This window comes from Vigna umbellata, chromosome 1, assembly GCF_029865625.1.
Source record: "Vigna umbellata cultivar VRB3 chromosome 1, Vumbellata_1.0, whole genome shotgun sequence".
Lineage (NCBI taxonomy): Eukaryota > Viridiplantae > Streptophyta > Magnoliopsida > Fabales > Fabaceae > Vigna > Vigna umbellata.
Window position 1 is genome coordinate 95,324,565 of NC_142165.1, and position 72,089 is coordinate 95,396,653.

Sequence of the window (72,089 nt, forward strand, 5' to 3'; positions counted from 1 at the left end):
TTTAGAGTTAAAATTGACTTTTAATCACTTTAGAATGGTAGTAGGAATGTTTAGAATCATTTAGATAAGTTTAATTAAGTATAAAACAAGAATTAAGGGTGTTAGAAGTTAATAAAAATGGTTAGAAATGGTCATGTTGGGTTATATTCGCAATTATGCAGAATTCTGCAGAATTATGCAGAACGCTGCAGTTGACCGTTCGCTCTTGTGCTGCTCTCGATCATAACTGGGTTGGTCTCTTTTGAGTCTTACCAGTTCATGAGCATTCGGTCTCTTAAGTAGCGTTCGGTCTCTCAAGTAGCGTTCGGTCTCTCAGGTAGCGTTCGGTCTCTCAGGTAGCGTTTGGTCTTAGGTAGCGTTCGGTCTTGATAGTGCTCGGTCTTAGGTAGCGTTCGGTCTCTCTTAGTGAGCGGTCCTAAATAGTGTTCGGCCACTTCTTCAGTCTTACCTTTTATGGACCGTTCAGTCTTGTCCTTTGGGAGGTGAGATACCGTTCGGTCTCTACCATTCACGGGGTGTTCGGTCTTGCTCATTATGTGTTGATGTTTTCCGTTCGGCCTATATTCCTATTTATTCCAGTATGCTATTTTACTTAATTGTTCCAGTTGCTTTAAGGGCTTATGTGTGCATTATCATGTTGGTGTTAAAGTGGAAAGTATTAGTATTGGACGTAATTCCATGATCCTCAAGAGGGGATACATGGTGGTGCTCTTTCAGTGTGTTTAGAATGATTTGCATGGTAGCTCAGTCTTGGGGGTTTTCCTGACGCTCCAATGGTCTTTCATTCTCAAGTAGAGAGGATTGATCCATATGGTGAGGAGTAGCAAGAGGTCCTAGTCTTTAGTGCTTCCAGTATGGCCCAAGGTGAGTGATAACGTACTAACCTCGTGAGTGTGGTAGGGTGAAACCAATTGGCAATGGCTTTGCAAAGCAGTAGAGGCCACCATGAGTGCATAACCCGCCATAGCTCGGCAATCATTCTAAGTCCGAACGAGTCAAGTTTAAGTGCAACAAGTCATGTTTGTGTAGTGTAGTGTATCTGTCTTTACTTGCATGTTGCATGTGACTGCTATAACATGATTTTTATATCTAGCTCACCCTTGCTTGTGTGTTTGTGTTTGCTTGGGTATGTTTTTCTTCTGCAATGATCATCCACTTGGATGTGAGCAGAGATGAATAAGGTGCCTCTGAAGCAGGCTTTGGAGGAAGATGATGTTGCTGTCTAGTCTCCTTAGGATTCTATTAATTATTTCTTGTATTTTGAAATACTCTAGTATGTTAAGTAGGAAGTTTTTAAATTATGACTGATTTTGGAATGACTGTAAGGTTAACAACTTTATTTACAGTGTACTCTCAGTGTTCTCTTTTATTATAAATGTAGACTTAGTATATTATATGCTACTATATAATCTGGGATGTTACAATTATAAATCCATTAAAAAAATATTTCTTTAACAAATAACATGAAAATATGAGATAGTATGTAAATTAAGTTATGCTTTAGTAATTTGTTATGAGAATATTTAATTTATTTCTTTGAAAGTGTTTTGGAACAGAAATGTAAAAATGTAAACGAAATATGAAAAAGAAGAATTATGCAATAAGTAATTACATAATAAAAATTAATACCCCACCTTATCCGCACAAATGTTTTTCGTTGCTTTTTCTCCGTGGCGTCTTGGTGTGTGCAATAAACTCGTTGTTCACGTCTGAGGGAGAAATAGAGAGCGATGTAAGGGTTATAAAAAGACTAGGAGAAGGAGAGATCGGAATTTACAAGTCTCAGTGCTTCCATGCTAGCATTGCATCACCATTACCATTACCATACATAGAGTGGTCCTCAACTCAACCTCACTCTTTTCCCTTAAATAATCCCTCCCTCTCTAATTCCCTAATCCCTAATCTTAACCCCTTTCTCTTCCCTTAATCACTCACCTCCCCGTGCACTGCAGATGCAAGAAGCTGGGCTGGCAATGAATATGCTCAGCGCAGAAGTCTCAGCCGCCGCCGCCGACCACCACCACCGTCAACTGAAGGCGGACATAGCCACCCATCCACTTTACGAACAGCTTCTCTCTGCACACGTCTCATGCCTCCGCGTCGCTACACCCATCGACCAGTTGCCACTCATCGACGCTCAGTTATCACACTTCAACAATCTCCTCCGCTCTTACGCCTCACACCATTCCCATTCCCATTCCCATGATCGACAAGAGCTCGACAACTTCATGGTACATCTTTTCTTTTTCCTTTCTCAACAATGTTTTTAAATTTGAGAGAATTTTTATTTTAAGACGTTCTAAGATTAATAAGTATTTGAATAGATTTAACTCTTAATTAGTGCAGACACAGTATTTGATCGTGTTATGTGCGTTAAAAGAGCAGCTTCAGCAACATGTTCGGGTGCATGCCGTGGAGGCTGTGATGGCCTGCCGTGATATTGAAAGCACCTTGCAAGCTCTGACAGGTACTCATCACTCTCCTCTTCAATTTAATTTATTCCTATTCTGATTCTGTTGGCTTTAATTATGCCAACAAGGGAAAGGGGATCACTTCGTTTAGGTATAACAATATCAGTGGTGTATTAGTTAATTAATTAATTAAAGGAAATAAAAATGGTTTGGTATGTAGAGTATATTAGTGGTGTGAGATTTGAGAGAAAGGAAAAAGATGCATTGTGATAGCATCAACCCGTATGTGTTCTGTGGGTATTTTACGTTAAGGGGAATGGAAGTGGTTGTTATAGCTAAGTTTCTGTAGAGAACTATACACGCCAAATAAGAATAGGATTAGAAAGAGTGGGTTAGTTTGGTGGAGGGTGGTAATCTCGCCCACCCTGCCATTCCCAACAACCTAACACAACTATAAAGTAATGAGAGAAAATACTAATTCAAAACTTTATTTTTTAATTAATTCAAACCCTCAAAATAATCTATGATTTTAGGTTAACAAAAATATATATTAAAAGGTTCAAAATATTTATTTTATTTTATTAATAAATTCTTTCTCCACAATTTACGTACTCATTCTTTCCTTTCTATAAAGTTACAAAATAATTTTCTCTATATATACATATATTATTCTTCTTCTTTTATTACTTTCATAATTCTGAATACTTTCCAAGTCACTGTCTGATGAAAAATGTGAAACGTATATTACTTGTATTTATTGTTATTATTTATTTTTAAATAATAAACAGTTCTTCCTGATTATAAATTATTCATAACCTCGTAATTGATATACGTTTAAGAATAATTACATTGATATCTCTTGTGTTTTGTTCTAATGATGATTTGTTCATATTATTTTTTAAAGAATTTAAAAAGAAAATGAGAAATATGAGGTTGGTAAATAAGTCAAGGAAAATTTAAATTTCTTAAACTACGTAAATATTCTCACGGCTTGCGATAACGTTTCAAAGAATAAAAAAAAAATCTCTATATTTTCTCTTCTTTCTCTCTCCCCTTTCTTTCTCTTTGTTTCTCTCATCTTTCTTTTAATGTATCCTAATCGTCCTTCATTTTTTTCCCCTTTATTTTCTTTCCATTTTTTCTCTCTGCCTCCTCTCAATTTCTTTCTTTTTCTCATCCGTTTTTCTTCTCCATATTTGTCAAAATTGTGTTAATATTTATGTTTTTGATTATTAACTACTGTGTAATATAAAAGTGAGATCATATTTATTTTTCAATTTTTTTAATTATATATATATATATATATATATATATATATATATATATATATATATATTTAACATTAAATTTTACACATAATGAAAATCAAATTATATTATCTTAATTAAAAAAACTAATAAATATGAATTGATTTGCCTAAGATAACATTAAGAGATTGAAGAGGGATTAAACAAGGAAATACATCTGACAAGCATTTCAAATTTTCTAAAATTTTAAATTTAACTTTTAGGTTTTGTGTGATTGTATAGACTTTATATGTGTTTTTAGCATCTACAACCACCTCTTATAAGGAAATACAATAGCAGAGTGTCAATTATCTTTTACTCGATAAGTTGTTGTAGATAACAAAGATTAAATACAAGTTTCCATTATATACTAATCGTCCTTACGGGTTTCAGAGTGTTTATTACTACGTTAATCTATTCGATTCAACATAATAAGAGTTTGTGTAATTTCTTGAAATTTCAAGAAATATTAATGTGATTATTTTAAGTTTAATTTATACAAATTTTTAAAAAATGATTTTTTTTTCTAATAAAGATATAGGTCATAATAAACAAAAGCTCCACAAAGACAGAAGAAAGTGATAAATTAGAATAGAGTTAAGAATCAAATATGACTTTGATTCCTAAAGTTTTGTTTTTTTTTTTTACATCTAGAAAAGAGTCCAATAAAAGTATTACTCATAAACAAATATAGAACAAATCAAACGTATCATTGCGATTAAAGTTCTAAGAAGTTAAAAAGACAATTTTTAAAAATATATAAATTAGTTTAAATTTATTAAAGTAGCTTAATTTGTTTAAGAAGTTTGGTGGGAATATATCCAATTTAGATTAAGATTAGGATATTCCAAATTACACATTCATCCATGTTATACCATATGCCATATGACACTAAATAAAGTTATTACTTGTATGTGTACATAAGTAGAAGAAAAACAAATTAAGGTCTGAATTTAAGAATATTAATTTAAACTAATTTTGAAGAACGTCGTGCTGAAAGGATCTAAGTCTCCAAGACAACTGTAATTTGAAATTCAATAGTGGTGGTTACAAGAAGTGTGTGACCAAACATGCTGAAAACTTTGTATTTGATAAGGTGGTAGTTGTAGTGGAGCATCAGGAAATTAGTAATAAGGAAAAAAGAAGATATAAGAGAATATGAGAAGATGTTGGAGTAAGGAAAGATAGAAAAGGAATAGACTGAAAATTATTGTAACGCGTAAAAAAAAATAGTATACTAGTCAATAATGTACATAAAATAATACATAAATCCATCGTTTTCAATATTATATAATATATATATATATATATATATATATATATATATATATATATATATATATATATATATATATATATATATGATTTGCTAATTTATGTAAGGTATTTTAGTTGATATATTTTAGCAAAATATACTAAGTTTTAGATTTAAAAGAATTTTCATTAAAAAAACATACTTTAAATCCCTGATGTTAATAATTTTAAATTTTAATTTAAAATAAAAAGTATTTATTTATTATCTATGACTTTATAATTACTGTCATGTATATTAGTTGTTTTTAAAAATAAAAAATAAAATAAAAGATAATTATTTTAACTTTAGGAATATTTTTAATTATAATAATTTTAGGAATATATAATTTTTATATTCACAACGTGTATTAGTTGTTTTAAAAAAATGAATGGATCATTAATGTTATGCAATAATTTTTTTTTCAACTTTTATTTACATTTTTAATAACATATTTTCTTTCTGTTTAAAATAATTACTATTATTTTCTATATCTCTTCCAAAAAGTTAATTACTAATATCTCGATATCTCGTGTGTATATATATATAATTTCTAAACATTATTTTGTCGTAGTTAAATTAAATAATTTTACATAAATAAGTTGACATATATTTGTGATTATTTCAACTAATTTTTAAATTTTTATGGATAATAATCTATTTAAAAATATATAAATGTCAACTTTATTTTATTTAGAAAGAAAATAGTATACAAATCTATACTCCACTTGTTAAAACAATAATTAAATATTATTAAGTGCGTATATCTTATTAATATTGTACATTTTATTAAGTAGGTAAGAAAATTAATATAAAAGGGATTTATTTTCCTTCAACATACATTTGTGCGTGTATTTCTTTTATTTTTAATAACATCACTTATTAAATAAAAATCACAGTTTAAATTGAAACATAATATATACTACACTTCGCTTAAAACAATTATTCTATTATCTATACTGCACTTCGCTTAAAATAATAACTAAATAGTGTATACTATATTTGATGTTGTGATATTAATAGGACGTGCTTGTAAAAACTTGTAAGCCAAACTTCTTAAGTTTTCCCAAATGTACTTTATAGCATGTATTAATCACTTTTAAAATCCCACATTTTAACAAAGTTTTACATTAAATCACCTATTACACCAATGCTATAGATAAAAAATTATAATAAAAAATCTTATTTATTTTATCCAATCACATTCATTTATGAAAATTATATATTTTTAAAAATGTTATAATTAAAAATATTATTAAAGTCATGATGATAAATAACTACTTTTAACTTTTTTATTTTAAAATATTAAAATACCTTTGGATTTAAATTATGTTCTTTTTAACGAGAATCTTTTTAACCTAAAACTTGGTACACTTAACTAAAATATACTAACTAAAAAAAGACCTTACATAAATTAGCAAACTCATATATATATATATATATATATATATATATATATATATATATATATATATATATATATATATAATCACAATTAAAGAAACATAAATAGTTTAATTTTGTCATATCTTTTTCTTTCTATGAGGACTATTGTTTGCTCTACTCTTTTTACCAAAATAATTAGAAATAGTTTACATCATATATGTTGGAACAATTAGTTTAGATAAAGGGATTGAATAGTTTTTCACTTTCATTTCGTATAATTATAATTGATGGTCTATTATCGAATAAATAAAGCAATGTTAAATCTCTCAATTGAGTTAAATTTACTTCTTCCTTAATATGTTTCATTATTTAAAAATAAAAATTACAAATTAAGTACATCAACCACTCTTAGTTAACTTTCTTATCATTAGTATAAAAGGATCTCACAATCTTAGTATGTTTACACTCGAAGTAGACAAATTCTATGTTAAATGATGTCAAACTATCTTAGATTTGACGTCATTTAACGTCTGTTGGTCCTAAAATTTTTAACTCATTTCACTTTATCTTGCCATTGTGGTGATTGTTTGGCTGAAACTTTCATTCTCTCTTAATTATTACATTTCACATTAAAGTTAAAGGTAAAGTTTTTGTGTTTTTAGCTTAAGTGAGTTTGTAAACTTTAAATGGTAATAATTTGATATAGATATGGAATGAAAATGCTAGAAAAATGAAAGTTGTTGGAAGTGGGGATGATGAATGCTCTAGCCATCATTTAAGATTTTTTTTTTTGGAATGATATGAAATTTTTAAAAATCCATCGTTTAAGGTATATTTTTTATTTTCTTTGTATTTTCACTTATTTTTCTATACACTTTTATTTTAGATATCCATACTATTTCTAAAATTATAGAAATTTTTGTGTTATATTCTTGTACTATATATTGATTTTTCATGATTTTATTGAAGGAAAATATTAATAAAAGTTTTAAAAAAGAAACATACCAATAATTTGATATTTGTTGTTTATGCAAGAGATGTCAATTAATTTGGATGTGACATACATTAATTAATGTTTATCCAAAAATAATTTTCGTTAATTTGACTTCTCTTGCTATTGCATTGAATTTTCAATAAAATAATTATAAAAAAATAAATTTTCAATAAAATAATTATAAAAATAAAATTTTCATATTAAAAAAATTAAAAAAATTAATATCAAATGTGAAAAATTTATGTATATAGAATATTATTTCTATTATATATTAAGACTCTTCTAGATATTTGTCTATGTGATGTTTATTACTAGAGAACTTGCATTGCATCTAATGCTGACGATATACAAGTGTGTATGTATCTATGTGCTCAACTCTAGTTAAAAAAACAAAAAGTGAAAGACGTTTTGAAATTCTAATATATATTGAATATTTTAAATTGAGGAGTGAGCCTGGGAGAAGGATCGGGTGCAACAATGTCAGATGACGAAGAGGACTTTCAAATGGATGGGTCTTTAGATCAGTCTAGCGCTGAGGGGCAGGACATGATGGGATTTGGTCCATTGCTTCCTACAGAATCTGAAAGGTCCCTCATGGAAAGAGTTCGTCAGGAGCTCAAAATTGAGCTCAAGCAGGTCATTCTTACAACTCAATAATCAATGTGCATGATGTCGTGCAAGGGTGTGTCATTCACAATCTCCTTTTTCCTTCTTAAGTGGGTTTGAACCAAAAACCAGATTTGATATCTGCAGGGTTTCAAGTCAAGAATCGAAGATGTTAGGGAGGAAATATTAAGGAAAAGGAGGGCCGGGAAATTGCCTGGGGACACAACATCGGTTTTAAAGGCATGGTGGCAGCAACACGCTAAATGGCCCTACCCAACTGTAAGTAAACAATAAACCATCTTCTACTTGAGCAATTGGGTAGCAATCATTCTACTTGTTGCTAATTTTGTTCTTCTTTCAGGAAGATGACAAGGCAAAACTTGTGGAAGAGACAGGGTTGCAGCTGAAGCAAATCAATAATTGGTTCATCAACCAAAGGAAACGCAACTGGCACAGCAACTCTCAATCTGTCACCTCTCTCAAGTCCAAGCGCAAGAGGTAGAGAGATTTACTTTCTTCCTGATTCCAAAACACATAGCAACTTTTTTAATTACTTTATGCTTATTTCTGGCAGGGAGTATTCCCACTAAGGATTCCAGTCTGGTGCAGGAGATAAGGTGATGATGCTCTATAACATAAGATGGCTTGTAAATTCTTGGATTATATAACGGATACAGTTTTCTTCTTGCTGTGTGTTGCCTCCGTTTCAAGTGTTTCTTATTTGTAAATTGTGACATTCAACATAATTTGTGGTGGGATTACTTTGCTGAACGACAAAGGGAAATTTAAGGACGAATCCGCTAATGAAATCAAAGTGTTTTTTTGTTCCCCCGATCAGTTGTTAGATGAGATACTAATGCTGCCTGAACAACCAATTAATTAACCATTGTTAAAGTTTTAGAGAGAAATACATGATACGATGGGTGAAAAAACGAAAAAGATACTTGAGGATTTAATGACGGAATATTCTGCTCCTATCCTTTACTTTTCTTAAAATTAGGGAAATTGTCAATCTAGTGATTGTAAAAATAGATAGAAATGAAGATTACTAGTAAAAACTTTACCCAGCAAGTTTGATCCTCTTTAGCTAGTAGTCACAGATGTTAAAGAATAAACTCCCAATATGCAAAACTATTAAGAGATAAAAAAAATTTATCGAAATCTATTATAATATAAGAAAAAAGATATTATTAAATTTATTTTATTACTTATCTTATTTTATTAACAGGTGTTTAAAAAATAGTTTTTTTATCATTTGATATTTTTCATATTTTTTATTTGTATTTATTTTGCTGCATGAAAGTTATTTTATTTTTTTATCTATTTATTATATTTTTTAATTTACATTTATTTTATATTTATTATTTTCTTAAATTTAAAATTTTAATATCAATCTCAGAAATATTCCTTATGTATAAAGTTCAAATTATATTGTTAATTAATATAATTTAGTATATATTATTTTTAAAAATTATTTTAAAAACTTGTCGCTTTTTAAAATAAATAAATAACTATTTCTTTTAATGTGTGTTTTAAATATATTTTAATCATTATTAAAAAATTAATATATTTTTAATATATTTTATTAAAGACTAACTTATATTTAAAATATAATTTCTTTGTTTTATATTTTTTTTCATTTTTAATTTTATTTTTTTATAATTTCTAATTACTTTAATAAATTGTTAAAGAATAACTTATATTAAAGTATTATTATTTTCTATACTATTTTTCTCATTTCTCATTTTCTCTTTTATGATTTCTAATTATTTGGTTGGTCATTTAATTTACTTCTTAAAATAGTATTATTTAAAAATTAATATATTTATTAAAAATACAAATTTTTTATACTTTCATATAAAAGATTATCTCCCATATGATTTTTTTTCTTTTCTTAATCAACGTAAACCACGATAGACATTCCTAAAAATTATTTTGAAAATTAGTTAATTTTTGAAATACATAAATATTATTTTAGTATATGTTCTTTGATACATTTTAACTATAATTAAAATTTTTTGTTTAATGTACTTTTAATATACTAATTGAATAACTTATATTTAAAGTATTAATTATTTTTTCTATGCTATTTTTTTCATTCTTAATTTTATCCTTTTATAATTTTTAATTATTTGGTAATTTAATAATTTATTAATAATTAACTTATATTTAAAGTATTAATTCTTTTTTATATTATATTTTCTCTTTTAATTTTGTACTATGATCTTTAATTACTTTGTCATATAATAAAGTTAAATTTTAAAAAATATATTTTAGTTTAATGTATTAAAATAATCTTATTTTAAAATTTATATAGATTTATTAATAATACAAAGTATAAAAACATTGTCACGTAATAATTTTATTTTAAAAAAACTGTGAATAAAAATTATATTTATCATTATTATATTAAATTATTATATATGTGACACCTGGGCACTAACAAGAGGGCGGGGAGTGACGCCGGTGCAAGAGGCATAGTGCAAAGGACACTGACAAGAAGCGGCTCCTGGCAAGGCTTCCAGTGGAAGGGACACATGGATGAATCGAACATACACCGGAATGAGAGGGATCCAGAGACTGTGTAGGTATAGGACTATACAGTTGAAGGATAGCTTAAAGGGATTGATTTGGCTACTCATATCACCAAATGCATTTGTTTTTCGGTAGTCTGACCCATAAGAACTCCATGGTTAAGCGTGCTTGGCCTCGTGATGATCTGTGGGGGCAGTCGATGTTTACAATATACATTTTCTTTATACTTTTATTATATAAAAATTAAACTAATATTATTTGATAAAAGTTTAAGTGTGTTTTAATGTTTAAAGTTGAATGTAAGATTATAATTTGTTCATAAAATTATAATTATGACTAAAATTTTGATACAATTTATGGATATAATCCTTTCAATATAATGATGTTAATTTGTTTGCATCTTAAATTATTTTTCAAACTAACATTTGAATTAAAATATCTAAAAGTGTTTAACATAATTAATTCAAAAAAAAATTAGTTTTACATTGAAACTAAAAACATATTTAACTCTTTAAATAATTATATTTATCATAAAATAAATAAAAATATTATACTTAATAGTTTATTTCAAAAGTTTAGTAATAAAAAAATAACATTTCATAATATTATAATTTTTTCAGAAAATTCATTTTTCACTCTAACTTCATGTAGTTAATGCTTGTAACTTTAATAAAATAAAATAAAATGAAAACAACCAACTAATTGTCTTTAAATACATTAGTATCTATATTGTTATTAAACAAGTTTATATATATATATATATATATATATATATATATATATATATATATATATATATAAAATTATATCACTAGAGGAATCTAACAATAAAAATTATATGAGTATACAAAAAATATTAAATAAAAAAAATATCTTATATTTAAAATATTGAACTTTGTTATATTATATTTTTATTTTTATTTTTATCTTTTTTGTGATTTCTAATTACTTATTTATTTAATAAAATAAAATTTAAAAAAATTATATTTTACTTTTATTTCTTAAAATAATATTATTTAAAAATAATATATAAATTAATTTTAAAATTAGTTTTATTCAAAACTTAATTATATACTTGAAAATATTTATTATTTTTTTCTGGATATGTAATTTTATTTTAATAAATACACAGGAAAAAAATCAATCTTGCTTAGACATAAACTAGTTATTATATAAAATGAATACAAAATTTATTTTATAAAATTAAATTAAATTTAAAATTCATTTTTTAACTTTGTATTGTATTAAAATTATATTAAAATTTGTCTGAATAAAATTTATCATTTTATTAGTATTGTCTAATTAATTCTACGTTTGATATGCATAAAAATGTTATGTTGTTATGATAACTAATTTTGAGACCTGTAATTCTGGTGAGTAAGGCTACCGAAGTGGTTTGTCGGTGGAGCGAACAGAGGTTCGGGCATCTTAGATTTCTGTTACGTGTTGATGTGTATATTTTAGGGCTGCTAATGCAAAACGTGGTGTATATTTAATGATTATGTAAGAAAGTGACAAATATGTAGATAATGATGTCTAGTTTGGCGGTGCACGAGGTTAATTTGTATTACTTTTGTTAAATTTTATTTTAATTTTAGAAAGTGTATAATTAATATTTTATATTTAGGCTGAATACCATTTTTTATTTATTTTTTTATTTAAGTGTTTAAAATAATCTTAATTTTCGCAATTTATGTATAGTTTAGTTTTTTTTCATGACACTATCGACAATGAATGTTAGTTCATAGTTTTTATAATTTTATTTTATTTTATTTTTTTAGATTTTTTCTTAATTTAGAATAAGGATATTTACATCTCAAGTTAATATTGTGTCATATGATAATGTTAGTATCATGTATTAAAACAATATTAGTGTTACATATCAAGTTAGTATTAGTGTCACATATTAGTGACGGTGTCACCCGTCAAGGTCTTTTATTCAATTCAGACTAATTCTTATTATTTTTGTTTAATTTAATCTTAATTTTTATTAATTTTGTTCAAATCCATTCCCAAACTTGTTCCCTCTAAATTGAGATCAAATTTAATTTTTATTAAAATTCACATTTTTGTTAAATATTTTTATTATTTTAAACCAACCCTAACTATATTATTTTTTTAGAAGTATCTCCTTCAACTACTCCAATGATTTTGTAAAACTTTTATCGATCCATTAATTCTTACTTTTAAACTAAATAATTTCAAAATTGCCGACAATTGTATAAAGTTAGAGTATCCTAGACACAACTTTTCCTCTGAATCGAACTTAAGAGAATTATATAAATGAGTTCTTCTAAAAAAAGTTTCACCAACATCACGTATCATGTCCTCGATATGATCATTCATCTATTCGCTTACAAAATATGTTCCTCGTGATGTTATTTGTGTAATAATTCTTCATGCCAAGTCCAAACTCTATAAACTCATCATTATATCAAAGATGAATATATGATCATGTATGTTGTTCAAGTCCTGTTGTATTTGATTAAAACAATGAACACAAGGAAAAAAATATGTCTCTTTCACAAAGATTGTGTGTTTTTTAACATATTGCAAGAATTCAGAAACTCCATTTTCATACCTCTTCACATATGCGACATTCATTCATTCAGTTTTGATCCATACTATGTTCGTAATAAACTTCAACAATCTCAAATTTTTAACTCTCATAAGGTTAGGTCCTACCTATTCTAAAAAAATATTTTTCATAATTTGCTAAAACGTATACAAAGAAGTCTAACATCATAAACTTGATAAAATTTCGGTAGCATTTTGCATTCACTAGTAAAAACCAGAGATATTATAACGCTTGTTATGCCTCGGTTCATCAGAAACTGAAGCATATAATGACGTGGTGGCATTTTTGAAATTTTCTTGACGGCCTCAGTTGTTTTAGAATTGATGCCATATAGGGTATATGGCCTTGGTTGTCTGCAGAACCGAGGCCAAAAATCCCTGCAAGACTCTGACATTCCACATTTGCAGTATGTTGTCATAAAGGATGCACCCAGACCATCATGGATTTAGCCTCGATTCTAACGGGGACTGAGGCAAAAAAGTTGAAAAAAAATCAAAATTGCCATTTCAGATCAATTTTGATTTTTTTTTAATAGAATAGGCCTCAGTTAGACAGGGAACCGAGGCCATATCCTTTCGTAGTTTTTTTTTATTTCGAATTTTTTTCTAAATGGGTTCAGACTAAGAACCCTAATCAGAAAACTCTTCCCCATTCTCTTCTCTGTTCCAGTTAGCGCGAGAAACCAACTTCTTCCTCTTTTTCTTCTCGCAAACCACCCAGTCTTGGGGCCGAGAAGTTCTGCGTCTCGAAGAGAGACAATGACCTCACGGTGGTGAGAATGGTGGCACTGCGGAAGCGTGACTCAAGCGTGTTCTCGCCTTCGATGGCGGTTGGTGTGGACTTTAAAGGTCCTTTCGTTGCGTTGGTAGACCTTCTCCTTTTCTCTTTCTTTTTCTGGCTCGCGATGCAAGAGGAGGTAGCGCCACTATCTTCTTCCCATTTTCCCTCCTTTTCTTTCATTCTAGTTCAAGCGTCGTAGGGAGGATTTTCTTTTCCGGCATCGCAGGGAGGATTTTCTTTTCCGACGTCTCAGCGGGCATTCTCGTGGTGGTGGGATTGTGAAAGCTTTCCTCTTTTAAAGAAAACGCGGGTTCGGTTCTAACCGAGCCTAGTTGCCAACGGCGTCGCGGTGGCGATAGAAGACGACGACGACGTGTCGCAAGTGACCTCCGGCGACGACGACGAGGGTGAAGGGCTGAGTATCTGGTGACGATAGCGTCAAAAACGTCACTGTGATTTTGGTGGTGCTGATTCTGCGATTTAGGGTTTAGGTTGTTCTTCAATTTTGGGGGTTTCTATTATGATGATCTGATTTCTTCTACGATTTGAGATGTAGGGTTTCATTCAAATTGAATTTGGGGTCTTTCCTGTTATGGTGTTTTAATCTTGTAATTTTGGTTAAGATTGATGGCTGGGATATGGGTTTCGCCTCTTAATTTGGGGTTTCCCGTTCGTTATTTGATTTTGGGTTGTTCTTTGGTTGCGCGAGTGGTGGCGAGGGAGGCACTGATGGTGGTGGCCATAGGTGTCAAGGTGGTCAACGTTGACAACTCCGTTTTGGCAGACTTGGAGTGAACCTTTTGGGTCAGTAGCCCAACAATGTATTTTTGGCTTGGGTTGGCAGTTTAGAGTGCACGTGATTTAAAAAAAACAAAAGGCTTTGACATCGGTTCTAGCCTGAACTACTGCCATAAGCCCATGTTATTACCTCAGTTTGAACCGAGGCCAAAAGTCCCCCAACTTTTTACCTCGCTGGTATATATCTCGGTTCGAAAACCGAAGTATATTGTCAAAAATAACCACTATCGTTTCCTTTGCTGCACTAGTGATTGATCTTTAAAATACACAAAATAAAAGTGATCACTTATTACCACAATCAAGTATGCATTCAGAGAACAAGACAAAATGATCTCAATCAAAACCTTGTCAAATTTATGCACAAACTTCAATGTACATGTTATAACAAATTATGAAAAATAATTTTTCCAAACTGTTTCGATCAGACAATTTAAGATTTAATAGAAACGATTAAAAGTTCAATCATTTATACAAAATGTCAAATGGAAATTAAGATTCACTTAATGTTTAATTATCATTCTAATAAATCTTAATACAATTACAATTATTTAAACATACAACATCTAATAATAAATATAAATTTCATACTACAAGTATTTTAAAAATTAAATAAAAAAATAAATCCAAAAAAACACACTAAAAAATTGTTTAAGATAAAAATTGTCCCTACAAATATGTTTTTCGTCTCTTAAGTATCACACGATTTTGGGTTTAGATGATTTTTTTAGAGATGATGATTCAACATCCAAAGGAATTGGTAATTGGTTTGGATGGTTTTTTTAGAGATGATGATTCTAACATATGCAGATGATGAAAATAGAGAAATTAGTGAAGATGGTGAAATTGAAGAGATCTTGAATGAACCTGAAGATGAATATGTCAATGACTCAATTCTTTACAAAGGCAAATTGTTTAACGATAATTGTTTCTGATTTTTTCAATTAGGGTTACATTAGGGATGACAGAGGAAAGGTTGGAGTGTGAGAAATGAAAAGAAAGGGTTGAGAGGAATGACAGAGGTGAACAATAATTTGGGGTTTCTTTTTTTTTTAGTTTTGAGAATAAAAATTATTAAAATACCCTTAACCTTAAAACTTAGAATCATGATATATAAAAGTATTTTTGTCTACTAAAACCCAGTATACATTGCTAAAATGTACCAACTGAAAAACAGACGTACGCGCGTTAACAAATCCCTTTATATATATTCACAAGTATTTTTTTATTCCTTTCTTCTGCCGCCATCGAAGTTGTTAACTTTTTATCGTGACCAACTTCTTAAGTTTGTCTTATTGTTATGTCTTCTCTTACATAATTCATCATTATCATTAATTTTAGCATACTAAAACCTTATAAAAATATGATTTTAACTTTACTAATCGTAATATTTAGTCTTACATATCTATTGGTTTATTAGTTAATATGTTTATTAGTCTTAAGTAAAATGTTTTCGTTATCATATTTAAATTTAAGAGATAAAATAAATAATGAACCCATCATAAAAGAATAAAATTAAATTAAAAATAAGAAATATTGATTCAAATTATGATGTAGTATGGTTTGTTTATTTTGGTTTAAATTGAACAACACCAAGCTAGAAATATTCTTTATATTTGATTTAGATATATTTTAAATAAAAAAGATGGAGTCAAACGGATGGAGAAAGTAAGTATATATACGCTTATCAATAAAGAAAAAGTAATATGATAACATTGACATAAGGATAAAATAGTTAAAAGAAAATTCGTATTAATTAAGGAAAAATAAAATAAAAAATAATGTAAAATAAAGTATAAAAATATTTTAAATGTCAAAATATTATTATTTTTGAAATGATTTATAATTAGAATGTAAAAATTCTCCTTCATTTATATTTATTAGATAACGTGATTATTTATAATTTTGGAAATAAAATAGAGTACTGTGTTGTGTAGATGCGTGGCAACATAAAGGACAGTGAAAGAGAAGCCAAGGGAGTTGGAAAGAGGAGAAAAGAAGAGAAGAGACGCAGAGATCTACCTTATTCTTTTACTCTTCCCTCTCTCTCTTGCTCTTTCACACTCAGACATGGGCTTCCCAGCCAACGGCGCCTCAGCGGACCACCCCATCAAGTTCCTTATCTACGGCCGTACGGGCTGGATTGGTGGTCTCCTCGGTACCCTCTGCCAGGCCCAAGCCATCCCCTTCCAGTACGCCTCGGGCCGTCTCGAGGACCGGGCCTCCCTCGAAAAGGACATAGCTGAGGTCAAGCCCACCCACGTATTCAACGCCGCCGGTGTCACGGGCCGGCCCAACGTGGACTGGTGCGAGTCCCACAAGGTCGAAACCATCCGAACCAACGTCGTCGGAACCCTCACTCTCGCCGACGTCTGCCGCCAACACGGCCTTCTCCTCCTCAACTACGCCACCGGTTGCATCTTCGAGTACGATTCCGGTCATCCTCTCGGATCCGGAATCGGCTTCAAAGAGAACGACACTCCCAATTTCACCGGTTCCTTCTACTCTAAGACCAAGGCCATGGTACGAGTCTAACAAATTCAACACAACTTAATTTACATTATATTTTAGATCTGGTTCGTATTATCGATTGGCACACCTTGTTGTGACAGGTGGAGGATCTGCTTAAGAACTACGATAATGTGTGTACCTTGCGAGTGAGGATGCCTATCTCGTCTGATTTATCGAATCCGCGCAACTTCATCACGAAGATCACTCGATACGAGAAAGTTGTTGATATTCCGAATTCCATGACTATATTGGATGAACTTCTTCCCATTTCGATTGAGATGGCGAAGAGGAATCTGACTGGGATCTGGAACTTCACAAACCCTGGAGTGGTTAGTCACAATGAAATTCTAGAGATGTACAGAGAGTATGTTGACCCAAACTTCACCTGGAAGAACTTCACTCTTGAGGAACAGGCGAAGGTGATCGTTGCCCCCAGGAGCAACAATGAGCTTGATGCCACCAAATTGAAGACTGAATTTCCAGAATTGCTGTCTATCAAGGACTCCCTCGTCAAGTATGTCTTCCAGCCCAACCAGAAGGTTAAAGCTTAAGTGTAAAGGTTCCCTCTTTTATCATTATTATTCTCCTCATTGATTTAAGTGTGCCTGTATTTTTATTTTATGTTGTATTTTGAATTTTTACCTTCTGCTGATTGAATAAGTAGTTTTCAAGGTACTTTCCAATGATTTTTAGGGTTCCTTTTTTCTTACCTTGTGCTTTATGATGGTTATATTACACATTGCGTGCCAAGTGAATATGGTTTGTGGGGAAAGACTTGGTATGTAGAGATAAAATGAGAAAGGAACATACATTAAAACCCACTAAGAATTGCCTCCATAACTTTTTAAATGGTTCTGTAGACAAAAATGAAAGGAAGGGAAACAAAACAATTACCCAAACAGATTACTTGCTTGATGGAGAAAAAAAAAAGGATTTATTTACTATTTTAATTTTTCACTAGTATAATAATAAGAAAAAAAAATTAAAATATTATCGATATTTGATAATTATTTGTTATATGACGTCAAATATTTTTCTGGCAAACTCGGTTATCCCTTCCCTTGGATGCAAAAAGAGAGCTGGAGTGTGTCTGGGTTTGGTTATCACTTGTGAGTTCAATACAAATAAACACTTGTTGAATGCCAATGATACATGCCTTAATCCATGACGATGTCTCAACTTTTTACATTTTGCATTCTCGTGTGCAGATCAATCTTTTTTCTATATCAATATATAATTGATTTAATATTCTTTTTAAATGGGATATCTAACAAATTTAAAACTTTAGTTTAAGTTTCTTTTATTACTTCTTTTTCAGTTATAATATTAAACTGTTACATCATCTACAATATTAGGCAATGATTTATGTCAAGTGTTTCCCTTAGGTTGACATGTATAATATGTAATGAAAGTTATATTAATTATTATAGTTTTAAAAAGTAAAGAATTAAAAGATAATATTAACAAAATTATACTTAAATAAAATTTAATATAAATAAGTTTTCAGTAGACCTAAATTAAAATAAGTAAAAATATGTATTTTAGATTATTAAATTAAAACTTTTAATATATTAGTTATTTCATTTGAGGAAAAAATTTAGCAAATACTTCAAAAATAACTAATCATGTTAGAAGCTTAATTTAGGATATCGATTTATGTAAGGTGTAGTATCAATATTATAGTATTAAATCAGGATTCTCTTACATTGTTTTTAGACCTGAATGTTAAAATCAAGTAACATTAAAGGTTACATCTTAAAGAAATCTGAGTTTCTCCTAATAAAAAAGGATATGTTGTCTAGTTTAAAGTTTGTAGTGCAGAGCTTTCTTCTTTTTGTTGTGATGTTAATTGCTAACTTGTATTTATATTTGAAACTGTGTATGTTGTTTCTATTAAAATGTCAAAACATGCATTGCATATAGAAAATATTGAAATTCCAACAATGTGATCAATCAAGTAGGATAGAGAATAACTGTCACGTGTACACCAATTAAGTAGATTAATTTATGAGAGAAGCCCAATGTTATGGTTAGGAGAACTAAAACAACTCGTCAACTGAGCCCATTAAATTTGTCACATGTCACCCAATTTGTCTTTATAGTATTAAATTATGGACCATGCGTCCCTCACACAACATGATAATTAACACAAAATATAACATATGATTGTGATGACTGCCTCGAATAAATAAATAAGATACAAAACTATCGGTGCCTTGACTTTAGAATTTGGATATCCACCAGATATATTCTCTATGCATCACTGTGATTGCCTCCATCTATTCGACACAAAAATGAAAGGATTTGATCCACAAAAACCAAATACATCCAATAATTACTTCTGTATTTGCTTTTATTTTTATAAATATAGGCCAAGTAAATAAAACGATATTCAATGTAGTTAATAATGAAATAAATATAACTTGTTAATTTTGTTATAAAAAATGGTATCATGTTTAGAAGAGGTTATACTTTATAAAATTATAATTACATTGTAGTTAAATAGTATTATGTTATCAATTATTTTTAGTCATTATAGTCAGTTATCCAAAGTTACATTTAAAAATAGTAACCTAAAGAGTAAGTGTTTCAGTTAATTTATAAATAACTAATAAATTTACCATAAAAAGAGTCTTTCCCTTCCTAAATACATTTGATAATAGTTTTATGTTTTTATACCTTCTAACATCTTTCATGAAATGTTTCGATTTAAATTATAGATATTTTATATTAATAAAACATGAATCCAACCATTTAAATTATTAATATCACTTTTAACAAAAAGAAAAATCTTAAAGTAACATATATGCTCTTATATCAAAATGTACTTTTCTAAACTTTAATACAAATATGTATTTGTGTAAATAAGTTAGGAAGATAAATTATTGAGTATAATATTATTTAGAAATCTTTCAAAATAATTTAAAAACGAATGAGACATATGTTCAATTACATAATATATTAATATCTTTAATTTAACACATTAAAAAAATAAATTTATAAATATTTATTTTTATAATGTAATAAAAAAATTTATTTATACTCAATATAAAACTTAAACAAATACTTAAATTCTCAATATTATCTTCTAATACAAACAATTTGTTCTAAACCTTAATGAAATGAATCATATTTCTAATGTATTTGATGAATCTTGCTCTTGTATTACCATATGCATCATGATGATTAAAACTCCTTTAAATGACTGTTGCGATATTAAAGCTCATTAAAGACCTATATAGTTCAAGAAACTCATTGGTTGTCCAAGGCTAAGAGATTGACACGTTATGCTTCAATACTCTCCACTAGTTTTCATTCTCAAAGACTAGTTTAGATAGGTAGGTATCTATTGTAACAGTTGTCGATTTTTGTTACATAAACAAATTTGTTAAGATAAATTTCTCTCTATATATTTATAAGATATTTGTTTAGATAAATTTTTCCAGAAATATTTATGAGAAAAAATAAAAATAAAAAATTAAACAGGATTTTTTATAAGTTAAAATTAAGTTATGTATATATTGAAAATAAGAATTTAAAGACTGGAGAACTTCTACAAATTAGTTTATTGTTAAGCTAATCTTAGTTTTTTTTTAAAATATTTTTTCAAAAAGTGTTTATGAAAAATATACCCAAAATAAATACTCTTTTACATTCAAAAGATTAAAAATCATATTATTTATTTTATCTTATTCTTTTTAAGGGATAATTTTACTTTATACACCAAATAATATGATCTATTGTGTCAAAAGATTTTTGTCAGTTGATTGAGCATGGTACATGAGCTGTATAAGCTTTTTACATGTGGTCAATTCATACAGATAAAAAGAAAAGGCTTTGACACAATACTTTAATAATATTATCTTATTTCTGTTATCCCGTATCAGAAAAAATCACATATAAAATTGATATTGACTTAAAAATGTTGATACAGTTTGAGTGTGACAAGTTACCTCTGTTTATAATGTTAGCCTCTTTCTCTCATAATCTTCCATAGTGATTGACCATAATAAATAATTGCCTCATTTTGCAAGATAATGTTATAAGAAATATGCCTAATTAAATAAGTGGTCCACTTTTTCTGTTAAGTCTAGTTTGTGTATTAAAAGAACTTTTCGTTTATCCTTTTATTAGTATGCAATTGTTTTACTTATATAAACTTAACTAATTTTTAGAAGTATTTACCGTTTTTTTTTTCTGGACTGTTTTACATTTACACTTATATGGCAAGTGACTGCTAACTCTCTAAATTTAAAACATATTAGTACAATAAATTTGGTTATATGTTTGACATCTAAAGACGTTATATCTGTACTGTCTTAGTAGGTTATAGAAAAGAAAATCAATTAATTAATATTAATCTATAACTATATTGCTCAAAGTTATTTTAAATCTATTTTAATAAATTGGTTTTATGGTTCAAAATTTAACAAAAAAAATTCTTACCCTTAACAAAAAAAGATATATATAATAAAATCTTTACATTGATAAGATTTCTTTTTTCACCTTCATTGTTTTTTAACATTTCTTACCTTTAATATTTCCTAAACTCTCGTCATTAAAGTGATTATTGTAAAAGAGAAAACAACTATACGAAAACAAATATACAACACATTTCACTTTAAAATCAAATAAGAACCTAAGCATATATACATATTATAGACTTGACAAATCCAGATACAAGTATTGATGTCAAGCTATCACGGGTCAAGCACTTGTGGTGGCAGAATAGCTGACCTCTCGAACTATCACACAAAGTTAGTCTGTCAACCACCTATGGACAAAGAACATTAGATCATACACTAGGACATCTTGTTATTCCTCACCACGTAATCTCCTTCACTATCAGAGATGAAACAATTATTAGAGCATTATGATAACCTTTAAGAATGAGCTTCATACATCAACATCTACACTACAGGGCATCACCATGGAATCTCTCCATGAGCGTCATGGAATTACGTCCATCAACCATCCACATAATCAAAACAAAATCATCATAACCATCATATTCATCAATCATACACATACACATAAACATATTCACAACTCATGAATATTCATTTATTTAAATCAATTAAGTATAACAAATTTATAAACTACTTACCCAAATAAAGAATATAAAGCAAGGAAAACATAAAAACTTAGAAACAAAGTGCCCAACAAATTTTAAATTTTTAAGTTATTTCTAAGGATAATAGATTATTACACTTGATAATCAATTATTTTAGAGAAAATCCATACAAAGACGATCTTTTGACTGAAATAATCGATTATCACATTTGATAATCGATTATTCCAGAAAGTTTCGAAAAAACATTTTGATTGAGATAATTGATTATCAAGTAAGATAATCAATTATCCCTATCAGTTTTGACATTTGACATGATTTTTCATGTTTGGTTGCACCTAAGGCTGGTCCAAATGACCAAAATTAGTATCATTGATCTTAGAATTGATTCACAAACATGTTTATACTCAAAAGTGGATACTATTTGGATCTTTAGCTAGGATTTAGTTGCACCAATTCATACCAACACTCCAAAAGCTAACATATTAGATTTGACACCTTACTAACCTTATTTTTTTGTACTAAGAGTTCAAACAAGTTTTAAAAAGCCTAAAACTAGACCTTAAACTTCAGGTTTTCCCATTCAACCCCTATCTCAAAATATCACCTATAAAACTCTCCTTTTAAATTAAAACTAGCTTATAACTCTGCCTATTTTCCACTTTCCCAATTGACATTAAATTTCTGGTTATTTGAAGTTTTAGACAAGATTAAAATGATATAAAAATAGCTCACCAACACAATTTTAGTTCCAAAATCATTTTTATAAAAATTCAACTACCAAAACTCAAATTTAGACTGAAAACCAACCCAACAACACTCCTTTTTTACTACTTTCAACTCCATAACAAATGTATACTTCATATAACTCTAAAACAGGAAATCACATGTTCAAGCAAGCATCATTTCATAGCATACACCACAATATTCACCAATAACCAAACATTCACTCATCAAAATACAAACTTCATAAAATTGTAACATATTCAACCAAATATGTATCTCACCCTCTACCAAACATGATTACATACTTCTTAATATGAAATTAAAGAAAATATTAGCTTCCCTTACCTATTAGAAGACCAAACTATCCTAATGAATCCCAAACAACTTTCACAAATCCAAGAACATTAATTGTGCCTACAAACAACGAAATCATGATCATGATATGCTATTAGGATCACTGATCGATAAGGAACTAACGAAAGAGGTTGAATGACACATGCAAGAAATCCCCTTTGCATGTGTCTTAAACTGAAAAATAAAGAAAATGAATACAAATTGACCTACTTTATATGGAAGACTGATTGGTAGAGGATGGAGAACTCACTCTCGTGATCTACTAGGCACTTCCTAATTGTCGAACATATGTCTCAAGAGTTAGAAATTTTAGAGAAAAGAAGAAGATAACTCAAGAATGAGTATTAGAGATGATGAGTGATTTAAAAGATGATACGTGTTTATGAAATTTTATTTATATTATTGAATTATTTTGATATTAAAATACTCGATTTTATTATTTTAAAACATTTATCAATTCTAACATAGGTTCTTACTTCAAATATTTTTCTTAATTCAAAATTCTATTCAATTCAATTAGTTAAATACTAATGTAGCATTATTGAAAAATTCAAATTATATGCCCATTTTAAAAAGGACTTCTTTTACATTAAATTTGAACCACTTGTAAAAAAAAATTGTATCAGTTTTATTTTATCCAATTAAATGAATATAGATTTCAAATTTAATATACTTAATTATATTTGTAGTAGATTTTTCGAAATTATATTTACCACTGTCTCGTGTACGAGTGACTGAGGTGTAACGTAAAATGTTTCGAAAATATTACGGAAATGCTGCTTTTCATTTTAATCTGTGTAAATATATTTTCTTTTTAAATTACGTTATCATGTGTGGCTCAATCAAGCATTGACACGCGATACTTTGATCCTTATAAATATTATATTTTCATCTAGACATTCACCTTGCTCTATCTTTAACTACAATCATTATTGGACATTTCTTTTACTGGATTTTTTTTATATTTATTCAATATAAATAAAAATTATATTTTAAATTTAAATATAAAATATTTTAGATGAATTAATAAAAATAGTATTTTTTTTATTAAACGTTAGAAAACTGTAGACAAAATAAAAAGTTGTGTATGTGATTTTTTTTATCAAATGCTCAAAGCATCTCGGAGATGAGTGTCGGACAACAGTTCAGAATATTGTTGATTAAATCAATGTGTCAAAAATATTTATTTTTCTGACCTTCATCTAATAATAACGTTCTTATTTCACTGTTATTCTATTGGTAACAGTTTTCTGAACAAAATGTATTTTTTTATGATTTTTTTTCTTACTAGAGTTAAGTCCGTTTACGTTGTTGTTTAACTATATAATGCTCAAAATGATATGGTTTTTAATTTGTAGAAAAGGAAACTCAAAAGCCATATTTAATAGACTTTTAGATTTTAGGCTTAATACCTCTTTTTGTCTCTTTATAAGGGAAATGTTCAAGTTCGTCCTACCTTTTTTAAAAAGTTCAATGTGGTCCCAAGTTGTGAAAAAAGTATCCAATTAAATCCTTTTTGGTCACGGCGTCAAATTTTTAACGGTGGAGCTGTCACCCTGGACAAAACATAATGACGTGTCTACTTTATGTCATTGCGTGGCAGTGTAAGGTTAAATGACGTGTAAAATTTAAATTTTTAAAAAAAATTTGACAGAGGGTAGGGGTGCTTTGCTCTGCGTTGAAGAAGATGCAGATGTTGATGGCGTCATGAAGACTGGCGATGAAGGGTTTGCTTGCAGGTTCGAAGAGTTTGATGTGCTGATGGCGAATCTTGGTTGGATGATTTTCGCGAGAGGGTTGGACGTTTTTTATTCGCGATGAACTCGCGATTAGGGTTCCTAATTTGGGTGTAATCAGAATTTCTTGAAGTTTATTTTCTATCCATTCTCGGTGTAATCAGAAATTCTTGTAGAAATTATTTTTAAAACAATCACTGTAAAAAAGGATTAGTTTATCATAAGATTTTCATACTGCATAAACTGTTTGTTTACTTCACCACCATTAAGGAGGTTTGCATTTTGAAATTTGCTAAAAAAGTAGAATTCACTGGTTATTGTTTAACTTGGCAGATTTTGATGTTGCACGTCACAATAAAAGGGTCAATGTGCCTGCGCCCTGACAATTGAAAATATTAGTAGGTCTTGTACAATATTTGTTTCTTGGAAAGAATTGTGTCTGCGCCCTGGCAATTGAAAATATTCAGAACAATGGTAACGAGAGATAAGATTTGAGTCTGAGATCTTGTTTAATTTAAAGGAAAACTGTGGACGTGAATTTTGTTTAGATTAACGTTTGCAAATCTTGCTTATTTCATGTCAAGAGCTTAAGAAGAAAAGTGTGGGGCTCTTTTTTGTGTTTATGAAAGGGAAATCACAATTCAAACTGATTGCGTAAAATTAATGTGCTTGAAAATCAATTGTCTGGATATGTTAATGTGGCTTTTAGACCACTTATTTTATATTGTGGAAAAAACCTTGATTTTATTTATGAAATTATTGTGGTAAATCCCTTTCAAAGCCGAATGGTAAAGCCTGTTCACTAGGAAGCACTCCTAGCTAAAAGACCGAGCGGTAAATCCCTCTCGGCAGAGAGGTAAAGTCCTCCCATTAGAAAGTTCTCCACGAACTCCTAGTGCAAAGACGAACGGTAAAGCTCGTTCCCTAGGAAGAGATCCTAGGTCAAAGTCAAAGACCAAGAGGTAAATCCCTCTCGTTGAAGACAAAGCAGGGAAGTAAAGCCCTCTCAAAGCCGAACGGTAAAGCCCCCTCCTTAGGAGGAACTCCGTGGTCAAAGTCAAAGACTGAGAGGTAAATCCCTCTCAGTTCATGTTGAAGGCCGAGAGGTAAATCCATCTCGGTTCATGTTGAAGGCCGAGAGGTAAATTCCCCTCGGCTCATGTTGAAGGCCGAGAGGTAAATCCCTCTCGGTTCATGTTGAAGGTCGAGAGGTAAATCCCTCTCGGTCCATGTTGAAGGCCGAGAGGTAAATCCCTCTCGGTTCATGTTTACATGGAAAGCAAACTCCTCACTACAGGAAAAAAACCTCCCTCAAACTCATAAGTCCTATAGTTAACCACGGCTAAAGCCGAACACTTAACTCAGACTTGTGGGACATAATGTATCGTACCCAGTGGAGGCCGAACGGTTAACAATCAGTACCGTTCGGCCTATCCACTCAGGTCAAAGATTGGGCCGCAATTGGACCAGCGCTTAAGCTATTGTTGGGCCAACAATCCAGCTGATGATAAAATAATCAAAGAATATCTAATTAAAGATATTGATAAAGCAAGTTTTAAACAACCAACTAGATTTTCAGGTGATCTGTTTATATCTTATTCTGTTTATATTTTATTGTGCTTGTATCAACTCAGTTCCACTTATGCATTATTCATTCTACACTACTCTCAAATACTCAATAGTGATAACCATAAATCACACGCCTAACTTAAGAAGAAAGACAATCAGTTCAAACGATTCCAACGTTCAAAAAGAAGGAAGACACGTCAACAAAGATTCGTCTCTCAGTTCCATAAAATCTTACGGAAACAATGTTATAACAAATGCATCATAGAAATCTTAGTAACTCTATATTTGATCTATATTTATAAATTTTTCTATAAACTTTTTATATTTAAATTATGATAGTATGCTACGAGTCTCCTTCAAATTTAAAAAATCGGTTTAAAATATTTTATCAATATGTACCTATCCATGCATATACACTGCATAAAAGATTTTGGTAATAAATAAAAGCATAGTATAAAGGAACTTAGCATAGCGTAGATGGAATTGTGGATGATGATGAAAAAGTAAAAGAATTAGAAGTTGAAGTTGGAGAGAGAAGCGCGTGCGTGGTTTGTGATTGATCCAAGAGACCACACATTGGAAAAATACTGTGTTATGGTTGCACACGACACAGTGACAGATGGCGGGGCGTGGACAAGATGTGTTAGCGAATGGGAGGGGACGGTGTTGTTGGGTGAGACAATAACTCTGATGAGTATGCACATAGTGCAGGCGCAGCTGGCGGCTTTGAATTTTAGGCTACGCGTAGGCCCCACCCACTGTTAAAAAACCCTTTATTTGCCCCCACAACCCTTCAACTTTTCAAAATCAATACTTTAATTCTTTATATTCTATTTAAAATTTAAAATTAAATTTCATTATGACACTAAAATGCATTTTGAGAGATTAGATGGGTGTTTGTGTAATTTGATCCTCCTAATAATAGGTTACGGAGAGTACTGTAGAATGTGAAAAGCATTTGCATTTATTAGGGAAGGGGAGACCATCATCAATCCTCCTAGCCTGACATCTCCATTAGTAGGTGGGCCACCCTCCTCACTCCCTCAGTCCCCCCTTCTCACACGTGTCACACTTTCCACTCACCTTCTTTCTCTCCCACTCCCATCTCTTCCATCCCCTTCCCAGAACTTCCATAAATATTCTTCCGCACTCCAGCCAAAACCATATATAATGCAATCATACGGAAAACAAACATGGCAATCATCACTACCAGTTAAAACTGCGAAAACACCACCAACAGTAGTCACTCTCCATTATTTGCACATGCTCACATTTATTCAAGAGAAACTCTAAACAAAAGAAAAAAAAAAAAAGGTTCCTAATGCTGGATTAACGTGTTTCTCATGGGTTGGCGTTTGGGCCAGAGCGGCCCAAGAACTGCAACTCTTGCTTGTCGTAAATTTGGAGGGAAAAATCCCTCAGCGTCTGAGTCTTGGTGGCGCTGGAAGGAACGCTAGGGGCCATGCTGGAATTGGTAGACGACCTAGCTCCCACAGTGCTCGTACTCACCGCTGCTGAGTTTGAACCGTTACAGCAGGCCGTCATGACGGACCAAGCTTCTGGAATATTCGTTGTTGTCACGACAGGCGTTATGGGCCTGGCCGCCACGTTCAACACGGAGGGAGATAAGGCCCATATCTGAGGCTGGTGGCTGGAGGGGCCCGTAACTCCGCCCAAGGGGTTCCTGGTGGTCGCGGCCTGCGGGATCATCCAGAACGTGTTGGCGGGGACAACCATGCTGGGGTTACTAACGGCCCAGACCGGGACCAGTCCTTGGGGTACTTGAACCGGGGCCAGACCGGACGTCTGCGAAACGGTATCGTTTATGTCCACGAACTCGCTGTTAGAAGGGCGTTTCCGTTTCTTGTTAGACGCGCCTTCTTCGCCCCTGTTTTGGTTGGCGCTCGAGGTCGTTGGGATTTTGAGCGCGCCGCCGACAGAGACCGCGATGGCTGGCACCGTGCCTGTGCCGGTGGCTTCTATGATGGCCTGCTCGGAGTGCTCGAGGAGCCACCGGACGGTTTCGCCGTCGGATTTGTGGCCCAGCTCTCGGGTCAGTTGGAAGATCCGGGCGGCGCAGGTGGCGGGTATTCGGATCCTGCGGCCTCGGCCTTCGACTTTGGTGTGGCGGTCCTTGGTGGAGGAGCGCCTGGGCGATTTGAGCTGAAGCTGCATCGTCGGCAGCGGTGGAGGAGGATTGGGCGCGTTGGGGTCCGGGTCAGGGTCGGAATCCGTTGGCTCGTTTTTGAGCGGCAAGGCTTGGAAGGCTATGGCTTTGTCTTGGAAGTGTTGTTGAAATCCATTGAGGTTGGTGCTTTGGGATAAGGCTTTGTCTGCGTCGACATCGCTGGTGCTGAGGTCCGTTGTTCCTCCATCTTGGTCTTGATCCATGTCCTGCTCCTCCTGATTGGACGCCATTTCACTGATTTTGAATTGGAAGATTAATCCAGAGAGATTTGGAAGACTGGGGATACAAAAGATTAATTTTTTTTTTGTTGGGTAGGCTTCAGTGAAATTCAAGGAAGGAGCAGAGAGGGATGTTTTAGGTGTGGTGGCTAAAACACCAAAATGCACTACAACAAATGGAATGTCATATAAATAATCATTAATTAAATACACGGATAAAAAGTGTAAAGATATTTCTACTTCAAACACTAACATCTCTCCAATGTTAAAGACATTATTCTTAATATCCTTGGATAAACTTTTTAATTAAATCTAATTTTACATAATTTACTTAAGGTTTTATAACTTCAAAAAATATAAATTAAAAATTTATATCTACTTTTGATAAAAAAAAACACTGTTATTTCAATACAACTTATATTATAATATATCATTAGCTCACCAAATACTAAATCAGACTGTTATTTAAATACAACTTATATTATAATATATCATTAGCTCACAAAATACTAAATCTGACTGTGGTTTATCATTTTTTACTCTCTATAATACTTTTATTCTATCATATATATGAATCAATTAACTCTGAGTTTATAATATTTTGTTATCTCTTTAATAATGTTATAATAATTCAACAAAATATATTTTTGATTAACAGAAATATATTGACATTTACTTTTAGTTTTTAAAAAGTAAACTGTCTACTTTATATTTTTATTTACAATGTATTGTTTTTATTTTATAAATAAGAGATAAAAAGATGTTTTTTCATAAAAAGAAATCTCATCTCATATATTTTATAATATAGGAGAACATGTTATATATTTTTCCAAACTAACATCAAATATTGCCGTATGTATAAATAGTATATACAGTTATCATGCAAATAGTCTTTTATATTGTTATTAAATAAAAAAACAGTATAATAATTTATTTAAAAGATCACATATGTTTTGTAGAAAGCAATCAATCCAATAAAACAGAATCACAGTATGCCAAATTGATTAACTTAAATTGTAATTGCAAGTATTCATAATAAACTTTATGATTTAAATTGTGTGATTTTTGTACCATACTTGTAAAGTAATTTTTGGAGATTAATTTCACTTACTATTATTTAAATTTAATTAAATTTTAAGTGTATAATAATTTTGGATATTTTAAATTCAATATTTATTAATTTTTATTCCTTGATTGCTAAAAATTGTTATATTTTTCAGTTCAATCCTAAGACGATGATCTGATTATATTTTATCCATTATTTTTATGTGATAAGAAATACAATGTTTCTGTAATTAATATAAAATAATATATTAATGATTTTTTTTTATCAAAAATAATAAATATTTCATCAACTGAAATAATCATTTGGTGATAATTTAAGTTACTTATCATTTTATATTAAATATAATATCATTTTAATTAACTCAAAATATCACATTTTTTTTTATGATGAACAATGCCATATATATGGTATATTGTTACACAATGTATGAAAAAATCAAATAAAAACAGTCATATTAAAAACACCTAAATTTATTACATACTTAAAAAAGTTAATTAAATTTTTTATTTTATAAAAGAAAACTACATTATATATATATATATATATATATATATATATATATATATATATATATATATTTACTTTTGATACCTAAAATAAATTAAACCTTAATTATTTATTTTGTACCCTTTATATGGGTTGAGATGGTTGTACAAGAATATTAGAAAATCTGAAATGAAAAGATAATATTGTTGGTGATGAAATTGTGTGATAATTGGGAGTTGTTGTTACGTGTAGATGTAAATTTGATAAGAATCCATTATATTGTATTTATCATTATTTTGAAAGGGTAGTTAGTTGCATAGGACAATAAGCTGTAGGAGTATTAATAAGGAATTTTGTAGGGGCTGGGTGGGGTCCAGGTATAAATCTCCAAGTGGAAAACTTATCTATTGTAATTTCATCAAACCTGTGAAGGAACCATGGGCTGACACGTGTTACGACCTGGTCCATCTGATCTACCAATTCTCATCCACCTTATTCCTGGACCACACCAAGAAGAGGTGGTCTCCTTTTAGACCAATCAGACAACAGAGATGATTTGAGAGGGCCTCCTAAAGTTGACCTTTCTGCCTTAATTAACTCTTTTCATTGCTATACACCATTAATTTATGCTGCATCACACACACCATCAGAAAACTAGAAAATTCAATGCAAAACACCAGGACTTAAAAGGAAAACACTGTAAAACTTTTGTTTATATTAAATTATTTTTAACTTTTTGTATAAAGTTTTACTTATTAAATATTAAATGGTGAAATGTGTTTTTACTTTTTTAAATTTAAGTAATCTTTTTAGTTATTCAATTTTTTTTTCATTTATGAATTTTAGTTTATTTTCTTACGTTTTATACTTGTCATTAACAATGTTTATGTCAGTAATATTATAATTAACTAAATAATGACATAAAATTTCACTTTGTAATTTTTTCAACTAAAATATATTTTTAATCCTTTATTTAAGTAAAATTTCATTTTAGTTATTAACATTTAAAATGGATGGTTTTGGCCTCTCAACATTTTGATGTTGTCAAATTATCAAAACAGGATAGTTGTTTGTTAACATGATGAAGACTATACTCATGCTAATATATTCTATTATACTTTTTTTTTATCAATAGTAGAATTTGTATATAAATACAAGGCGTAAATGTCGGATCCAAAATCTTGTATAATATTGGATTCAAAACTTCCCTTATCGCACTATTTTCTATTGAAAAAAAAGGTTGTTTTACACTGTTGGATAACCATTTCAGAAGTCATGTAGGGTCTCTTATACTCATAATCATGCTATGTGTCCTTTATCAAAGATTTTGAAACTAGTTTAAGAAAATTTTCCACCGTAACATAACCTAAAAAATAAAAGAATCCAGACACGTATCCTATTATAAGTGATTTCACCAAATGATACCAAAATCATCATATAGACTTTTACCAGTTCTTTAAAAATATATGTTTGAGCTTTAGATTGGAGAGAAACTGAAATAAAGTGAATTAAAATATAGTCCTAATCAGATGAGATATATATTTGGAAATGAAACGGATAGAAACAACATTTCACTATTTTTACATTTTATTATTATAAAATTAGAGATATTTCATTTCATATTTTGAAACCAAGACGAATAAAAAGAATTATTGACTTTTAATTCTTATATTACTTTTTTTTGAGAAGGAATAAAAAGAATTATTAACTTTTAAATTTTATATTACTTTTTTTTTAAAAAGGAAATTCGTATATTATTTTTCATCGCATATAAGTTATAATTGGTAAAATTTGAAGAAAATATAAAATTTCATAGATAAAAATATTACGTATTTCTTGAAAATGATAATAGGTTAACGTAAATGTTCATGTTATTAAAGTGATTTTAATTTCTTACATAAAAAAAATTATAAGTACAAATTTCTTTTCTTGATATTTACTTAATATTTAAATTCACTTTATAATTTGTCTACTCAATTATTAATTACAAGTTTGTATTAAATTTAGTTAAAATTGAATTATAATAATAAAATGATAACCACTTCTCCTATCTATTAGTTTATTTTCCACTGTTCCACTATCTTTTAATTTTTTATTATTTTTCACATCAGTTTTTTTATTATATATTTTGTATTATAATTTTTAAATATTATTAAAGGTAAAACAAGATTACTATACTCTTTCCTCTCAACAATTTTCAAGTGATAACATTACCATTTAAAAAGTAATTTAAATATATTATACCTCTTATTTAAAGTAACATACTTTGACAATCAATATACTGCTACCCTAGTCATAATTAATGCTTCTCAAAAAGCCTAATGTAATCAATAATAATCTCTAAATGCTAGACAAAGTTGTCTTTGTGGCTTCTAGGTATTACACATCCTCTAAGTAAACATCAGTGACCATTGGTGATCAAATCATTTTCACTACTTTTCTTAGCATAGAATCTCCTATACATGGAGTCAACTTCACTGAGATAGAATGTGCCTGGAGATAAAAGGCTAGTGTCCTTGCTTGTTACAAACTCCTTCGCACCATACCTACATTCCATTAACTTCATGGTTTCAACAAATTTCTCTGGCGAAAACTGCATAAAAACCCACAAAGGTTGTGTTCGTGAGCATTCAAACAAGATGGTGAAAAAGAAATTCTAGACTATTCTAACTTAGTCAAATTTCTGGAGACACAACTAAAAGATGAAAACAACAAAAATTTTCACAAAAACGGTGTATTTTTATCAACTTAGGAACTAGTTACTCGATTATTTTATATAAAATCAAATGTTTCTTTTTTTATGTGAAAAAATTGACGCATTAATGTATTGCAGAAGAAGCAGAGAGTAATATATTCAAAGTAAATCTTAAATATGGTAGGCACCGTGTAATACTTCTATTTTCTTAAGACTCTCAAAGGATAAAATACCTCATGCCTTGACTTCAATTTTCCAGCAACATCCATCACTTTGACAATATTTGACAAGCTAAATGGAGATTGACCTTCACGTAGTTGCAAGGAGAACATTGTGGAAGTTAAGCCACTTCCATATGAGAACAGTATCACCCTCTTATTGTCCTACAAATTGTAAAATGTAAATCTTAATCAGAAGCACGAACCTTCGTTGAAAAGATACTTACATTTAACTAAGGTAGTGTTTAGAACATTCACCAATGTGCTATGCTTGTTGTGAATAAGTGAAATAAAAGCTGCATAAAGTGACGCGGTATACATGTTGCCAACTTGTTTTGGTATCAAGGTGGTTGGTTGCACCTTTGCATCAAATTGCGGCTTTGCCACTTGCTGGGATGCCTGTAAATCAAGAATACTTTACACCATTAGCAAAAGTTTCAAATTGTCCATTTTCTTGATAATTACATAAATGGGAAATAAAATCTTTGCCCTCCAACCAAAAAGAAAAATGAGTGACTAAGAGAAACAGAAGAATATTATTTCACTTCCCAAACTATATTTAGAGCTCTCAGACCTTTTCTAGATCCCGACTTTGATAGCTCTCATCAACAGATAATGTTGCAAAAGGTTGCAGCTTTTCTTTGGCAATCGCATCCACAGAACTGTAATCATAACCAACTTTTAAACACTACCAATACATGAAAAATTTGAAATTGAAAAGGTTTCCAGAGATGAAAAGATAAAAAGAACCTGGGATTTTTCAAAAAGTCATTGAACACCAAACGAGCAAAACTTTTCTGAACAAGCTGCAATAACTCGAAGTATTATATAAGCAGAGAAAAAATGCTCATGTAGGCATCAATTAAGTAGAGAAATCATGAATGATTATTATACGAAGCATTCTTAGTGAGAGGGGGATTGTGCGTTGTTAAGATATTAAGTGAGATCCTCGTAGCCATACCTTGTTATATGGAGAATGAAATACAAAGTATTCAGCATCAGAAATAGAAAATTGTTTTCCCACTAGTTTCTCATATCTGCAAAAGAGCAATGCTATAATGTGATTGGTTTAAATTTACAATTTACAAACCAAATTTCAGAAAAAAAACTATATTAACACTAGAAGCTTACTTGTGACTTAAGATATTATAGCAAGAATCAAGGGCCATAAGGTAACAAGTTTGAGAAAGCTTTCCATCAACAACCTATAAAACATAAGTCACATGGATTTATTGTAATTAGTCAAAACACAAGTAAAGAATGGACTCAGTAAAATGTCATCCCTCGTAAAACTTTCTCAAACGAAAAGAAAATTGCAATGATTTCTTTCACACTGGTGGGGAAAATGGAAGTAAGCTTTCAAACATTAAATCCCTTAGTCCTAAGTTAAGTTCTCATACACAAAAGTGCAAAGATACTAAACAGCTTACTGGATATTCACTGGCAAGATTTGGCTTGTAAAAGTCATAGGCATGAGCCATATGACTTCCTCTCAATTTGCTTTCAAAAGCAATGGGAGCATCGGGACCAATTAGCATGGCAATAGCGGCAGCTCCACCAGTAGGCCGAGCAGGTCCTTCAGAATATACCTGAGAAAGGAACTCATCATTGACAGATGCTTGAGTTGAGACTAAATTGACATCAGGGTACAACAGAATATAGGATATGCATCTGAGTTCATAACTTCTAGTTCTTAAAATAGCACATTTAAAAGGGAATGGATTTAAAAGGGAATGGGAAACATGTTCACTGTTACTAAATATATAGTCCAAAGACCATGACTGTGGAAGTGATCTTACAGCGCTGTCTGTGCAAACAACAAGTCCATATCGCCCATCCCATGAGTTGCTCTCCACCCAATTGGCACAATTGAACAAAGCAGCAGTTCCTCCATAGCATGCATTTGTTGAATCAACACCCTCGATATCAGTATTTCCATATTTCTGCGTATTTCATACAAGTAAATGAATATTGTATTCAAAAAGATACAAAAGTAGATCATTTGATTAACAAAGTCATTAACAGAACCACACAATTCTGATTATTAGCAATACTTATTGTATTCGACACAGTGGAACGTTATTTAATGACATTCAAATGCAGAAGCTAGTATCCGATCTGTTATAGAACAAAAGATAAAAAGAGCCCAGATAGTTATACAACACTTCAGCCATGCTCTCTTTTAGATGATATACCCAACATTGACTACGAAACACCTCCAATCCAGCATTAAAACACTTGATTTTAAGGTTTAATCATTCCATATATTTTATATATTTGTATCAGTTAAGAATTTTTAAACTACGATTATGTGGTGAAGAAACTCAATTTTCATTAACAAAGAGAATCATCTATCCATGCAGTTCGACATTGAAAGCATACCTCAAAGATCTGCATTAGGAAAGTTTTGATGGATTTGCTTTTGTCGATCACAGTCTCACTACCTACTTCCAGCCGACCAATTTGTTTAGGATCTATCTTATACTTCTCTAGAAGGGAAGAAACTACTGTCAAACTGAAAATGCCAGAGTTAGTCCTCAACAACAAAGTCCTATTTAACATTTAACACTAAATCAAACAGAGCAATATATCAAGTTTGCTTTGGTGGGTACGTCTAGTATTTATACATGTAGTACGATGAAAACAACACAAAAATATAAGACTACAGAAGATTAAAAAATTTCATGGCATTAAATATTTCCTTTGTATAATGCAATGAACTCATCTCCTTTATACGGTTATGAATGGTTTATGATAGAAATAAAAGGGTCCAAACATTCATTTTTCCTGAAAACTTTTGGGAAGACTTTCATCGTCGATAGGATTTACCAGAACACTAATTCACATTATCAGTTTCTGTAACTGACTCCACATGCCACAATAAGTTACTTCACTTCACCATTTACAGAAATCTGAGCAACGAGACCCTAAGCAATTCACACACATATAAACATAAGATGCAAGCAGAGGAAGAAAGAGGGCACGGGTATGCGATGGCTTCCCAACCGGAGCCGGCTCAAGGTCTAAGTAGATAAAGCTTTTGCTTAAGCCCTCTAAGAGAAAAAGACTCAAAAAATTTGTTTTTTACTACTAATTACTTTAAATCTCCAAAAAAAAGGTCTCAAACTTTTTTTAGTACTAATGGCTTTATGTCTCAAAAATCTGAGTTTCCTTTAGGTCTTATTCCTACGTTTGTTTTAGCCCTCCCCAGATGCTGCTTGTTCCCAACTGTGCATGTATATTTCTTCATGTCATTATTGTTATACATGTTTGTCGTGTCTCTCCTCACATTAAATCTCTTACTGAGGAAGCTTCAATAGTGATTATATACAATGGCAAGTCCAAACAGAATAAGCATCTAATATCTATACTATAGGCATAATTAAACTATAAAGATTATAAAATCCAAAGCAGAAACCTCATCGAAATGACATCTTCTACTTCTGTACAAAACGCCATGCAATCTTGACCAAGTCCAATAGTGTATTTCCCTTTACTGGCACCATCATGAGTCTCCAGCACTTCCTGCACAAGTGAAGAAGTGAAAACATTACTATAAAGGAAACAGACAAAAAGTGTGGAGAACTTCAATTTACATCAGCAAGATAACAAAACAAATGGATGCGTATCGTATAAGCCATAATAATCTACAACAACAAGTCATGTTCTTTCCCTTCCCTTCTGCTGCCGACAAATGGAGAACCGAACACGCCATAATTTGGATTACGATAAAATTTAAGAAGATCTCACGATTTTTCCCGCAGAAAACAGAGTTATGTTATGTGAGTCACAGAACACAATATATGAAAACTAGAAATCATGGCTCAGTAAGGCCCAGTCCTTTTCAATAGTGATAAGAAAAACGCATAACAATTTTGTGAGGCCCTTGTGCAATTGGCTACTGAAAACTACAAACAACTAACGTTCATGAGACGATCTTCATTATTCAATCATGAGCAAAAATCGGTAAACAAAATTAATTCCTGTACTGAACTTCTGTGACAGTTTCCTTATTATTCGTTAATCGTGAGAAAACAAACACGCGCGTGATGAGTTGTGTGTAAATGATGGGATTAAGGAAAATATAAAAGTGAAATTAAGATTGAAATATAGATGCGTTTACCTGTTGAATACAAGTAGGAGGGAAATAGATGTCAATAGCGAGAATCCCCACATTCTTTGCCATCGCAGTTAGTAACGTTTCCGAGAAAAAGAGAGAAAGAGAAGGATGGGTTGGATGAAGAGCCTTACGTGCAAATATATTTATATACAGGTGGAAGAAGTAAAAGTAAGCAGCTAGCAGCAACGAGATGGTTTTGTCGTGTTGTTTCTTACGTCGGAAAGTTTGAAGGTAGAGAGAGGAAGTTAGGTCGCAACAAATGTAGAACTGGCTGTTTTGCTTCAATAATCTCACCCTTGTGTTTCCCTCTAATTACCGGGTCTTGCCATTCCTCCGCGACAACCTCACAACTCCTTTCTTCCATACACATGTTCCAACATATAACCACATTCTAAATGTTTTTTTCTTTTATTTATTAGAGCTGTCCATTGGACGGAATTTTTTTCATTTTCGCATGAGATTTTGTATTAATATATTCATTAAAATGTAAGTAAAAATATTAAAATTTAATATTTTTGAATGATGAAAAGTTAATCAAACACATTTTAAAACAGGCCTAAAAATATTTTTTGAATTATATTTTATTAATATGATAAATATGTAATTTAAAAAGATAAAAATAGCGTTAACAGGACAATAAATTATTATCTTTAAATCTAAACTATGTGTCTTGTTACATTGAAAGACATAATAAAAAATTCACCAACCATTTCATTTGTAGTTTGGTGGGAGAGGGTATATATACAGTCTCAAACTGTGCTTCTTCTACGTCATCATTGTCCTCGCAAAAATATTTTCTGTCTCATAAACTATAAATCAATGTAGTTAAAAAAGATCCATTCATAGATAACTCATTTTTTAAATTAAATTAATATAGCAATTTAATTTAACTTTATGAATAATTTACTGTTTTACAGTTCAATTTAGTTAAATTAATCACAAAACAAATCCAAATACATAAATTCAACAATATAAATCGTCTAACCCAAAAATTCAACAAACTTTTAAAATGAGCTAAATATTATTCACATGCAAGGATCCCGACTCGGAACATTCATTGTATACAAGTCAAATTGAAATTTTAAAACTCTTCTATCACTTCAAAACTTTGTAATCATCAAATATCCCATATATACTTAATTGCACAAAAAAATCCTTGTTTTTCTCAAACAAATCCTACATGCATGCACTTTTCCGTAGATGATGAAGAGAAAGAAATAGAATTTATAGAAAGAAGTATATGTTTACATCTAGAAAAAACTTTATACTGTGAATTCACTCTGACAAGAGAAAGGTGAAGAGAATCTAGTCCTCTATTAGTTGGGTGGATATGAAGAAAGAAGAAAAATAAACAAATTTTTGGCAAAGTCTTGCAATAAAAAATTTAATCAAATTTTCTATTTGGAGCTCCACTCTTAATAAACTCACCTCTATTACTATTACGATTGAATGGAAAACTCAAAATTTTGAGGTTTAAGTCAATAAATAAGTTACACTTTTTTATTAAATAAGTTATATCTCTTAGAATTTTATTAAAATAAAAAAGTTACACCATTGAAAAATAGAATTTTAATGAAAATTAAAAATCTCTCATAACAACCACTGAGAAATAGAATTTTAATGACGATTAAAAATATTTCATAATAATGATTTTAAAATGGTCATTGTTCGGACGGTCATTAAAACTAACGATTTTTAGTGATGGATATATATAGAATCATCATTGTATGTGTTCATCGTCATTAGATTTTTAATGATGGATGTGTATACAATCATCATTTTATGATCAAAGTTGTAAATAGAGCCATCGAATTGTATATTATATGCTAATAGTTTCATTAAGCATAGTTATTGTAAGGTAAATAGTATAATGGCTAAAAATTAACTATAGCATATGATACATAAAACAACGATAAAAAACAATTGTTATTAGATAAAATTGTCGGCGATCAAATTTTTTTATTATAGTCTCTTTATAACCGTTGTTATATGACATCCGTAGAGAATATATATATATATATATATATATATATATATATATATATATATATATATATATATATATATATATATATATATATATATATATATACGTGTGTGTGTGTGAATGAAATATAAATGTTAATTTGTTATATTAAAGTAATTTAAAAGTATAAATCATAAAAATGTGTTTGTTAAAAAAAACTTGTTAGAAATACTTTTCTTTGTAGAAATCACATTTTATGACCTACTATGACGTACATAATAATACTGGGTCTTATAGTAGGTCTGCACACTTTATGACGTAGCAGAAATTTACGTCATAATAGCTTGAACATATTATCACGTAATTTTTATAACCAATCATAATATGCACAATTTATTATTCATTTATTAGTCATAATATGACAAAACATATTATGATGTATATTTATTTACCTGTTATAATATGTAGTGTATTATGACGTAAATATTTTTATCAATCACAATATGTTAAATGTATTATGACGTACAATTTTTCACCTATCATAATACATTATTTTCCGAATCAATCTATTATAATACATCATTTTTCACCTATCATAATATTATGCTACAAGTTAGTTTTATGAATCAACCTATTATATATATATATATATATATATATATATATATATATATATATATATATGAATGCATAATATTATTCTACAAGTTAGTTTTATGAATTAAATTAAATTTAAGTTCACTTTTTTCAAATGGTAACCGAATAATTTGAAACATTTTATAGCAAAATATTAGACTTTGTGTCACTTACTATTAGTTTCCATAATTCTACATGAGATATTCAATCTTAAATATTAAGAGATGTAATGAAGAACTTACATTGTATAGAAACAATTTCAAATTATAAATAAATATAAATTTTATTTTACAAGTTAATTTTATTTAAATAAGTTAAATTTAAAATTTGTTTTCTTTAAACAATTAATAGATAAAAATAACCATATAAAATGATTATATACATTACAAAACAATTCAAAATACGTAAAAAAGAATGAAAATAAAAGATGTCTAACAAAATCATATATATACATATCTTCACTATTATTTCATTATCATTGTACTACAAAAAAGAAGGGCATTACGGACGGCCGAAGTCCACCGGAAATAGCCAAAAAGTCGTCGGTAATGTCCATTATCGACGGATTAGCGACAACCAATTGTCCGTCGCTGAATCGTTTGTCGCTAACATTTACCGATGGCCTTTGGCCTTCGGTAATTACCGAAGGGCAAAGGCCTTCGGTAATTACCGAATGGCAAAGGCCTTCGGTAATTATCGAAAGGCAAAGGCCTTTGGTAAGAATCAGGCAGGATTAAAGCGTAAAGAATCACTGAACTACATTTAAAATCATTAGCAAATTGTAATACAACTGGTAATGCGATGAACTCTGTAATTTCCTTTCAAGTTAAATCATTTTCCGGAACATATCTCTTGAAGAAGGTACTAATGAATGTAATCTTTTGTCATTTAACAAATAACAAAGTACAGAAGAAAAAAGGCTATGAATTATAAAATCTAACTGTAAATAGAAAGCTCTTATGAATAAGAAAGCTCTTTTGTGATTTACATTCTTGGCAATCTTCAAAAGAAATTTGACGAAGAATGAATCAGAAAATAGAAAGACTTCAATCTGGTGAAATTGAGTGAGAATACCAAACAAGGATTGTCCAACTTGGCAAACTCGTAGCTGGTTATGTATGGGCTGCTTTAAATGAAACAATTGACAACGTTTGTGGAACTGTAAAACTAGTAGCAATCACATTCCCCCTGCTCCATAAAAGTGGTATATAACATAATCAGTAGATAGAACTAAAAGTTCTTTTTTCTCAGCGCCATTTTCACTAAACATATTATATAAAACGAGGGAAGAAAAAAAGAAAGAAAGGGCTTGATTACTTGGAAATATAGCTCCTCCAACAAGGTCTATTTGGAAGTTAGGAGGTAGAGAACGCATCTCTGATATTTTCAAATAAGCCAATTCTTCAAGAACAATCGCTGCAGTAACCATAATACCAAAAAGGAACCCATAGCCTATCTTCCAATCACTTCCTGTTGGTGTATACTGTGAAGGAACCGAAGTTTGTAATAAGAGGGATTAACAAAGTTAAGGAAATAAAAAACCAGTATATATAAATGGGACACTCCAATAAATAAAATTAAAAATAAATATTTATTCTTTTATGAAAATCTGCAAGGATTTGACTATTAACCTTATATATGAAATAAATTTAAGTATTAGCAATATATAAATAAAATAACTATGAAATAACAATACAATAAAATACCATGTCGTAATTGTAATTAATAAAAAAAAATTATATTTGGATTCCTTTAGCAAAGGGAAAACAAAATTACAACAGTCAAAGAACACCAAACACAACATGATAAATTTTCAACTTAATAAATAGTCTTTATTTTGAATCTAATTATATATGGATTTGAGTTAATTATATATTGATTTGAGTTAAATATAGCATTCAAAAAATAGAAAGAACATTGCATTGATGTTGGATGATCATGCATAACACAGTTAAATAATTGCATTCCCAACACTATGTTTATGGCCGCAAATATGAGTGCCAACCTCACCTTAATTAACTTATTTTTCTTAATTCCTTTTGCTATCATAATTTATATAGAAAATTATCTAGGCAAGGTTAGATATGGATCAGTGACAAACCTGAAGAATAGTTAGTACAAGGGCAAAAATGCCTATGCCTATGTGATCTAGCATTTAAGGGATCCTTGTGCCTGAAATGTCTAGCAATAACGTATTCCCTCCTTCAACAAAATCAAGTTTCAAGTTTCAAGATCCCAGTTGAAAAACACAATTAGGATTGGTCATCAATAACACTCTTCAACAATTACAACACACACATTAACCAAACCAAAATTCTATACTCTCTCGAATGGTCATCTCGAACTCCAACCGAAATTGGAGTTTCAAACTCACAATTATTACAATATAATCAGCAAAATATATGTCTACATAGAGGATCTGGTAGAAGACTTTCTCCATAAGCAATTATACTGGAGAAGAATAGCAAGAGAAATTGAATTTCTTTATATATATATATATATATATATATATATATATATATATATATATATATATATATTGTAAGTTTCTTTCAATTTGTCATTTTTAGAGTTTATTATAGTGAAGCTAGTTGATCAGAGCAGAATTCTGGTCTAATTTAGCACTAAAAAAGCGATGCAAGACAAATAAAAGAAAAGACAGAGCACCACCTTATAGCAAAGGCGCTTGGGCACCTCGAGGCTTCCTCCGGATCTCCCTCACCACGCCGTCACCTTCGTCTTCCTCCTCCTATGTCGCCTCTTCCTCAAGGCGGAGCTTGCACAACGGGCACGACGCGTGGAGGTCGAGCCACGGCGTGATGCAACCGGCATGGTAGAGGTGTTTGCAGGGCAACTGTTTGGCCTCGACGTCAAAGAGGGAAATTTGGTCTTTGCACACAGCGCAGAAAACGACGCCATTGGGGTCGAGCGCAGAAAGGAGCGAGGGTGTGACGTTGACGAAGGGGAGAGGGCAGGGTTTGGCGGGGAGGGGCTTGGGGGAGAGGAGTAAGAGCGCGTCGTGGAAAACGACGCCAAAGAAGGGTGATTCGACATTGTTTTGGGAGAAGGGAGAGGCCATTAGTTCGAGGAAGAATGTGTGGCAGTGGAGACAGAGGAGAGGCGAGGGAAGGAGCGTGAGGGACACACTCATATTGCATTCGTGGCACCAGTAGGTCTTCGCTTCTGGCTCCGCCGCTGTCGCCATCAAAGGTGTTTCCCTCTGCGAATGATTGTGAACTTAATAGGGAGGCACCCTCCTAGATTGCACGAACACGCTCAACCACCGAAAATGCTCGCGCTCTTCACAATACTGCTATGCCAACAGAAGATGGAAGGGACCGATGATGCGCAAACAAAAGGGAACCAAACAAAGGAGGAGAAATTTGGAGGTACCCTCACATGCCCTCAGATTTCAATTTCGGGGAAGAGAAGAGAGAAATTTGGGGGAAAGGAACTGCTGAAATTGCAAATGAGCGAGGGAATACCAAACTTTGGGTTAAGTCATCATGTACAATACCGAAGGCTCGTATCCACCGGTATATTACGGCAGACGCAAATTACCGAAGGACACCTGACCGTCGGTAATTATCCGCCGCTAATACGCGTGTTTCTTATAGTGTAATTAAGGAGTGATCTTAGTTCACGTTATGTGCGAACATACAATATTGCATCTACAAAACACTAATAAACACATGACAAATTAGTAAAAAATAAATCAATATGGTAAAGAAAACGTGTTTTTTTTAAGAGAGATGATATTTCACTCATCGGATTGTAATACATATAAATATCATTTATTCTAATTAAAAATTTATTCATATTTTGATTAAAATAATTTAATAACCAATATAAATTAAGAGAAATAAACATTAAAATTACAAAACACAACATTTATGAACATCATATATTATTTAAGGATTTAAAATGCTAAACTAGTAAAATATATTATTTCAAAAGTGAACTATCGTTTAAATAAAATTCATTCGCTTGAGTAATACTTTACAGTAAAACTCGCATAAGAGGAATTTTTGAGCAAGAGACTTTTTCATTTGTTTCTAGATAATATATATATATATATATATATATATATATATATATATATATATATATATATATATATATATATATATTCACCTAAAAATGTGACCTGTATCTTAAAATATATTAATTTCAAAAGATGATAGATGTATAAAGGCAAAAAAAACAAAAACAAGAAACAAATCTCAATTCCATATTTAAGTTTCAATGACAAAGCAATATAACACCTTTTATTCCTGTGACCAAATTACTTAAATTAAATAAATGAACCACCACCAATACAATTAAATTAATGGGGGTAAAAAATATTGTAACTAATTCACCTAAATTAATTAAATGAACAACTACCGAACTAACTTGATGTTTGTCGAGTTTAAAAAATAATTACAATCCGAATATTAACGAGTTAGTAACTTTTAAACAGAGAGATCAAGTTACATTAGCACGAGTATCCCACATTCTCAATAGTTTCTATAAAATATATTTATACTGAATTAACTGTTAAATTATACTTAGATGTTTTTTTATCGTTCTTTATAATAAAAAATAAATGTACATATATTTTTTCTTAATTGTAACAAACATAAATTACGTTTTTCTTGAGTATATTTAAACTTATAATAAATAATTGAAATTATGATACAAAGTTGTTTTTAAATATTTACACTTTCCTTATGTAAATATTTAAATGTAACTTAGAAATATTGATAAAAAAAGAGTGAAATAGTTAAATAGATAGAGTATATACATAAAGATTAAAGACAGTGTAGTTTAAAAAATCATTTTGGTTCAAAAATAATACGTCAAATTCATATTCACATAAAAAAGAGAAAACAATATTAAAAGTGGTCCATTTTTTCTTACAAGGAGAGTCATTGATCTATGGGAAATGTATATGTATGCATATATTACTTTTATCATCACCTAAAGTTGAAATCCTTGGTTACATGAAAGATCATATATATTAAACTTCCTTGCAATTTTTTAACCTCTTGTATTTGGTGGACCTGTTAATGTGATTTATGATAAATGTCCTTTATGATCCATGGATCAACTTTCATTTCTTTTTATATTAAGTTTCTTACCATTGAGCTCTGAAAAGCCTGACTTTAATTTTGTAATCCACATAAAAATGTATTAACCTTAACTATTCCACTATAATATAAAAATGAAATTTTAAATAATTTTTAAATATTTTCAATAATTTTTAAAATATTCTAAATTATAAATTAATTCTTAAATATTTGACATTAATGGAAAGTTAGTTCTTAATTAATTTTTATTATTTTTAATTTAATAAAAAAATTAGAGTCAAACCTAACTTGTTTAGACATAACTCGATTCAATCTTATATGATTTGGATAAAACTTAACTAAACGTTTTCTAATTTGAGTCTAACCTGATCTAATCCAACATGATTAAGTATGAACTCAATATTGATAAACTCAATATATACTTAGCTTGACGAAACATGAGTTCGACCCAAATTAACCAAGCATGACTTGGACTGAATGTAGCCTGACTCGTCTTGACTTGGGTTTGGCTTAACCTAATATAACATGGTCTTACCTGGGTCATACCTAGGCTAATATGAGCTCAATCTGACCTACACTCAACACTCGTATTGATTTAGGTAAGATCCAATCCAAGCTACTTTGGTCTAATTCAATCCAACAATTGATTTAGGTTCAATCCAACCCAACTTTACATGATTGGATCCAACCTAACCTTACATTTCTTTGTTTGAGCCCAACCTAAACTAGGTGCCCAACCTAAACTAAGTAAAACATGTCTTGGGCTTGACTCGACTCAGTTTTACTTAGGCTCGCTAATTTGGCATCATAATAGTTCAACCAACTTAAACTGATTAGGTTGATCTAACCTAAACTAAGACTTACCAAACTTAACTGGGCTTAATTAGGGCCCAAGTGGGTTAGACCTGTCTCAGTCAAAGTAACATTGATCGATCTAGACTCGGACTGACCAAGACATAAATCAATTTAGTACAATGTGGACCCAACCCAACTTAGCTTGACCTAGACTTGAAATAATCTAAACGCAAATCGACCTTAGCCTAACCTAACTTGCTTCATATAGTCTTAACTCAACCTAACTTAACATGAGCTCTACAAGATTATGCCCACATTAACCTAGGCCTTACTTAGCTTGACTAGGGCCTAATCTAACTTGATATTACCTAGGCATGAATCGCCTTAACCTCATCTAGACTTAGCCTAATATGGGTCAAACCTAACTTAATTTACTTAAAACAAGCTTGCCTTAGTCTAACTTGAGTTGGTCCAAACTAAAGTTGGCTCAACATGAATTTAGCTCAAATTAGGCTTGGCTCAACTTGAATCAACATGACTTGGGTATGATAAACTGACCTTGACTTGGACTTAGCTTGTCATGAGTTTATTTAGACCTAGCCTAACTCTGTTTGTCTTGTATGTGACCCAACTATAAGTTATGTCCTTCTGGACCTGCTTAATATGATCTTAATCCAGCTTGACTTGACCTAACACATCTTAAACAACTTGAGATGATTTTGTGTTGAGTCTAACTCCACCCTACCTATACTAATGTTTGGATTTTGATTAAGTAATTTTTTTCTTTGAGAATAAATACTTTTTTAGATATATATTTGTTTTTCATTTTTATTCTTAAACTATATATATATATATATATATATGGGTTTGTGTGCGTTATGTTTTATGATATTAATAAAAATATAATATTAAAAATAAGATACATGAAGAATATATTAATAATTATTAGTCACTATTAGAATCTATATATTTTGTGTATAAATGTGGAATTTTTTTTTTGTTAGTTGATATTAATAAGTTTAAAAGATTGTTTTCATTTAATAATATTATTTTTATATTATTATTTTGAAATTCATTGAGATATATTAAGGGTGTAAATAGTGTTGTACTAACGGTAGAAACAACAAGTTTGTATATAGGAATGAAATTTTAAATTTTCGATGTTAAAATATTTCTTTTAGTAAAAGTAAGATATAGTCAAATAATTTGTGAAATGATACTTTTAGGAGCATGTATTTATGTAAAGACTTAGAACACAATTTATTTTATGTCATATATTCAAGCATTTAAAATAAATGTATTTGAAAATAAAATATAATGAAGTACATTGTAAATAAAATATAAATGTAATTCATAGAATTTATTTTATTTCATATATTTCATTTAGGATAATTTATTTTTTTACATACATAAAAAGTAATATAAAAATATGCATATATATATATATATATATATATATATATATATATATATATATATATATATATATATATAAAGTCTTATGTGTATGGTTTTTTTTGTTATATGCATATTTGCCTAAAAATATAAAATATAAGTAAAAAATTGTTTAAATTTAAGCAATAATATTCAAGAAAAAAAAAACAGTAGAAGATACCCGATGAAAAATAAAGGTCGCGTAATTTATAGATTCTAAAAATTCTCTAGAGATACATTTATTGTACAAAACATTACTCTAAAATAATGTAACGATAAGAATGTTAAGCAATGAGAGAAATAAGGAAATGAAACAATAGGAAGCAAGAAATTCATACTTCAACGGTCTTTTGATTTAGAGCTATGTATCTCCATTTCTCTTTCTCCACAAAGTCTGCATCCAGGAACCTAGAAAGAAAAGCCCATAGTCTGTAAATATCTTCAAAGTTTGTCAAGAGACCCAGTGTAGCAGTCACAACATATATCCCAGATTCATGGCTACGTGTCTTCTTCGACATCCCCAACCCTTCAACCTCACAAACTCTCTCCTCTTCATTTTTGTCATAGAACCTTATATTTCTCAAAAATGAGCTGTTTAAACATATGTTCTTCCTATCAGCTAGCTTCTGCACAAGTGCAGGATCGATTTTTTCCCCTTTCCAGTCAAATATATTAAATGCCACAGCAGGTCCACGGAAAGAACTTATCTTAGGCCCATAGACCCTAATCAGGGAAAGCTTATTTTCATGATGCGGATGTTTAAGACTCATCAGAGCATTAACCAGCCAATTGACCAGATACTTGGTCCTGTTACTGATCAGTAATAAACCCACTGAGTCTGCATGGTCTAATCCTCTACATTGAATCTCTGAGCTTTCATTTTTAGTACCTAATCTGTTTCTATCCGTGGATGAGTCAAAGACTGTGCTTAACTCTTCAATTTCTGAGGTTGATGATGGCCCTTCTTGCAGATGAGCCGTTTCAGTTTCAATCACTACTTGTTCAGCCTCAGGTTTAGATGCTGGGACAAGGCTTATGATTCCTATGTTTGTGGCATTGCAAGGATCTTTCAAAGCAGACACACTAGACTTTTTAACAAATAAGCACCCAACACCCGAGGGGTTTTCACCAAAAACTTTGTAAAAGGAGCAAACCATAAAATCAGGCTTAAAAAGTAACATACCCAAGGTGTCCATTTCCTTAGGTTTCAATGCACACACATCAAGCAAGACGCACCATCCATTTTCCTGAGCCGTGGACATCCAACCGTAGGAATATGGTGCTCCGGTTACCCTTGAATGAAGTGGGAAAACAAATAAACCACCCTTTCTCTTATCCCTTTTATTCATGACCATCTTCTTTAGCTTCCTCCTCTGGATTCCGAGATTGGGCCAGGAGAATTCCGATGACAAGACACGCACCCCTTGCTTCTTGCAACTCTCAATCATCACATCCAATGCCTCGCTGCTGTGGTCATACACTGTGAGGAGGCGTCTATTGGATTGAAATTGGAAAGAATCGGCAACAATTTTAAAAGCAGATACCTCATTGGCAATGAAAACCAGGGTGTACTCAGCTTCAGAGAGATTCATGAAAGACATGATTCTCTTTCTGATTCTGGCTTCCAGTTCTGACTGGTGCCCACCGTAGAGAACCTGGGACTGCAAGTTCACCGACCTGTAGGATACATCAAAGAAGGAGGCGTCTGGTGTAAAGTGCGAGAATGATGAGGATGAAGAAGAAGAAACAATCGAAGCATTGGGGCAAGGTCTCTGTTGCGGAGCGTAGGAGAAAAGGCCATATCCAGTGTAATCGAAGCAGGCGTTGGAGTGGTTCAAGTGATGGTATTCTTGGGCTCGAATTTGATCAACCTGAGAAGTAGCAGAAAAGTGAGGGAATGCTTTGGTGAAGCTGATGTACGAGTCGTGCAGAGATGGAAGGGAGTCGGGGTTGGTGAATTGTGTGTGAGGGTGAAGGCTAGAGGATGTGGCTGCGGCGAAGTCATCGTGTGATGAAGTTACATTGTTGACTTTAGGCTTATGGGTCCTCTCGGAGGCAAGAAATGGAGAAGGAAAGCAGCCATTAAAGCAGGGTTGTGAGGCTGCTGGTTCAGCACGAGATGAGTGCATTTTGGGTGTTTGGACTCGGTCTTCCCCTCAAATTTCAAAACATTGACTTAGGAGTTTTGTTTTAAATGTAAATGGCTAAATAGTTGATGGTCGTTTCAACCACCAAATAGTTAACGTTTTCTGGTTGTCAGGGAAAGGTTTTAGGTCATACAATGTAGGGTTGACTATGCTTATGAGAATACTGATTTCTTAACCAACAAAGTTGAGAAGTTCGTGACACATTTATTACAGAAGATGGTGTACTAGATATGTTGATTAATGTGGTTAGAGATTACCGGTGAAGATCATTGTCCAGGACAGCTGCGTCTGGAAGGGGCTGGTCCATAATTGTGTGGTGAGATCATCACAAGGACCTTACCATCTGAGCCATCTTAGTCAAGATGAAAAGTGTTTGTTAAGAGGGTAAAAAAACAACCAAGGTTAAGGACAGAGGGTGGGTTTTGGATTTGTTTTCACAGTAAATTAGCACCCAGCAGCCAGCACAATCATCAATCGTTCAGGGGCTAGTGCTTTGAGAAAATGACACTTTTTTTTACTCCTTCTCATAAATTATTTATATACTCTTTAAAGCAGCTTTAATACGTTTTTTATCCTTTAAAATTAAAGAAATTTCGTTATATAAATCATTCTTTTCAATTCCAAGCAACTCAACGTACATACAAAAATTGTAAGAAATTTCCATAAAAAATCTTTATAATCACGTAATTTTTAAATAATTACTTTTTTTTGTTATATGAATATACAACTTCCATTTTATTATTTTTTTATAGACATTTTTTGTTTTAAAATAATTTAGACGATTTTATTAGCTAATTAAATTAAAACATTAAAACTTTTTCATATTTTTTTACAATATTCATATATATTTTTAATAAATAAAATTTACATTTATAATGTTAAGAAATAGATTATTAGAAAAGACTTAAAATAAATAATAATTTTATACAATGAAAGTATAACAAATTTATAAATTAAAAAAAATACAATTCTTTGTTTACTTCATTAGCCATATTATTTAAAAAAACTAAATCTCAAAATAAAAAGGTTAACTATTTATAAATTTTAAAAACATAAAAAATTTGAAAATATCAACTAATCAAATACTTGAAGAAAAACAATTAAAAATAAAAGTATGTTTATATACAAATTAAAAAAACAAAAATAAAAAATAAAAATAAAAAGAAGTGATAGAATGAAAGAATTGAAAATTTTAATAAAAGAGAAGTCATGCTCTTAAAAATGAAAAAGATGCCGTAAAATTTGAGGGAAGAAAAAGTAAAAAGTGCATTAAAATTGAAAAAGGAAAACTCGTATACGCAAAATACTACTTCTATACAAATAGAAGAACGTTAAAAGAAATTTAAAGTCTACAAAATAGAAAAACGTTAAATAAAAAATTTAAGGACATGATTTCTGCATAAAAGTAGTTAAGCACTTGCACCATTTCAGAGCATATATTTTTTTAAAAAATTAAACCAAAGTCATTACAAGATGACTTTATTTCAATGAAAATATATAAATTGGTTTTTCTACTGCACGACTGGTATATCTTTATTTTTGAAAATTTTTTAGTAAAATTATATATACTGGTTCTACAATTTTAATTAAGTGTAATTAATATTAATTAAAATTATGATTGATTGACATAACTTCAATTTACACAAAAATGGTTATGTGATTCCATAATTTTATTTTTCAAATGTCAAAAATCGTCTGATAAAATAATGACTTTTACACACCTGTACCAATTTGTCATAACTTATCTTTGCATCTAATTTAAAAAAAAAAACTTACATCCATAATTTTAAATTTATTAATAAAAAATAATAATATATTGACAATATTTTATTGATAATATTTTAATATCATGTCATCTTGTTATTGATCTAAAATTATTTTACAATAAATAATAATAATCATAAATATCAAATAAACTAATCATATAATAATAATAATCATAAATATTAATATAAACAAGTATAATGACACGTAATTGTTATTATAAAAAAATATTATCAAAAAGGATAATTTGATAAATATTGGTAAAAAAAGAGAATGCTATCACGTGGCACAGTAGATTATCTTTTCCACAAGACCATGTGAAGCAGTGGATTATCTTGCCCCTTTTTTGTGGCAGTCAACAAGTAGAATCAATGGATGAGCACCGACGTCGTTCTTTTTATGAAGGAAAATGACACTTGAACAACCATTTTTTACAACATTTAGACACGCGCACACGTGTCAAAATCTGAGTGGTCCATTTTCATTTAATTTTTCCAACTGGACCACTCAGATTTTGACACGTGTGCGCGTGTCTAAATGTTGTCAAAAATGGTTGTTCAAGTATCATTTTCCTTTTATGAATGTACCATTTTGTGCTTGGACCCGCCACTTTGACTGCATGTATTATAATTAATTTATTTTTATTCATTTTCCATAAATAAAACTCATTTGCCTTTAAAAAATTTGTCCAACAAAATTTATCTGCAAATTTAATTATATTTTAAAAATGGAAAGACATTATTTTTCAAAATATTAAAAAACATAACTTTATAATTGTAAAATTCACTACTGGTTAATATAATAATACGTTTTCTTTTAATTTAAAAGATATTTTTAAACTTATAATGTAGTAAAAATTGTTGATACGACAACTTATAATGTTAGTATAAGTGTGAAGAAAGATGTAAATTACAAATGATGCAATTGATTTAGTTATTTTTTGTATTGTAGTTTGGATGTTACATTGTAACACACTGACTAGGTTATCTCACAATTATATAAAAAATATAAGTAATTGAAAACTCTCTAATACCACCTTTTAACAAAATATACCAAAAAGTTATATATCTCGTTTCAAAATATCAAATTGATAAACCAACCAAAAACAGTTTTGTTTGCTTAGAAGAAACTTTACTCAGAAAGAATTTTGAAGGATAAGTGATTTATTGGTCCTAACAATATACAGCGTAATAAAAAAAACGAGTTTGAGAAACTTATTAGTTGGAAAGAAGTTCAACTAAGAAAAAAATTTTCAAAAAAAATTGAATCATTTAAAAAATTTCTTGACACCTGCTGGTCAAGACTAGACTGCTGGTCAAGACTAGACTGTTGTATGGGATCTTCCAAATGTTTCAGATCTACCATGACCAAGGAAGCCCATTTCCCTCATGAGAGAAAACATTGTGTCCCTAACAACCACCTTCATGGTCCAAAGGTAAAGTTTTCACCAAGCTTTACTAGCTCAAGGTAGCGATGACAAGTGAAGACAACCAACCAAAATTGAGACTTAAAATCTCAAGGATAGTTATGAAAAAAGTATTTTCAACATAGAGGAAATCATTTACTATCAAAGCACACTCGTGCATGACTTATACATCATGCATCTAAGTGGCAATATAATGAACTCAACGACTCCACGCTCGAGTCTTAATAATATATAAACATCTTTACAACTAATATTCACATTTTTATTCTTTCATTCTTCTTTTATGATTAACATAACAAGGCTCATAACCTATTTTTTATTTGTCTTTCTCTCTAAGTGGCATCTTGCTAGAGAATGACAACAGGATAAGATTAACAATTAAATGCGAACACCATAGTACAATATCTTACATACTAAAGAAGTGATTTAAAGCTCGAGCAGAGAATATGCTTGGTTGAGAAGCTCGCCCAACATAAAGCTTTCCAAGTGAGACAAGTCATCAAGTTAATAAAACAAAATAGCAAAAGAAACATCGAGTTATTCCATTTGAAATAAAGCATGAGACCAAGTACAAGAGAAACTTGGAATTCCAATATCCAAGTACAAAAGCAAGAGCAACTCTCGACATTACAATATCTAAGTACAAGAGTTATAAAATTGATATTCTCTTAATCTGGAACAACATTGACCTCAAAGTCAATAACCTTTTCATTCAAATAGATCACCTCCTCTTGAAGAGCCCAACACTTGTTGGTCTTTTGGACATCAAAGCCTACCTTCGTCCTTTGTTTTGTAGAATTCGGAAGTTAGCTTACCAAAACAGATGGAGCTTTATGCCAACCCTAGTTTTTGTTCATCAACTTTTTGGCCGACCTCCGTACACAAGCCAACCAGACCATCCATCTCGATCGTCACCTTAGTTGCCTTCACTTAAATATTCTTGAATTTTTCCTCGGTTCCTTTAGTTGTGACACCTCCAGATTTTCACTCGTCAGCTTCTAGTCGACCTTAAACACAAGCCAGCTCGACCGACCACCTTGATCTTCACCTTGGCCACTTTCATTTCTTTCTACTTAGGTGATTTCAAGAGAGGATAATAAAAGTGAGGACACATGCGAAAAAGATTAAGAATGATGTCATAAATACTTGAAGCGATGTGCTTGAAGTGAAGTAATGATATAAAAATATAGTATAAAAGCAAGTTAAAAGTCATCATCAGTTTAGCCAAAGTAAGCAACAAGATCTACCAAAACCGATAACACCCAATAAAATTCGCCTAAAGTCGGCAACACCTAATTGAGTCTACCCAGGTCGAGAGCCTAGCGTAAAGCCTTCTTAAAGTCTACAAAATAAGACAGAATAATTATTCTTGCATAGTGGCTTTCAAATGAACTTGGTTGAGTGACCTATTTACAAGCAAGCTCGACAGAATGGCCAAACGACACACGAGCTCGGTCGAATGGCCCATTTACAGGTAAGCTTGGCCGGATGACCAATTTATATGCAAGCTCGATTGAATGGTCAAACGATATATGAGCTCGACCAAATGGCTCATTTCCAAGTAAACTCGGCCAAATGACTAATTTACATGCAAGTTTGATTGAATGACCAAACAACGTATGAGCTTAACCGAATGACAAATCCACCTGCAAGCTCGACTTAATGGTCAAATGATATATGAGCTTAATTGAATAGCCAATCATCATGTAAACTTTGCAAGTTGGTAGAGCCTCACCACAAGAACAATCACTAGCGTTCATTATATTAAATCAAACTTATGATACTATAAAACTTATATATATATATATTATATATATATATATATATATATATCAAGTCCAAATATGTTAAGTGACATGGCCAACAAGGATCATAACTAAATTTTGGTAGTTTTATTATAGCTTTTAATAATCATTAATGGATGACATGTGGTGATATTGTTTATTTAATCACACAAATGAGATAGAGTTCGAAAGTCATCATGTATTTCATTAGTAAAGATATTGTGAAATTCATACTTGTTATCCAACTTTCTTACTGACATACATTTCAACATTCAAGAAGATACGTTAAGATTATCTAATCCAATACATTCTAACACAATGTATGAAGTTCACACTCTGGTAATAACATATTACAACTTTTGTACTATTAAAATTCTAACATAATAAGAAATTGGGAATGAGTAAAGAGAAGAGAGGAAAGATATTTATATATTTTTTGCGTAATTCAAATTTTTGAAGGAAAGAACGCAGCATTTTAAAATCTATTTCCATTCAGTTTTGAGTTACTTCCAAAATTAGTTGGCTGAGAAATCTTGAAATCTTTCTTTACTAAATAAATAAACTAAGTTTTTGGTTGAGAGAAGTATAATACGAGGAGAGAAGTGAATTAAAAAATGAAATGAAATAGAGTAAACGAAATTTTCGGTTGAATTGAATAAAGTTGAAAGAGAGTAAAACAAAATAGATAAAGGTGCATGGTTTGAAGAAAAGAAAAGAAAAATGATCTTATAAAAGATTAATTTTTTACTCACGGGTCATTTTTTTAGTGTGTTTTTATTGTTAATCTTTTGTATTTCTCGTTCAGTTCATTATCTTTTCATTCTTTTATTCGCTAATTACTCATAAAAATATTAGATGAAAATACTTTATATATATATATATATATATATATATATATATATTATCCAAAGTATCGTCACAAATTAATTTGATTAAATTGTGAAATAAAGCTTAATAAATATAGCTTCTTCCAATAATTGAATACAATAATGCTTGAACAATTAATAGTTTATAAGTGGGTGCAAACTTACAAACCGGTTTTGTGAGGTTGAGTTAGGCTTAAAGTCCACTTCTAACATGGTATTAGAACCATAGTTAGAGCTTATGCTAGTGATATTTGTTATTTGCTAGACATATTGTTCCACCCACTATCGAGTCGCTATCGGATCACCGTTAAAAATGTCTAATCCCAAGCTCGAGATGTATATACCTCGGCGTGAGGGGTGTATGTTGAAAGTCCCACATCGACTAGAAATAAGGCCAATTCATAATTTATAAGTGGTGCAAACCTCACTCTACAAGCCGATTTTGTGAAATTGAGTTAGTCTTAAAGTCCCTTTCTAACAACTATATCTTTAATATTTTATTCTTCTTAGTATTTTAGTAAATTTATTTATTTTTCTTTTGTGAATCAAGCAAGGTATCCTCTTTTTCTTTTAAATCCAGTAACATCTCTTTTGCTCATTCTTATTGGAATTCCTTGTATGTCTTTCACTCATTTAGATCAAATGTAAATCAGAACTTTTCCACATAAAAAAATGTGAAAACCTGATCGCGATTAAATTATGTTTTAGCTTAAGAATGATTTTTATTTTACTTAAGCATTGGATTCTTTATGAAAATATCTTAACAAATTTACCAAAGAGAGAAGTACTTGAGAAATTATGTTTGTATAAAAGGTTTGTTGTTTTTAGGGATGATAACTGGAGTACTATTACCCGCTATCTACTCCATCCGAAAAGATCTGTATGATTATTTACCTATTATTTGTTGGGTATTTATGAAAAAATATCAGCATGAGGTGTGTGATTTTCCGATCATTGAATTTGTAGAGATCAATAACTAGTAAACAGAAATTAACCAGGTTGAAATGGTAACTGATAGCATAAATCAGATATAATAAGGATATTAATCAATTATTTCAGTTACTTTTTCAAGAACTATCAGCACATAGAGTTTGTTCCAGATGGGGTATTTCATAAACAGCGAGTGCAGCACGGTTTTACTTTCTAGTCTCTGAAATCTGAACTGCCACACTCGTTCAAACTAATGTCTTTTTCTTTCTCATAATTAATGGAGAAGTTGAAATTGAAACAAGGTTATATATATTTATGGTTTAAGAGGAATGGCAATACCCTTTGATGACACGAAGAAGATGGTGCTGCTGCGATGTTGTGTTAAGCAAGAATGAGTTGCAGGGCAACTCTCCTTTGGCGCGTCGAGAACAGAAACCGCACACACAAACTGATTAGGTTGTTGTTGGGAGACTCGAGTATGTGCCAAAGAAGAGATGCCCTGTAACTGCTTCGCTTATCTCAAACTTTACGTCCCGAATGAATAAGAATTTCTCTTCTCTTGTCTTGTTTGTGTATTTTTTTTATACTAAGTGAGACAGCTCTTGAGGCTTATTTATAGTGACCTGAAGAAGAAGCATATGCTGAAGCATATGCCACTGCCTGCTTTCTACGCATTCCATGCAAAGCATGGAAATCTTGTCTCTCAAAAACAACCTCAAATTCTTTCTCCAATGTTTACAGATTCTTATTAGATCGCTTTCTTTTTCCAGAATTCTCTATCCTTCCAGCCATGTTTGCCTCTGGAGAAGGATTTTAGGAATAACGTGGAAAGGGTTCACTGTTGGAGGTGTTGTCAATTGGTAGATGCTTTCTTACTTTAACGTATAAAAAACTGGCAACAATATTAATATCTCTTCCCTTATATGGAATATCCCATGTTATATTCTTCTCATTATTTTCCTTCTTTTTTTTTTCAGTGCTTTCAATTTCAAGTGACTCATTCTTCAAACCTACGATAGCAGTTTCAAAGGTTTACGTTTGTAGTGTCTCGAGAGTATTGCAGAGGCGTACACTATTATATCTCTTATATTTTATCCAACGACCACTTCTAATAATAAAATATTATATTCAGATTAAAAAATATAAATGTATATAATTTGTATAAAGATTTTCACGTATCAGGATCCTATTTTATTTAGTAAATTTCACTATACAGATTTTACTGATATTTTTAAATACTAAAAGCTCATTCCACTTCCTTATGTACCATAGAATGTGCAGCCTTTTTTAATCTTTGAATTCTTTGAGAATATATATCAATTGTTCTTTTACTAGTTAAATTATTGGTGATATATTGCTAAAATCTTGAGTTCCTCAATAGCCCGTCCATTAATACCACGCCAATCTGTCGAACCTTCCCTTTGGAATTAGTATTGTTTGGAATTGTAAAAAAAAAGGAAAAGACAAATTGAACTAACAACTTACGTGTTTTATATTTTTCTTAAATTAAAATTAAAGATTCACTTGATAAAATATATAAAGCTAATGGTATTATAAAAATGAGTGCTGAATTGAGATAAAATTATGATTATTTTAATTGAAAACGTAAAAGAAAAAATACTGAAGATGTTGCAAGATATAACATCCATCGTGTAATAAAAATATACGAGAAGAAATGTTCTCCCTGCCTAGCTTAATTAACTTCTATGTGTTCATCAACTACAAGAATAATGATGATTTCTTATTTTTCTCATTGCTGGGCTGCCTCAGAAGCAACGTTGATGAAAAGATGAAATCAAAGAACAAACTATACAATTTATTGTTGTGTTTGATCCGCAGCAGTGGCACGAAGTCTCTGAGTGAGTATTTTAACTCCCATGTACCTGCCAAGCATCATAACAGTGGCCTGAGGATTAGTCCCAGGAGAGTAGTTAAAGGTGGAACCGTCGATAACGCGAAGTGCATCGACACCAAGAACCTTGTAGTCCCTGTCGACGACTTTTCCTACTTGGCAGCCTCCGTGGTAGTGCCAAATGGTCATCACCGTGTCTCTGCAGAACTGTTGGAGAGAGAGGGAGTTTGGTGTGTTTGGGCAGCAAGTTAACGGGGGAATTTGCAGTCATGTTCAAAAGCATGGCGAGTGGCATGTTGGGGTATCTGAAGGGAGCGAATGCCTTGGATTCGATTATCTTCTCCACCGTGCTAAGGCCCTGCACGCATCTCTCCAAGTCCAGGGGATCCTGGAAGTAGTTGAAGGTCACCGACGGGTTTTCATTTGGATCGCGGGTTCGGAGCTCCAAATGCCCGCTTGAAATCGGACCCATTATCTTCTCCAGGATGAACCCTCCTCTGAAGGCTGCTTGGTCCAGACCCTGCATCGCTTCTGTTGCCTTAGCAATGGCCTCTGGGGTCCTTTCTTTTGGCGGCACCCTCGACAGTTGACCAATCTGCGTCAACCAACTTATCCTTTTTATCTTCTCAAAAAATCTATTTCATTATTAAATTTGACTTTAACTTCAATATGTCAACTGCATCATCCACTCCATCAATTATTTTATACGTAATTTAATAATTATTACAAATTTCACCCTATAATTTAATATCATCGGGTTATTCTGATTAATTTTCATATAATATAGTTGTTTAATGTAAGTTATTCGTGGTTATACTAAGAAGTATATAATGGGAGTACCTTAGGGGAGAACATTCCGTAGTCCCTAGGGGAACCACCGGCGAAGTTTTCACCACTGGCAGCTTCAATGTAACTGCCAAAACTTGTAATGCCCACCACCTCAATGAGAGATATCTCCACCGGTTGAGGGGATGGGACGAAGATGGCGTTCATGGGGTTATCTGACATTCCCTGACCCACCAAAGGCTGGTCCAATGTTACACTGATGTTATGGGCCCGAAGGTGTTGTCTGGGCCCAACTCCACTCAACATAAGAAGTTGTGGGCTTCCAAGCGCACCGGCCGAAACAATGATCTCGCTCTTGGGATGACGATTCAGGTACGCCTTGTGTTTACGACCCAATGAATCTCTGAACACAACTCCATGCGCCATTGGTTTAGATCCATCTGCAATGAGTTAAATTGGTGAGTATTAATGGGTGGAGAAAAAGGAAATGAAGACGTGGAAGGGACCTTTGACTCTAAAGAGGATCCTGTGGACGGTGGCATGGAGAAGGAGGGTAATTGCAGAGGGGTTGGCATACTGCAAAAGATCAGCAGCGGTGTGTCTGAAGCCTTGGTGGTCAAAGATGGTGCCTCCTACCTTAGTCCCACCAATGTGATCATAACTGAAGCCATTATTAGGCACAACACCTATCTCAAGTAGCCCTTCCCGAACAGCTGACTGCCACTGCTTCACTTCTGGCTCAAACGCAACTACCTTCTCCACCCATTCGTACGACTCATTCACAGCCCTTCCATCCCACCCCGCTTCCCTACCCATAAACAAACAATCGATAATCCTTATCATATATAATATCAACGATAACAAAACAATGAGGTTGCGTATTGCCTCTACCTTGCATATTGAGGGCTGGCGCGAGTGTAAAAGCCAGCGTTCAAGCAGCTTCCGCCGCCGAGGACGCGGGCTCTTGAGTTGATGACGCCGTCTTCGGAGATGAAACGCTGAGCGGGAGAGGTGGGGGAGGTGTCGGAGAGGGCAGCACCGAAGGCTGCTAAGTTGGTGATGTTGGGGTTCCCGTAGGGCGAGCCACCGCGTTCAAGGAGCAACACGCTGTAATTCTGGGACAGTGTCGCAGCAAGAGGACAACCTGCTGTGCCGCCGCCAATTACGATGTAGTCGTAGTATGAGATGTCTGGTGCCGCCGTTGCATTGCGCATAAATGTGTAGTTGGGAACTGTAAATTCGTATCACCAACACCTCTTCGTTAGATTTCCCAAGAAATCTGAATCGCACTAGCAGTGTTTTCCCTTTCTAAGGTTTTGAAAATGGAAAGAATGATGAATGATGAAAAGAACCAAACAATTTAACTCTCACTAACAGTGTTTTCCCTTTCTTAGCTAGCTAGTACTGTGCACTCGGGAAAGTGCTTAAGGTTTGTCTAAGTGAAGTAAATGGATGGTGTAGATAAATGTTACCGAATTTGGTATATATAAGCATTGTCACACGATTAATTAGTTGCATAGCTAAATATAAACAAAATATAATAAATAATATTAATTAAGTTAATTTAATTTTTATTTTATATCATTTTTTTCTAAACTATTCTTAAATAATATTATGAAGGATACAACTCCCATTTAAATAATAACATTAAATAATATTGAATTATATGTAACTTGATTAAATTTGGATAGTTTTTACATTAAGATAAGAAGTGTCAAACAGAAAATTTTCCCCGATCAATCCATTTTGTTAAGATTTCATATTAAATGTCAAGAATTGAAATAAATAATTTATAATATTTTGAAATAATGCATGTTCAGAATTTGTTAATACCTAATAAATATATATTATTTAAAATCTAATCTTAGTATACTTACATATTATATATATATATATATATATATATATATATATATATATGTATGTGTGTGTTATAAATCAATCAAATGAACTATAAAACCAATTAGAACACACAATTTTAATGTGAAATTTATTATTAGAAATACATTCTAATTACAAGTTCAAAGATCAATTATATTTAGCTTTAAAGTAATGACAGGAGTATGCCATCATGGATTTTTTATTCGTAATAAAGAAGGCGAATTAACTTAACAAAAATGATAATTTCAAAACCTAAAAAGATAAAGCAACTACTTTACCACTCATTTTAATAACATGATAATACATATTAGTATTTTCAAATAATAAATAAAAAAATAAAAAAAAATGAATATAACAATCATCAAGTGAATGTTTTTTTTTTAAAGTATCACCTCCCTGACTTAATTACCGTAATATTATAAATGTAATTAGAGTTAGAGAGTTCCAATGTGTGGACCAAATTGATGATTATTTAATGTGAAGGAAAAACTTAGTTGAAGTTTCCTTTTCATCACTTTCGTTCTCATCGAGCTGTGACAATGCAAAATGTTTCCCCTGTTTTTTCTCGTCATTTTCTGTCACCGCATTAAAAGGACAACAGATAAAGAAAAACATGGGTCACAGTATTGCTGGCATTTGAAAATCAAAATCAATCTCAGAGGCTGAGTACCCCAAAGCTCAAGGGCATTCTTCAACTGCCCTATTTAATTAGGACATCTTTCACACGAATAGATAACTTTTCTTTAAAGTTTGTCATACCCCCTTCCCCAAATAAAAGATGCATAGACATTTTACATATTCTGTTGTTGATTGGTAATTTTAATATACTCGTTTATAACTCGCATAATTAATGCTTAAACAGTAGTTAAAAGTTAACTATGAATGCATACTTTCTTTACATATTAAAAGTATTTGACAGTTAGTAATCGGAAATTAATTCTCTTGAAATGTTGAAATAGTTGGTTAAAAAAAGTATTTGTTTTACCAAAATTAAGGGAATCTCCTACCCAAGACTGATAATATCTAAGAAGAATGGCTCAAGACTTTTCCATTAGGAGATGAAACAGAAGAAAATGGAGCATTGTGTTCCATTTTCTTGTGTCTCATTTATTTGAGTGGACCAAAATGAATGAGCATCTAGTTCGTTATTCAAGAGATTGAAAGAACTGCAAACTGAGTTGAGTTTTGTTAGTTGAGAGAAGAGTGTTTGGTTTACCTATGTTTGATGGTCCTACTTAGCTAATGAGTAGACATGTGGTGGTTAGTTGAGAGAATTTACCTTTATTTTCTCCTTCTTGCAATTATTACACTTCCTTAACAGGTTAGCAAGGACACACCACTGATGTGGTGAAATTCTATTCTGGCTCTATACTTTCGTATTAATTAATGACAAAATGTATCAAAACTGAGTCACAAACCAAATTCTACCCTATCCATTCTTACCAGATTACCCTGTTAAACAAGCTTCAGTTTGGAAAGAAATATTTTCTAGTTTGATTAATCTTCCTCATTCAACCAACCGTAATTTTACAAACCAAACTCAACCCAATAGTTCAAACTTTCGAACCATTTTCTAGTTCGGTCCAGTTTGAGTGAATCGCTTTCTTGTTTTGTTTGGTTCGGTTTTCATCAGAAGCTACCCAATTAACAGAAAGTGTCCCACACTCCGCACAACGCCACAGATATTATATAGCTTTGCCTATCAAAAGGTTTAGCTAATGGTTATAAGGAACCAAAATCATGTTTTAATATTGTCTGTAATTACTTCCAACACATGTGTCCTAAAAATCATGTGCGTAATGCATTAGAAATCACAGTGAAATCTATTAATCATACTTTCAAACAAAAAAAAAATTATACTTTTAAATTGTCTTGATACTCAACCTAAAAAGCTAACATAGATGTTAAACCATTAACTCTCAAGCATGAAGATGAGTGTTTTATCAGCACAGATGCAGTTCATTTGGAGTAAAACCCTGCAAAATTTGACCGATCTACACAAGTATATGATAATACATTTGAATAAGACAAGAAAAAGAAGAATGACCTTTTTGGGAAGCACAGAGTGGAGCTGAGAAAAGAATCGAAGAAAGAACAGCAAAAAAGAAGGTGGAGCAGCAAAGAGCCATTGCAGAGTTGTGAGGCAGAAGAAGTTGAAGTGAAGTGATGAAGTAATGAAGTAATGAAGTAATGAAGTGAGGTTATTAAATGGTATTTATAGAGTTGAAAGTGGAATAATCTCAACGATCATGACGGCCATATTTGAGCAATATAAAGATTACTAGCTGTTTTGGTCGCGGAAAACTGAGATTAATTCGAATTAGTCATATGTGTGGGGACGTGATAAATAAATAGTGAAGAAAATGCAGAGAATTTGAAGAGGCATCATTCAAAATTAGCTTCCCATGTCCCCGGCTTGCAAATATATAGTAGTGGTTGCCACCAATCCAAAACTCTACAGCAAACACACGATTTATGGGAAGACAGTTGGCCTTTTTTATTGCACCTAATAACTGCCACTGTCCCTTCATCTTCTTCTTCTTTCATGCTTATCACTTTCTTTTAGTTTCCACACTTTTTTTGTTGTACGAAATACAAAAAAAAAGGTGCACAAAGAAAATTAAATAAAACAAGGTAAAAAGTGTGCTGGATAGTGTGCCAATACTTTTATATTAACACTAGTTAAAGCTATCTTTTAAACCAAAATTTATTAAAACATTTAACTGACAAAAAAATATTAAATATGTTTTCATATAACTCTTATAATTACAGTTTTTTTTTTCTCTTTAAATGACGATGTAATACATAAAATATCATATTATTACAATACATACATGATATGTGTCCTATCCAGATGATATTTCATCTACCATGATGAAATCCTAGTAATAAAAATAAAATTGAATATTTTACTAATACAGGTAGTGTATTTAAGTTTCTAATTCATTTTAATTATAAATATATCACAATTGTACTTTTTTATTATTAATATATTATAAATATAAAATATTTGTTGATGTGCAATATACAAGGTTAATTATTAACTGAAAGACCATTAGATGTGAATCAAACTAAACGATTGAAACGTTACAAACACAAAACAATTAAGCAAAATAAACAAATTCTAATATTATCTTATTTAAAGGCTAAATCACAATTAGTTATGTTTAAATAATAATTAGATCCATCTTAATAAAATATTCATTATAAAGTCCATAAATAGTAATTCGAGAAAAGAAGATAAATTACACATTATGTATCCTTATAATTTGAACCAAGTTAACCTTAATATCAGAAGTTTTTTAACATATATCACTGATCGATATTGACAAATAGGATTTGAATTTGAGAACGATTAATTCGAAATCATCCATTAAAAAAAATTATTCAACACACTAAAAGAGTTGACTTTATTGATGATTAGCTTTCATTAAAAAAATTTAATTGATTAGACTAACTTATATATATATATATATATATATATATATATATATATATATATATATATATATATATATTGAATGTATTTTCTATAAAACTTAAATTCGAATCATTATTTAGTAGATCCCAAGTTTAATTTAATGTTGGTTACGGTCATTACAGCAAGACTTCATTTAACGACTTTTATTACGTTATAATGACAAAATAACAGGGAATTAGTGATGTATGTAAATATTTTAAAGCATTGGAAAGTACGTAATGCAGACATTATATTTAAAGTAACAATTCTTTCTTTTGAATCAATTGAAACAACGATACTCGATTATTCGCAAACCCAATTTTCTAACATTGATCGTAAATTAAGATAAAAGTCTTGTTATTAAATTAAACTGCTTTATTTTTTAAAAATTCAATGATAAATAGCAAATGATTAAAATATATTTATAGATAAAAATGAATAAAATAATATTTTATAAGAGGATTTGGAGGCGTAGCAAAACATAAATTGAGGACAGCTTTTATGGAAATACTTGGTCCACACATCTCACCAATTCCTTCTGTGGGGATGAACTCATGGTATTCACGAGATTCAATTTTCAGTTTCTTCAATAAAGGAGCTTTCACATAATTTCTATTCAAAGAAACAATAAATTCTTTAATGGACACAAATGAATACGGTTGGAGATGCCAGCAAGGGCTACTGAAATTAATTGCACAATAATACCATATCTTATTTTTGCGGCGATTCAATGCCCTTTATAAAATGACTCATGTACTTGTAAGGTTAAAACCTGTTTTTGTTGAGTTTGGTTTGGAAAATCACATGATAAAAAATTCATTTTGAAACAGGTGGGATTCACTTACAACATTTGATGAAGACATGTTTTTACTCACTTAGGTAATTTGGTAGAGTTGATGTTTATTGGAATTCGTTTTGCATATCCAAAATATAAACAAATATGTATTAGATTTGGAGTTGGTGGAGGAGTAGCTTTACTCATCTATGAACACGTTATTTAAGAACAATTATTATTATGTTTCAATCTTCTTATGCTCACTTTACGTGTCAAGAATTTCAATCCAATAAGGTATAATTTAATAATTTACTTTAATAAGAATTTCGATTAGAGATAATTAGTAATTTAGCTAAACAAATTCTTAGATGTAAATTGGAACACAACTTTTACACTTTGTTACTTGAATGGATTTAGGGAGAGTGATTGAACGAATTTGAGAGAATTTGAAGATAAATTTTTATTCTTTATAAGTGGATTTTGGAGGTAAGTAAGAGTGAATTTGGAAGTAAATTTTTTTAATCTATCATATCAATCAAATTCTACACTAATTTTCACAAACTTTACTTTCAAATTCACACTCATTTACCTCAAAAATCCACTCAAATAAACAACAAAAAATTTACCTTTGAATCCTCTCAAATCCATTAAATCACTCTCCTCCAAATCCATTCAAGTGAACATACAGTTAGTGTAACACAATTTTTGGCGCTTTAATCAAGAAAAGTTCTGAAAATAATTTAGTGTTCTAGTACACAACAAACTTTTTAATGCTTTAATAATGAAAAAAAAAAGAGCAACAGGGAACTTGTCTTCCTTTGCATTTAGTTTGAGCCAATTGGCAGCATTGCTAAATCTCCCCATGTATACATGGCCAATGCCTTTTGGCTCTATAACATAATCAAATGACTTAGTACCACTGTTGAATGTCAAGCAGTAACATGATTCTTTGTCTTGTTCTTGCATGGACGCACTGATAATAGCAAGATCTCTGGCTGTAAGACAATGACAAGAATAATAACAACACCATACTATTAGGATTAGTCAATAACTAAATTATCAAGTATCTTATTCACCATGATAATTCTTTTAATAATTTATGGATCTCCAAAATGCCAAACTTTTTTTTTCCTCGTTGCACATTACGATTGAAAATGATTACGCATCCAAAATGAATCGGGAACATGACTTCAAAACCGATAGACCTGACCAAAACATTTGTAATTGTTGTCGTAGATAACTATGCACACCAACACAACAGTACTAGATATCAGACCATACCATTTTTGAAAAACGAACTTCTGGAACATATTACTCGTTATAAGACACACACAGCTGAGTAAATTATGAATAAGTGATATTTAGTTACCGAATAAATTAATTATATTGATGAATTGCCATAATGCTTGAAGTATGAACTTACTTCCTAAAACTCATTTAGATCTTTGAACAAAACTAAAGTGCACGTTTATCAAGGAGAGATGCATTAGGAAAATACAATATCAATGAAACTTATTTATAATGTTAAGATAATGGATTAATAGATCTTAATCTTTATATGATGCAATATCAATGAAATCTCAGTTTAACCATATAAAGAATTGACATTGCCTACTACTCAAAATCTTAAGGTGATAATGAATTTTTATTTTTATTTTTTATTTTTTTAATGTAAAACTTAGACTCATTTTAACCTAAATAAAGTAAAAAATACAAAATAAATATGACTTTGTTTGTATTAAGTATGTGTTCAAGAAAGTAGAAAATACATTCTTGAAGGAAAACATATTTTTAAGTATTGTCCTGAGCCCATCATTCATACTGACCTTTAGTTGATTTATGGGCTTAGACATATCTGGAGGCCCTTTAGTTTGAGTTGGCCTATTTTCCGTATCAAGCCTTACCTGATAAGATAAATTTTCATTCCAACTTGACTTGTTCTGTTATCATTTGAGTTTCTTCTGTATTGAAAATATTTATAAAATCTCAAAACTAAGAGTAAGAAATGGTATGTAGTAACTGACTAAAACTGTACGAATGTGTGAAATCAATATAACCTGTCCATAACTAATTTTATAATACGGTTTCTACTCTTTTATTTGAATCTGTAACAATTTTCTACCTACTTAACTTTTCAAGTCAAAAACATTTAATGTGATGAAGTTAATTAAAATATTCTAATAAATATAAATAAAAATATATTTATCAATAATCAGAATATAAACTTTACAATTAGTATCCTAAAATATTAAAATGTAATGAATATTATTTTAATTTATTATTCTTAATACAAAATGTACATTATTCTATCAACCATAGATTGGATGGTCAGTCATAGTTTGATTCCTTTAGCAAACTACCAATAAATTCCGTCAACATCAATCAAACTGCTTAGTCATGAATTAGCATATTAACATTAATGTTAATCAACTTAAAGGTGAAATGTCATTATTTACCATTGAACTAGTGACTAGTTAAATAAATAGATAAGTAACTCACATTTGCTATTACATTAATTACTAACGGTTAAAGTTGAGTTGACTTTAACATCTTCTGCAACACTATTCTGCATTACTTAAAATTTTTGACAACATTCAGACTTTAAACACACAATTTAATTAAATCATTAACGTTAATCTCATACTCAAAACACGAAATATTTTACATTTACTTAATACTATTTTCTTTTATCTTAATGCGTTGTTGATTAATGGGTTTCATATAAGTAATCTATACAACATTTTGTATTTTAAAGTTTTTTTTTTTCAGAATTGTGTAAAAATACAAGTCCTCAAAATGTTGATAGGTAATTAAGTTTATAAGAGCTCATGTGTTCGGAGAAGATGAATTTAATTTTTTTTCCCAAGTCCTAATAAATACTAGAAGCCAAAGCGATATAGGCAGGATATTGGGGAAGAAAAACATGGTAAGTAAAAGCAAAAATTTTCCCTAATTGTTCCAAAATTTAGAGTCTCGTATCCCCGAGACAGGGAGAAGAGACGAATACAATCGATGTAAAAGGAAAAAGAAACAATGGAAAAAGGTAATCGGCAGCATGTTATCTCAGTGGCTGGCACGTATCATAAGATCAAGCACTGACTCATTAACCAGAATTGTCAAGACTTCGTTTGCCAGGTCCCCACCCAATTGTTGTATTTCTTGATCATAGTTTTTCCACCCTTCACATCTGTCCATCTCCCTAACATACACAGACCTTCGTCCTTGTTCTTCCCAATCCAAATACAGTTCTTGGGGTCGCCCGTTTATCCAATCCTCTGCTACCTTGCAAAGGTGAAGCTTTTTTGACAGATCAATTTCTTTACATTCTCCAACACTCTTCTTGAAGTAATCAAACAGCAGGTTCTCTGCCTTAAGTATCAAAGTGTTCTGTGGATTTGATCCTTTAACGAAGTTGAGAAGATTTCGAGCGTTCTCCTCAATGTCGTGATTGCTTGCAGGACGCAAGTTATTTCGAGTACGCGCTGCTGGCACTACTACGCGGGAACGTTGTTTTGTAGAATGCTTGAGTGTTTCATCCCCCGCCTCTAACCGCGCGAACCTTTTCTCTAAAACCACCGGCTCCGGTGAAGCCACACTTTCTAAATGGCATCTTTCGTGCATATGCTTGTGTTTCCTTCCTGTATTTTGTTCACTTGTCAGAAAAGAAAAAACAAAAACAGTGGAAGAATGGCATCGAAGTTTATGACATTTTTTTTTGTCGAAAGAAAGACATTACCTTCCGTGATGGAAACAACAGAGGAAGTGGATCTGAAACGACGCTTGTAAATCTCTTCTTCATCTACAAATGGACAATCTAGTATCGATACAGGACTAAACTGTTCTTTCTCATTTGCCCAGTATTCCTGTTTCACAAGATCCATTTCGCTAATCAGTCTCGTTTTCATTATCAAAGCTTTTTTAGATACAACTGACAGTTTTATTAATGCTGGAATTCTGACAATAGGAGTGGATGGGCACATAATCAATTCTGTACTATAATTTAGTTGGATTCATTCAAGAGTTTAACTTTAATAGAGTATTATTACCAAATTTATGAAGTGGTATCAAAATACTCAAACTTTACCCAAAACGTTCAACTTTTCTTCAAATGCTTTATCAATTTATTATTTAGAGATGCGGACAGAAGTTTCAACAATGCTTCAAATACAAACGCTTTATTTTAAGGATATCTATATAAACTACAATACTTTAATTAGCTTATATTTAATTGCTGTTGTGTTCGTTTTATTTTTCAAATACCTTAATTCCATTAAGATCGAGACTAAGTTGTTCTCAGGTTACCCCTCTAAGATTTATATTTATTCATTTTTAGTTTTGAAATAAAAGAATTGTTAATTTACTTTTAGTTTTTAAGTCTTACAAAATATTTGGTTACAAAAAATATTTGGATGGTGAATATGAGCTACCCTTGTTAACCAGTGTTCTTACTTTAAAAAAATCATTAAACTTTAAAATACTTAAAATGTTTAATAATGAAATATATGTATATATAGTAGTATTAAATGGTTGTGAATTATTGGAAGGAGGAAGTCAAAATGGAGTAAACTTAGGGCATAGACCCAACCCTACTAGTTCTCGTGCCGCAACGCACTGAAATTTATAATTTAAAAAAGCAAAGCAGTGTATCCTTAGCCGCCGTCCTGAAAATGACAAGATTAGGTGAAACCCAACTTCCCAAACTATCACCTATTTGGACTGAATAAACCAACGGTTAAGGACTTTCAAACAATATTTTATTTAATAAACTACTCCATACTATTATTTCATTTCACAATTTTTAATAAAAAAATCGTAGTGAGTTTCAGCGCCGCGGAAGGCGCTTACGCAGACCTCACATCTTCTCGTGAATAATTAAACGTTTAATTATCCCCACTCTACACGTGCAAATCACTGCTACAAGCTGTGTTTAGTACAGGGAATCGGATTCTCCATTACAGTTTAGACAAAAATATATATTACTTATACTTATTTATTAAAAACTAGTAATCAAAGATCATAGTAATATAGAACACATGCACATGAACATTATAAACTCAAATTAATTAAAAGCTGATATGTATTTTTCTTCCCGGATCTGACTAGTTTGAAGTTTGAACATTTTTAGTTTTCTAAACAATATATATATATATATATATATATATATATATATATATATATATATATATAAGTTAAAGAAAAGGATAGTGAAAGAATCGAAAGTTGGAAATTAGAGTAGTACTTACCTTGGTTACCACTTCTTCTTCTACCTTGTGACGTCGTGGTGTATACTCTTTGGTTGTCTCAAGCAGGAGGTAGTTTTCGTTGGAGCTCTCAGAGGAAGCAGCGGTAGATGCAAACGTGAATTCACTCTCTCCCCAACTGTTACTGCCACAACCAGAAGAAGTGGTGAAACTCGGGGCAGCTAATGCAGTATACTCAACGAACGACGTCGCTTTATGATGTTCCTGATCCAGCATAATGAGTTCCCGGAAAGATGTCCTCCTCCGCGGCACGCCCTGTTGGCTTCCCTCTTCCCTCACCACTGCTGCTTTTTTCCAGAAGCTTCTACTCAACAGCTTCCTCGAGAGGCTTCTACAGAGAACGCCACCTCTCTTCGCTCTACCACCCTTTTGTGACGTCGGAAGCGATTTTATCGCGTTGATTACGGCCACGGAAGCCCTCTGCAGAGCCGACACGGATGATCGTCGACGTCGAGGTAGTGTGTTCCTTGTTTTGCGTTGGAGTCGGAGATCTTTCTCAACGAAGAATCCCACGGTGGTGCAGCATCGTCGGCGCGGCAACGATTTAAAACCGTTGGATGAACAGGAACCGAGGTCGTCCCTGAGGTAGTCCTTGAGCAAAAGGGGACGTTTTGGGGGATGCTTGGTAGTGTGCATTAGAGAATTATTAGAGAAAGGTTTGGCAGCAGCGAAAGCCATGTGATCGTAGTTGAAGAAAAAGAAGGTAGGGTGGAGAAATATAGAGAGAGTTTAGGGAGTATATATATATATATATATTGTTAAAGAAGTTGTGAGTGGGGAAAGACAAGAGAAGGTTCGGCGGTGAAGATCTCAAAACTTAACAGTCTGTGAGATGAATAAAATAAGAGTGTGTGGGAAGGAGACAAATTTTGAGATGTATTGAAGTATGAAGCGTGCGATGAAACTATAAGACAATGAAGTTTAAGTGGAGATACAAGAAAGAAGAAGCTTGGATGCTTCTTAACTAAAATTTGAATCTCAAGAGGGAATACTTTATTAATATTGCCTCAATTTGAAGTTTGTTGTGTAATGAGTTATTTTAGATAAACAAATACACACTGCATACTTTGGACTGTAAATAGACCTGTAGTTGACTATTTATGAATTTCTCTCCACGCGCTTAGGCACGTGCCACGTGTTTGTGATCCTCCTGTTGACTTACCGCTTCCGACACTAATCTCCTCATCCTTTTCTTACTATTTGCTTTCAACTCCATTTTTATGTATAAAAGCATTTTCCACATTTCAAAAGTTGGCAAATGTTTAACCAACTCTTATCCATAAAAAAAAGTCGGGTGGTTAACCCTTTTTTTTTCATCAAAAATTTAATATTACCTAAAATAGATTAATTTTTTTTATTTTTTACAAAAAGGTGAATAATAGATTGTCGAGCCAAGTTGACTGTCCTAGTCCACCATTTTTAACTTTGATTAGTGAACTGGCTTATCGAATTTGACTCTTTTTGTCATTTTTAAATTAAGACACCTATTTCTAAAAATTTTAATAAGGTATTTTCAACATGAAATACTTATTTTAAATTCTTTAACACTATTATGATACATTTTCAGTTCCATAGAATCTTCTAATACATATTTCATAAATTCTATTAAGTATCAATTTTCTTAATTTCTAAAC

General features: G+C 31.1%; 5 protein-coding genes and 3 pseudogenes across 9 annotated transcripts; 2 read left to right on the forward strand and 6 right to left on the reverse strand.

Moving 5' to 3' along the window:
• Positions 1–1,692: 1,692 nt before the first annotated feature.
• On the forward strand, positions 1,693–8,930 carry LOC124828917 (homeobox protein HD1). Of its 4 annotated transcripts, XM_047302310.2 has the most exons (7): positions 1,693–1,836; positions 1,953–2,231; positions 2,347–2,467; positions 7,814–8,004; positions 8,122–8,253; positions 8,336–8,472; positions 8,549–8,930. In XM_047302310.2, the coding sequence occupies exons 2-7, from the start codon at positions 1,953–1,955 to the stop codon at positions 8,562–8,564; spliced, it is 876 nt and encodes a 291-aa protein (XP_047158266.1). In that variant the 5' UTR covers positions 1,693–1,836; the 3' UTR covers positions 8,565–8,930. The 4 variants fall into 4 exon arrangements, with proteins under 4 accessions (XP_047158266.1, XP_087971230.1, XP_087971232.1 ...); XM_088115104.1 differs by having other exon boundaries at positions 1,695–2,231; positions 7,817–8,004; XM_088115096.1 differs by having other exon boundaries at positions 1,698–2,231.
• Positions 8,931–16,606: 7,676 nt separating this feature from the next.
• NRS/ER (nucleotide-rhamnose synthase/epimerase-reductase) lies at positions 16,607–17,859 on the forward strand. Its single transcript, XM_047302309.2, has 2 exons — positions 16,607–17,185; positions 17,275–17,859. The coding sequence occupies exons 1-2, from the start codon at positions 16,733–16,735 to the stop codon at positions 17,722–17,724; spliced, it is 903 nt and encodes a 300-aa protein (XP_047158265.1). The 5' UTR covers positions 16,607–16,732; the 3' UTR covers positions 17,725–17,859.
• Positions 17,860–27,812: 9,953 nt separating this feature from the next.
• Positions 27,813–29,254, reverse strand: LOC124828915 (transcription factor TCP19 pseudogene; annotated as a pseudogene).
• A 3,549-nt stretch (positions 29,255–32,803) lies between these two features.
• LOC124828906 (hydroxymethylglutaryl-CoA synthase-like) lies at positions 32,804–37,888 on the reverse strand. The gene is made up of 12 exons (XM_088104895.1): positions 37,624–37,888; positions 36,919–37,025; positions 35,883–36,015; positions 35,300–35,443; positions 34,931–35,089; positions 34,632–34,705; positions 34,462–34,537; positions 34,251–34,306; positions 34,075–34,162; positions 33,759–33,899; positions 33,516–33,665; positions 32,804–33,180 (listed from the first exon to the last, which is right to left on the reverse strand). The coding sequence occupies exons 1-12, from the start codon at positions 37,684–37,686 to the stop codon at positions 32,989–32,991; spliced, it is 1,383 nt and encodes a 460-aa protein (XP_087961021.1). The 5' UTR covers positions 37,687–37,888; the 3' UTR covers positions 32,804–32,988.
• Positions 37,889–42,893: 5,005 nt separating this feature from the next.
• On the reverse strand, positions 42,894–43,427 carry LOC124828905 (E3 ubiquitin-protein ligase RZF1-like; annotated as a pseudogene).
• Positions 43,428–47,708: 4,281 nt separating this feature from the next.
• On the reverse strand, positions 47,709–49,793 carry LOC148206895 (molybdenum cofactor sulfurase-like). Its single transcript, XM_047302306.2, has one exon. The coding sequence runs from the start codon at positions 49,650–49,652 to the stop codon at positions 47,856–47,858; it is 1,797 nt and encodes a 598-aa protein (XP_047158262.1). The 5' UTR covers positions 49,653–49,793; the 3' UTR covers positions 47,709–47,855.
• An 8,281-nt stretch (positions 49,794–58,074) lies between these two features.
• LOC148206896 (protein HOTHEAD-like) lies at positions 58,075–63,327 on the reverse strand (annotated as a pseudogene). The gene is made up of 5 exons (XR_015783781.1): positions 63,007–63,327; positions 59,970–60,309; positions 59,585–59,886; positions 59,133–59,518; positions 58,075–58,887 (listed from the first exon to the last, which is right to left on the reverse strand). The product of XR_015783781.1 is annotated as a protein HOTHEAD-like (transcript).
• Positions 63,328–68,121: 4,794 nt separating this feature from the next.
• On the reverse strand, positions 68,122–71,328 carry LOC148206897 (uncharacterized). The gene is made up of 3 exons (XM_088115110.1): positions 70,438–71,328; positions 68,931–69,057; positions 68,122–68,832 (listed from the first exon to the last, which is right to left on the reverse strand). Exons 1-3 carry the CDS (start codon positions 71,131–71,133, stop codon positions 68,258–68,260), a joined length of 1,398 nt encoding a protein of 465 aa, XP_087971236.1. The 5' UTR covers positions 71,134–71,328; the 3' UTR covers positions 68,122–68,257.
• Between the last annotated feature and the right edge of the window lie 761 nt (positions 71,329–72,089).

What these genes read in the sequence shown, in the direction of transcription:
- LOC124828917 (XM_047302310.2), top strand. Translation starts at nt 1,953, where the DNA reads ATGCAAGAAGCTGGGCTGGCAATGAATATGCTCAGCGCAGAAGTCTCA. An exon ending in TCAAAATTGAGCTCAAGCAG is followed by an intron (nt 8,005 to 8,121) that starts GTCATTCTTACA and finishes TGATATCTGCAG; the next exon opens with GGTTTCAAGTCAAGAATCGA. An exon ending in CTAAATGGCCCTACCCAACT is followed by an intron (nt 8,254 to 8,335) that starts GTAAGTAAACAA and finishes TTCTTCTTTCAG; the next exon opens with GAAGATGACAAGGCAAAACT.
- NRS/ER (XM_047302309.2), top strand. Translation starts at nt 16,733, where the DNA reads ATGGGCTTCCCAGCCAACGGCGCCTCAGCGGACCACCCCATCAAGTTC. An exon ending in ACTCTAAGACCAAGGCCATG is followed by an intron (nt 17,186 to 17,274) that starts GTACGAGTCTAA and finishes TTGTTGTGACAG; the next exon opens with GTGGAGGATCTGCTTAAGAA.
- LOC124828906 (XM_088104895.1), bottom strand. Translation starts at nt 37,686, where the DNA reads ATGGCAAAGAATGTGGGGATTCTCGCTATTGACATCTATTTCCCTCCT. An exon ending in ATCTTGCCAGTGAATATCCA is followed by an intron (nt 34,706 to 34,930) that starts GTAAGCTGTTTA and finishes TATGTTTTATAG; the next exon opens with GTTGTTGATGGAAAGCTTTC. An exon ending in AATTGAAGTCAAGGCATGAG is followed by an intron (nt 33,181 to 33,515) that starts GTATTTTATCCT and finishes GTTTTTATGCAG; the next exon opens with TTTTCGCCAGAGAAATTTGT.
- LOC148206895 (XM_047302306.2), bottom strand. Translation starts at nt 49,652, where the DNA reads ATGCACTCATCTCGTGCTGAACCAGCAGCCTCACAACCCTGCTTTAAT.
- LOC148206897 (XM_088115110.1), bottom strand. Translation starts at nt 71,133, where the DNA reads ATGGCTTTCGCTGCTGCCAAACCTTTCTCTAATAATTCTCTAATGCAC. An exon ending in AAGAAGAAGTGGTAACCAAG is followed by an intron (nt 69,058 to 70,437) that starts GTAAGTACTACT and finishes CTTGTGAAACAG; the next exon opens with GAATACTGGGCAAATGAGAA. An exon ending in TGTTGTTTCCATCACGGAAG is followed by an intron (nt 68,833 to 68,930) that starts GTAATGTCTTTC and finishes AACAAAATACAG; the next exon opens with GAAGGAAACACAAGCATATG.